The sequence below is a fragment of the Artemia sp. Qi Xiang Cuo genome, chromosome 7 (assembly GCF_049724085.1).
Source record: "Artemia sp. Qi Xiang Cuo chromosome 7, ASM4972408v1, whole genome shotgun sequence".
In the NCBI taxonomy this organism is placed as follows: domain Eukaryota; kingdom Metazoa; phylum Arthropoda; class Branchiopoda; order Anostraca; family Artemiidae; genus Artemia; species Artemia sp. Qi Xiang Cuo.
Genome location: NC_142800.1, coordinates 42,347,046 through 42,419,134, shown reverse-complemented (window position 1 = coordinate 42,419,134; position 72,089 = coordinate 42,347,046). Strand labels below are relative to the sequence as shown.

Genomic DNA, 72,089 nt, shown 5'->3' with positions numbered 1-72,089 from the left:
GGTAACAAATAACAAGCAAAGGGCGACCCGTGCCAAAAGTAACCGGAACTCTAAAACAACAGAAGTTTGGAATCATCATAGACATAAAAAGAAACTTCGCGTTGATTGGAGTATAAGAATTTACCCACTGGTCTCCTTTCAAACAGTTCGTGGTAACAAACTGTAAGTAAGGAGCCACTCGACCCAATAGTAACCCAAACTCTAAAAGACAAAATTTTGATAGCATTAGATACATCAAAATAATTGGCTTTTTATCCTGATTCCAAATATATGTTATAAATTAAGTTATACATATTAAGTCTGATTTTATACATTAAAGTTGCGATCCTGAGAAAATTTGCCTCATTTTCGGGAAAGCGTGGAAACATACCCAAAAAGTCAAGTGATCCTAATGAAAATCACACCATCAAGTTCAGCACATCAGAAGACCCTACTGTGGAGGCTTCAAGCTCCTATCTGCAAAAATGTGGAGTTCTGTAATTTTTCTTTTTTTTGCTAAAAGAAAGATCAAGGATGTATGTTTTTTTTTGTCCAGAGGTGATCATATCGAACCAATGGTCCTAGAAGATTAGGAAAGGGTTAATTCGAATGGAAATCAAACGTTCGAGTACCCATTTTAAGTAAACAAAAATGTTGGAGGGCAACTAGCCCCCCCCCCCCCTTCCACACCCCTTTCTCCCCCGAAGAGATCAGATCAAAATTTTCACATAGTCATTTTGTTGAACATAGTTAAAAGGTCCAAAAACTATGCCTCTGGGGATGACATGACGCCTCAGAGCCTCTGGGGAAATGGCTGAAAGGTATGAAATTTGCCTATTGTTTACACATAGTGTTTGTTAACGGAAAATATAAGGGCATTTTTCGGGGAAAAGAATTTTCTGAGTGGGAGGATTTTTCACAGGGAGAATTTTCCGTCGGGAGGAGAGTTTCCGGGGGAAATTTTCCAGGGCAAATTTTACTCGGGGAAGGAAAAGGGAATCTCCGATTGAAAAACGGTCAGAATTTAAATATAAAAAAATGGTTTTTCAACTAAAAGTAACGATCAACATTAAAACTTAAAACAAACAAATATTATTCCGTATCTTAGGGGGCCGTACCTTCCTTAACCATCCCTCTTTATGCTAAATTTTGACTTTTTGTCACAATTCTTTAAAAAAGACTGCTCAAAGACAAGAATCGTTGAATTTGAATGAAAAGCATTTTTTAAGAACTTTAAGACTTTAGCGTAAAGAGCGAGGGCTGAGGAAGGGGCAGCCTTCTCATATACGAAATAATTTTTGTCCGTTTTTATATTTTAATGTTGCTCCTTATTTTCAGTTGAAAAACTTGTTATTTTTAAATTTAATCCATTTAGAGATAGTTTGGACTATGTGTTTAAAACCTATCATGGGGTCGTGGTAGCACCTCTGTGAATTGGGATTTAGTCTGATAGAAAAATAAAATTTTAAATTTCCATAGTTACCTTGCAAGAGGTGAGAGAGACTTCCTAAAAACAGTTTTAAATAATTTGTACGACCAGATGGCAAAATGTAAGGCTAAATAAAGGCTAAGCATGAGTAGTAAGAGAGGTGCTGATTTCACACCTACGCCTGAGGCATGAATATACAGTGTACTCTAACCGGTACATTGGCTTGTCAGGGTCAAGCACCTATTACTACGAACGATACTTGTCCTACCAGACGGGTTTTCTAATGTGGCACTAATTTTTTTTAGGTCAGTCGGTTAGAGAGAGCGGCGGTCACACTAACTACTTGATGAGTAGTTGGATTCAGATATAGTGAGTAATTTTCATTGTAATTCATACTAGTAGGAGAATCGAATTCAGAGAGAGATTAGATCATTTGAGAGGATATTTGTGGAGAAAAATGAGTGAAGCATTTACACTATTGGATATTAATGATGGAACAGACAGCAGGAGCAGCAATGATAAATGTGCGACTAATGTAGCTGTGGAAATAACCGCTGGCTGTAGACTATGTCTTGAATGGGACATTATGTATGCGAGATAAGTGATATCATTAAGCAAGTTTAAGCAGGAGGAGCAACTATGTTTTGCTGGGAAAGTGAATATTCTCCATATAAATTTAACTTCGGTCAGCATTAGATGTCCTATCGAAATATATTGATGAGAACAAAATGCATCAGTGAATATTATTATTGTAATTATGTTCAATAAAATTGTTTCTAAATCAATGGTATTTTTTCTTTCTATAATAGACTAGTGTATATTTTCAAAAGTACAAAAAAAAATTCGGGTTAGTCTGAAGATAGTTTTGAGAGAGTTAGGACTTTAAAAAATGGGTAGATTCAAGAAAGAGCGAATCATGAGGACTCTAGTTCTTATGGAAAAACGTTTGATTCTAGATAACAATTTTCTAGAGTTGTATATTCAAAGGATGATATTTTCTCGGAGAATGCTTGTCGATGTAATGAAAACTGATTCTCCATCATTAGACTATTGTATGAAGCTTCTACATTGTGGCCCAAATGCATTTACACAATTTTTTGATATATTGGTCATGACACAGCAAAATGATATTGTGGATATGCTTTTAAACATTAGTTTTGAAATTTAGGACATGGGTTGGCAGACAGGTTTTCTATTATGACACCCATTTTTTGGAGGTCAAACTCATGGATACATGTTTATTTTTTTTTATTTTTTTTTTAAACTGGTATTTTTTAAATTAAGCCTATAGCAATTTGCAGAAGCCCGTGAATGTAGGACTGAAAGTCCATTCATAGTATATCTGAATCCAATTAATAATAAAGTTAGTGTGACCGCCATTTTTTGATCTGGTTAGGTGGGTATAATCTGGTTTGGTTCGTTATTGCGAGAAGGGCTACTCAATTTACATCTTAGTGTTAACTGGGCGATGACTTAGTCTAATTGCGTAGGTACTATAGGAACATTTGAAGGTGGAAAAAAAAAGGGGTAATTAGTGATTGGATAATTTTAACAAGAAATGACTGAAAAGTGTTTTGGAGGAGATGGGATGAATGTGTACTGTATAATACAAAAGTGATGTTTTGCACAGTGTTGTCAATTTTAAATAGTTTAGAAATAAAAAAAAATAAAAGGAAAAGGCTAAAAAGTGTTTTGAGGGAGTTGAATTGCACGAGGGTTGACTTGCACGAGGGTTCAGTTACATGCGGATTCAGTTACACGGGGATTAGTTAAATGGCTTTATTATATCTTTTCAGAACAAATTATTATTTTAGGGAATTATTTCGGTAAAACAGTTAGAGACATTTTAAAAGATGATTTTAGAAGAGGATTTGAGAGTGAAACTCTTTGGTCGTTATAATACACAAGTTCCATTTGAACAGTGTTGTGAGGTCCCTTACCACAACCCCAAAGGGCTCCGATCCCCCCACCCCAACCCCGAAGTAAGCCCCCGGTCCTCAAAGGTTCTCTGGGCTCCCAAAGGGCCCCCGGCGCCCCAATGGCTCCTGAGTCCCCCATTATAATACCTTTTAAGACTTTATTATCTTTTCAGAACAAATAATTATTTTAGGGAATTATTTCGGTGAAACAGTTAGAAACATTTTAAAAGATGATTTAAAAGATGATTTTAGAAGAGGACTTGAGGGTGAAACTCTGTGGTCGTTATAATACACAAGTTCCATTTGAACAGTGTTGTGAGGTCCCTTACCACAACCCCAAAGGGCTCCGATCCCCCCCCCCCCACCCTCAAGGAAGCCCCCGGTCCTCAAAGGTCCTCCAAGCTCCTAAATCAACTGAAAGTAAGGAGCAACATCAGAAATTAAATTATAAAAAAGTTTCTTCAACTGAAAGTAAGGAGCAACATTAAAACTTAAAAACGGACAGAAAATAGATTTTTACGTGAAAACAACTTCAACAGTGCCCAACCCCCATCGCGATCAGAAATTAAATTATAAAAAAAAGTTTCTTCAACTGAAAGTAAGGAGCAACATCAAAACTCTAACAAGTAAATCAGCTTTATTTAATTTATAATAGCGCACAAAAAAAAGACTATTATTTTTCCTCGTTCTTCCCTTCATGACCAGGTGCTAACGACTCTATCTCACTTTCACTTAGTTTTCTTCTTAGTATACGTTAGTAATTATGATCACCGCATCGCCATACTTCATAATAGTCATCATGCGATATGTAATGATCATCATCCAATCTAGGCTCCCGATCTAAAAAAAAATAGAACATTACCAATTCTACTTTAGGTACTTTTGGCTATCTTGGAAAGGGGTTAGGTTAGGAAAATGAAACTTTCCGGAATGGGTCTACAGGCTAAACAGCTCATGATAAAAATGACCTTCAGTTGTTTTGATTTTAAAAGTTCTGCTTTTGTTTCAACCAATTGTTTTTAACAAAAAAAAAACAAAGGAATCATTTAATTATCTTTAGTTATTGTGATTTTAAAAGTTTCGCTTTTATTTCAGCCAATTGTGTTTAAAATAAAAAAACAACGGAATTATTTACTGATCTTCAGTTGTTGTGATTTTAAAAGTTCTGCTTTTGTTTCAGCCACTCGTGTATCTCCCCAAAAAAAATACTTTTCAGACAATCAACTTCAGACTAACCAGAATTTTTTTTAACTGAATAGGAAAATTTTGATATTATTTTGGGAAAATAGAATTGATCAATAATTTATTTCATATTCATTAAGAAAATTCAGAATCGAAGTTGAACTTTTCTTCTTCAGGAAACATAGTTGGAACAGAACTTTAAATTTCTTCATCTCTTTGAGAAAAATCTGAATTGAAGTGAAAAATTTTATATTATTTTAGGAAAATAGAATTGATCAATAACTTATTTCATTTTCATTGAGAAAATTCAGAATCGAAGTTGAACTTTTTAGTCTTCTCGATTTTTGTATTAACCAGGAGTTTTGTAACAGCAAGCGAGCAAGCTATTAATTGGTTTATAAAGTTTCAGTTACTATTGAGCCGTGTCGATCTTTACTTAAAGTTCGTTACCACGAACACAATAAATTGTTTCAGCCAATCGTGTATCTCCCCCAAAAAAATACTTTTCAGACAATCAACTTCAGACTAACGATTTTTTTGTAACTGAAGTGGAAAATTTTGATATTATTTTGGGAAAATAGAATTGATCAATAACTTATTTCATTTTCATTAAGAAAATTCAGAATCGAAGTTGAACTTTTCTTCTTCCGGGGAAATATTTGGAAGATAACTTTAAATTTTTTCATCTCTTTGAGAAAAATCTGAATTGAAGTTGAAAATTTTATATTATTTTAGGAAAATAGAATTGATCAATAACTTATTTCATTTTCATTGAGAAAATTCAGAATCGAAGTTGAACTTTTTAGTCTTTGCGATTTTTGTATTAACCAGGAGTTTTCTAACAGCAAGCGAGCAAGCTATTAATTGGTTTTTAGAGTTTCGGTTACTATTGAGCCGTAATTTCTGCTTTTGCTTCAACCAATTGTGTTTAACAAAAAAAAACAAAGGAATCATTTACTGATCTTTAGTTGTTGTGATTTTAAAAGCTTCGCTGTTATTTCAGCCAATTTTGTTTAACAAAAAAAAAAAAAGGGAATTATTTACTGATCTTCAGTTGTTGTGATTTTAAAAGTTCTGCTTTTGTTTCAGCAAATCGTGTATCTCCCCCCAAAAAAATACTTTTCAGACAATCAACTTCGGACTATCTATAATTTTTTTTAAACTGAAGTGTAAAATTTTGATATTATTTTGGGAAAATAGAAGAGATCAATGAATTATTTTATATTTATTACGAAAATTAATAATCGAAGTTAAACTTTTCTTCTTCCGGGACAATAGTTGGAACAGAACTTTAAATTTTTTCATCTCTTAGAGAAAAATCTGAATTGAAGTGAAAAATTTTATATTATTTTAGGAAAATAGAATTGATCAATAACTTATTTCATTTTCATTGAGAAAATTCAGAATCAAAGTTGAACTTTTTAGTGTTCGCGATTTTTGTATTAACCAGGAGTTTTGTAACAGCGAGCGAGCAAGCTATTAATTGGTTTTTAGAGTTTCGGTTACTATTGAGCCGTGTCGATCCTTACTTACAGTTTGTTACCACGAACACAATAAATTGTTTCAGCCAATCGTGTATCTCCCCAAAAAATACTTTTCAGACAATCAACTTCAGACTAACCAGAATTTTTTTTAACTGAAGTGGAAAATTTTTATATTATTTTGGGAAAATAGAATTGATCAATAACTTATTTCATTTTCATTAAGAAAATTCAGAATCGAAGTTGAACTTTTCTTCTTTCGGGAAAATATTTGGAACAGAACTTTAAATTTTTTCATCTCTTTGAGAAAAAATCTGAATTGAAGTGGAAAATTTTATATTATTTTAGGAAAAGAGAATTGATCAATAACTTATTTCATTTTCATTGAGAAAATTCAGAATCGAAGTTGAACTTTTTAGTCTTCGCGATTTTTGTATTAACCAGGAGTTTTGTAACAGCAAGCGAGCAATCTATTAATTGGTTTTTAGAGTTTCGGTTACTATTGAGCCGTGTCGATCCTTACTTACAGTTCGTTACCACGAACACAATAAAAAAAAATAAACAGGCATTATACCCACCAGCGTATGCGAGTCAAATTTCATCTTACGTACCTGACAAAATAAAAATCAAAATTAAATTGCATTTACTACTTTTCGTTTAAACCAATGTGGTTTCTATAAAAAATTTGAAATTATCTCGTTTAAACTATTGAAGTTTCTATAAAGTTAAGTTACAAAGCTGCTCACCAAGTTTAGCGAAATAAAAGCGTCTATTTGCAGCATTCCCCTTCATGTTCCAAATTGTAAGAAGGAACTGAATGTATATCATCACATTCTTAAGGTATTTTATACCTTATATCTTGGAAATTAAGTCTCTCTCTTCTTATCAGATTCAAAAGCTTAATACCCACAAGCATATGCGAGTCAAATTTCATCTTAAAGTGCCAACGTATCTGATAGAATAATTTAAGTCTTATGATCAATTTCATAAAACCTATAATTTTCACCTTTTTATCCATTAAGTATCGATTACTTCAAGAAATTAATTCCACATTTTTGCAGATAGGAGCTTGAAACTTCCGAAGTAGGGTTATTGGTTTTTAGAGTTTCGGTTACTATTGAGTCGTGTCGCTCCTTACTTACAGTTCGTTAGCACAAACACAAAAATGTTATCACTCTTAACATTTAAATCTTGGCAAATCCAAAACACCAGTGTTTCATTTTTTTGTTAAGGCTAGTTTAGATGTAGGTTATGAATAGCAGCGCACATAACCTCTAACACCTTTCCAATGATAGCCAAAAGTCAGCTAAATTAACCTTAAAAAATGAAACTATCTTTTTTTATCATGAACTGTTTAGCTTGTAGACCCATTCCTGAAAGTTTCATTTTCCTAACCTAACCTCTTTCCAGGATAGCCAAAAGTACCTAAAGTAGAATTGGTAATGTTCTATGAGCTGTAAGCCACGCAAGATAGATGATAAAAGAAACTAGTCAAACAGGTCCTCTCAACGGAGGAATGGATTGCAAACAGTGGTTTCTAATTAACCGAGTCAGACTCAAAACGAGCAGAAATTAACATTAGTTGGGCGCGAATTTTTTTATCATGAACTGTTTAGCCTGTAGACCCGTTCCTGAAAGTTTCATTTTCCTAACCTAACCCCTTTCCAAGATAGCCAAAAGTAGCTAAACCTTAAAAAATGAAACTATCTTTTTTTATCATGAACTGTTTAGCCTGTAGACCCATTCCTGAAAGTTTCATTTTCCTAACCTAACCCCTTTCCAAGATAGCCAAAAGTACCTAAAGTAGAATTGGTAATGTTCCATCAGGTGTAAGCCACGCAAGATAGATGATAAAAGAAACTAGTCAAACAGGTCCTCTCAACGGAGAAATGGATTGCAAACAGTGGTTTCTAATTAACCGATTCAGACTCAAAACGAGCAGAAATAAGTTTCATTTTCCTAACCTAACCCCTTTCCAGGATAGCCAAAAGTACCTAAAGTAGAATTGGTAATGTTCTATCAGCTGTAAGCCACGCAAGATAGATGATAAAAGAAACTAGTCAAACAGGTCCTCTCAACGGAGGAATGGATTGCAAACAGTGGTTTCTAATTAACCGAGTCAGACTCAAAACGAACAGAAATTAACATTAGTTAGGCGCGAATTTTTTTTATCATGAACTGTTTAGCCTGTAGACTCGTTCCTGAAAGTTTCATTTTCCTAACCTAACCCCTTTCCAAGATAGCCAAAAGTAGCTAAACCTTAAAAAATGAAACTATCTTTTTTTATCATGAACTGTTTAGCCTGTAGACCCATTCCTGAAAGTTTCATTTTCCTAACCTAACCCCTTTCCAAGATAGCCAAAACTACCTAAAGTAGAATTGGTAATGTTCCATCAGGTGTAAGCAACGCAAGATAGATGATAAAAGAAACTAGTCAAACAGGTCCTCTCAACGGAGAAATGGATTGAAAACAGTGGTTTCTAATTAACCGAGTCAGACTCAATACGATCAGAATTAAGTTTCATTTTCCTAACCTAACCCCTTTCCAAGATAGCCAAAAGTACCTAAAGTAGAATTGGTAATGTTCTATCAGGTGTAAGCCACGCAAGATAGATGATAAAAGAAACTAGTCAAACAGGTCCTCTCAACGGAGAAATGGATTGCAAACAGTGGTTTCTAATTAACCGAGTCAGACTCAAAACGAGCAGAAATTAACATAAGTTGGACGCGAATTTTTTTATCACGAACTGTTTAGCCTGTGGACCCATTCCTGAAAGTTTCATTTTCCTAACCTAACCCATGTCCAAGATAGACAAAAGTATCTAAATTAACCTTAAAAATGAAACTATCTTTTATCTTGAACAGTTTAGCATGTAGACCCATTCCTGAAAGTTTAATTTTCCTAACCTAACCCCTTTCCAAGATAGCCACAACTAGCTAAAGTAAAATTGGTAATGTTCTATCAGCTGTAAGCTGCGCAAGATAGATGATAAAAGAAACTAGTCAAAATACTTAATGAAGAAAAAGGTGAAAATTAGAGGTTTTATTGACATTACGTGCCTATTAATTGGAATTAAACACCTAAACGCACTTGCAAAAATCACTGCACTGGTGTTTTGGATTTGCCAAGATTTAAATGTTAAGAGTGATAACATTTTTGTGTTTGTGCTAACGAACTGTAAGTAAGGAGCGACACGACTCAATAGTAACCGAAACTCTAAAAACCAATATCCCTACTTCGGAAGTTTCAAGCTCCTATCTGCAAAAATGTGGAATTAATTTCTTGAAGTAATTGATACTTAATGAAGAAAAAAGGTGAAAATTATAGGTTTTATGAAATTGATCATAAGACTTAAATTATTCTATCAGATACGTTGACACTTTAAGATGAAATTTGACCCGCATATGCTTGTGGGTATTAAGCGTTTGAATCTGATAAGAAGAGAGAGACTTAATTGCCAAGATATAACGTATAAAACACCTTAAGAATGGGATGATATACATTCAGTTCCTTCTTACAATTTGGAAGATGAAGGGGAATGCTGCAAATAGACGTTTTTATTTCGCTAAACTTGGTGAGCAGCTTTTTAACTTAACTTTATAGAAACTTCAATAGTTTAGACGAGATAATTTCAAATTTCTTATAGAAACCACATTAGTTTAAACGAAAAGTAGTAAATGCAATTTAATTTTTATTTTTATTTTATCAGATACGTAAGATGAAATTTGACTCGCATATGCTTGTGGGTATAATGCCTGTTTATTTTTTTTTTATTGTGTTCGTGGTAACGAACTGTAAGTAAGGATCGACACGGCTCAATAGTAACCGAAACTCTAAAAACAAATTAATAGCTTGCTCGCTTGCTGTTACAAAACTCCTGGTTAATACAAAAATCGCGAAGACTAAAAAGTTCAACTTCGATTCTGAATTTTCTCAATTAAAATGAAATAAGTTATTGATCAATTCTATTTTCCTAAAATAATATAAAATTTTCCACTTCAATCCAGATTTTTCTCAAAGAGATGAAAAAATTTAAAGTTCTGTTCCAAATATTTTCCCGGAAGAAGAAAAGTTCAACTTCGATTCTGAATTTTCTTAATGAAAATGAAATAAGTTATTGATCAATTCTATTTTCCCAAAATAATATCAAAATTTTCCACTTCAGTTAAAAAAAAATCTGGTTAGTCTGAAGTTGATTGTCTGAAAAGTATTTTTTGGGGGAGATATACGATTGGCTGAAACAATTTATTGTGTTCGTGGTAACGAACTGTAAGTAAGGATCGACACGGCTCAATAGTAACTGAAACTCTAAAAACCAATTAATAGCTTGCTTGCATGCTGTTACAAAACTCCTGGTTAATACAAAAATCGCGAAGACTAAAAAGTTCAACTTCGATTCTGAATTTTCTCAATGAAAATGAAATAAGTTATTGATCAATTCTATTTTCCTAAAATGATATAAAATTTTCCACTTCAATTCAGATTTTTCTCAAAGAGATGAAAAAATTTAAAGTTCTGTTCCAAATATTTTCCCGGAAGAAGAAAAGTTCAACTTCGATTCTGAATTTTCTTAATGAAAATGAAATAAGTTATTGTATTGATCAATTCTATTTTCCCAAAATAATATCAAAATTTTCCACTTCAGTTAAAAAAAAATTCTGGTTAGTCTGAAGTTGATTGTCTGAAAATTATTTTTTGGGGGAGATACACGATTGGCTGAAACAAAAGCAGAACTTTTAAAATCACAACAACTGAAGATCAGTAAATAATTCCATTGTTTTTTTTTTTTTGTTAAACACAATTGGCTGAAATAAAAGCAGAACTTTTAAAATCACAACAACTAAAGATCAGTAAATAATTCCATTGTTTTTTTTTTTTGTTAAACACAATTGGTTGAAGCAAAAGCAGAACTTACGGCTCAATAGTAACCGAAACTCTAAAAACCAATTAATAGCTTGCTCGCTTGCTGTTACAAAACTCCTGGTTAATACAAAAATCGCGAAGACTAAAAAGTTCAACTTCGACTCTGAATTTTCTCAATGAAAATGAAATAAGTTATTGATCAATTCTATTTTCCTAAAATAATATAAAATTGTCCACTTCAATTCAGATTTTTCTCAAAGAGATGAAAAAATTTAAAGTTCTATTCCAAATATTTTCCCGGAAGAAAAAAAGTTCAACTTCAATTCTGAATTTTCTTAATGAAAATGAAATAAGTTATTGATCAATTCTCTTTTCCCAAAATAATATCAAAATTTTCCACTTCAGTTAAAAACAAGTCTGGTTAGTCTGAAGTTGATTGTCTAAAAAGTATTTTTTGGGGGGAGATACACGATTGGCTGAAACAATTTATTGTGTTCGTGGTAATGAACTGTAAGTAAGGATCGACACGGCTCAATAGTAACCGAAACTCTAAAAACCAATTAATAGCTTGCTCGCTTGCTGTTACAAAACTCCTGGTTAATACAAAAATCATGAAGACTAAAAAGTTCAACTTAGATTCTGAATTCTCTCAATGAAAATGAAATAAGTTATTGATCAATTATATTTTACTAAAATAATATAAAATTTTCCACTTCAATTCAGATTTTACTCAAAGAGATGAAAAAATTTTAAGTTCCGTTCCAAATATTGTCCCGGAAGAAGAAAAGTTCAACTTCGATTCTGAATTTTCTTAATGAAAATGAAATAAGTTATTGATCAATTCTATTTTCCCAAATAATATCAAAATTTTCCATTTCAGTTAAAAAAAAATTCTGGTTAGTCTGAAGTTGATTGTCTGAAAAGTATTTTTTTTTGGGGGGAGATACACTATTGGCTGAAAATAAAGCAGAAATTTCAAAATCACAACAAGTGAATATCATTAAATAATTCCATTGTTTTTTTTTTGTTAAACACGATTGGCTGAAATAAAAGCGGAACTTTTAAAATCACAACAACTAAAGATCAGTAAATGATTCCTTTGTTTTTTGTTTTTTTTTGTTAAACACAATTGGTTGAAGCAAAAGCAGAACTTTTAAAATCAAAATAACTGAAGGTCATTTTTATCATGAACTGTTTAGCCTGTAGACCCATTCCTGAAAGTTTCATTTTCCTAACCTAACCCCTTTCCAAGATAGCCAAAAGTACCTAAAGTAGAATTGGTAATGTTCTATTTTTTTAGATCGGGAGCCTAGATTGGATGATGATCATTACATAACACATGATGGCTATTATGAAGTATGGCTATGGCGTAATCATAATTACTACCGTATACTAAGAAGGAAACTAAGTGAAAGCGAGATAGAGTCGTTAGCACCTGGTCATGGAGGGAAGAACGAGGAAAAATAATAGTCTTTTTTTTTGTGCACTATTATTCATTAAATCAAGCTGATTTACTTGTTTGAGTTTTGATGTTGCTCCTTACTTTCAGTTGAAGAAGCTTTTTTTTATAATTTAATTTCTGATCGCGATGGGGGTTGGGCACTGTTGAAGTTGTTTTCACGTAAAAATCTATTTTCTGTCCGTTTTTAAGTTTTAATGTTGCTCCTTACTTTCAGTTGAAGAAACTTTTTTATAATTTAATTTCTGATGTTGCTCCTTACTTTCAGTTGATTTGGGAGCTTGGAGGACCTTTGAGGACCGGTGACTTCCTTCGGGGTTGGGGTGGGGCGATCGGAGCCCTTTGTGGTTGTGGTAAGGGACCTCACGACACTGTTCAAGTGGAACTTGTGTATTATAACGACCACAGAGTTTCACCCTCAAGTCCTCTTCTAAAATAATCTTTTAAATCATCTTTTAGAATGTTTCTAACTGTTTCACCAAAATAATTCCCTAAAATAAGAATTTGTTCTGAAAAGATATAATAAAGCCTTAAAAAGTATTATATTGGAGGACTCCGGTGCCATGGTAATACCGGGGGCCCTTTGAGAGTCCACAGAACCATTGCAGACCGGGGGTTGCTTTTGGGAGTGGGGTGGGGGATCGCAGTTCTTTGGGACTGTTGCAGAAGACTTCGCAACATCGTTCAAATGGAAGTTGTGTATTATAACGACCAAAGAGTTTCACCCTCAAATCCTCTTCTAAAATCATCTTTTAAAATGTCTCTAACTGTTTCACCGAAATAATTCCCTAAAATAATAATTACTTCTGAAAAGATATAATAAAGCCATTTAACTAATCCCCGTGTAACTGAATCCGCATGTAACTGAACCCTCGTGCAAGTCAACCCTCGTGCAACTCAACTCCCTCAAAACACTTTTCAGCCATTTCCTGTTAATTTTTTTTATTTCTAAACTATTTAAAATTGACAACACTATGCAAAACATCACTTATGTATTATACAGTACACATTCATCCCATCTCCTCCAAAACACTTTTCAGTCATTTCTTGTTGAAATTATCCAATCACTAATTACCCTTTTTTTTCTCCACCTTCAAATGTTCCTTTACTACCAACGCAATTAGACTAAGTCATCGCCCAGTTAACACTAAGATGTAAATTGAGTAGCTCTTCTCGCAATAACGAAACAAACCAGATTATACCCACCTAACCAAATCAAAAAATGGCGGTCACACTAACTTGATTATTAATTGGATTCAGATATACTAAGAACGGACTTTCAGTCCTACATTCACGGGCTTCTGCAAAGTGCTATAGGCTTGATTGAAAAAATACCAGTTTAAAAAAAAAATAAATAAACATGTATCCATGAGTTTAATCTCCAAAAAATGGGTGTCATAATAGAAAACCTGTCTGCCAACCCATGTCCTAAATTTCAAAACTAATGTTTAAAAGCATATCCACAATATCATTTTGCCGTGTCGTGATCAATATATCAATAAATTGTGTAAATGCATTTGGACCAAGATGTAGAAGCTTCATACAATAGTCTAATGATGAAGAATCAGTTTTCAATATATCAACAAGCAGTCCCCGAGAAAATATCTTCCTTTTAATGGACAACTTTAGAAAATCATTATCTATAATAAAACAATGGTCCCTGAGTACTGGAGCCCTCATTCTATACACCGTCATGACCCTATTTATTTTTTAGAGTTCCAACTCTCACACAGCCATCTCTGTACTAACTCGTCTTTCTTTTTGTACTCTAGAAAATATACGCCATTATAAATTATAAAGAAAAAAAAATACCATTGACCTATAAAAAATTTTATTGAGAATAATTACAATAATAATATTCACTGATGCATTTTTTTCTCATCAATATATTTCGATAGGACATCTAATGCTGACCGAAGTTTATTTATATGGAAAATATTCACTTTCCCAGCAAAACATAGTTGCTCCTCCTGCTTAAACTTGCTTAATGATATCACTTATCTCGCATACATAATTTCCCATTCAAGACATAGTCTACAACCAGCGGTTATTTCCACAGCTACATTGGGTGCTCGTTTATCGTTGCTGCTGCTGCTGTCGGTTCCATCATTAATCTCCAATAGTGTAAATGCACCACTCATTTTTTCTCCACTAATATCCTCTCAAATAAACTATTCTCTCTCTGAATTCAATTCTCCTACTAATAAGAACTACAATGAAAATTACTCCTTATATCCGAATCCAACTACCAATCAAGTTAGTGTGACCGCCGCTCTCTCTAACCGACTGACCTCAAAAAAATTAGTGCCACATTAGAAAACCCGTCTGGTAGGACAAGTATCGTTCGTAGTAATAGGTGCTTGACCCGTGGCAAGCCAATGTACCGGTTAGACTACACTGTATATTCATGCCTCAGGCGTAGGTGTGAAATCAGCACCTCTCTTACTACTAGCATGGCAAAATGAAAAACAAATTAACGAATAACAACGGTAACAATTTTGGTTCGTTTAAAAAAAAGAATAGCATATAAATATTGTGGTCAAGACCTCCGCTTAGACTTGGACTGAGACCGTTGGAGCGGAGGTCACGACCAAAATATTTGCATACTATTCGTTCTTTCTTTTTTCACTAGCTGTAATTATCCTCATTTTTCTTCGTTATTTGTTTTTTCATTTCGAAGTACAGCTTCTGTCTAACCACGTCCCCCTTGAGAAGTTTCAAAATTATAACCTGAAAATTAATTTTAGGTGTTCCAGACTTGTTTCCTGCAGACACCCGAAGCTATCATTCAGATTTTGAATGACTGTTGATTTTTTTGTAGCAAATCTTGTTTTTAAATTTAGACTTAGATTGAAGAACACTTTTCGTGGATTGTCTCACAGTGTCTTAATTTTGTTTACTTTTAACATGATTTGAGTTTGAAAGCTAAATCGTTTCGGTGCATTTTGTTTCGTATGAGTTTGTTTTTATAGTTTGCACCTTTGGTTCTACATTTTTCTTTTGCTTTTAGTGCGCTTTCTTGTTACTTTCGCTTTAAATTTTCTATTTTTACCGCTGATATTGACTTTCGTTAAATTTGAACCAGATTCAAATTTGATAATTACATCTTTTCAATGTTTTCTGGAAGCAAATATATACTTTCTCCTGTTTTGTTCGTACCTTGTCTTCCAATTGTTTTAGCTACACACATTTTTGTTTTTGTTCCTTATTTTACTGATTATTCATCACCTAGATTACTTACAGAAATCCAGCAAGAATGTTCATGAGCGTACTTTTCCCTGCTCCAGAAGGGCCCATGATTGCAGAAAGTTCTCCAGAGCTAAATTTTCCACTGACATTTTTCAATATTGTCTTGAAGCCTGAAAAAATTATGTACGTTACTTGGTTTCATTGAGTTCAAAATTTGACATCATCAATGGCATTCTTTTTTAAACTTAGCTAGCAGTGGCGGTTATAATCCTGGATAGGGGGCATCTCCCCCCCCCTGTTTTTCTGACATTAAATTCCGTTTATTTTATATTTTTAAGCTCTTATGGTATACCTTGCTCCCCCTCCCCTCTGATTATGAGGACTAAAACCGCATCTGTTAGCTAGTATACGATCCAGAAAATCAAAGAATTCTAGTTTACGGGTTAAAGAATCATGCTGTTTATTTCAAGTGTTATGAAATACCTAAAATGCATGGGGTAGCACCGGTTAAAACGCTTTTATATAGGGAAAAAATTAAATTTAAAGTATTTTATACAGGGACGTTTTTTCCCCCTAAATCTCGTTTAGGGGTAGCTCTTTTTTTCACAGAGTCAGCATTTGGCTCGGTTTTGTACTGATCAGTCTGCTTCTTGAGCTTAATTCATGTTTTTACTGTGATTCAGAATCCTTGCCTCAGTCATGTCTTAAAAAGGTGCAACACCCTACCTTTCAGATAAGAAATGCAGTGGAGAAGGGGGGGGGCATACAGGGGTATGGGCCCGACTCGAACATCCATTAGTCCGTATGTTATTTTTTTTGCATGATTCCCAGTTTAACGGTATTCAGAATTACCATTTTTCCACTTAATATATCTGTGAAGAATGGGCCAACTGCACAATGCAGCCCCATTACTTTTGGGGCTACGTGGCTTAGGTCCCCTTGGAGGCAAACATTTTGAGTGAGATGAATATCTCAAATTTTCAAAATTTAGATCCAGTACCATTGGAGATATGACAGTATGTGGGAATAGAAAGGGTACAGGATGGGGCGCTGATTGCCCACCGATGACCTTTTGGCCATCATAAATGGTACGACAAAATTCTATATAGCCTATCTTCCATATTTCCAAGGAATACTGCTAAAAAGGTGAATCTAGAAATTCTAAATTCCGATATTTGCTTCACAAGGAAACCTCGATTCTGATCAATTTTCTAAAATTTCATATGCACGTAAGGCTCGGACTACGCGGTAGACTAAAACAGGTCTAGTTCGATCTGGCGCACAGGTCGAGGGGGGAGAGCGAGAGGGTTTTGTAGGAAATTGGCATATGCACATCTAACAGAAAGGTTTATCAGACTTCAACTAACTTGACAAGAAGCCTATCTTAGTTGTGTCTTTAGACTGCCTGGGCGTAATTTCCCTTGAGACTTGCGAAGCAGAGTCCGTGAAACCTTACTATAAGGATATCTACCACAAAGAACTCTGTAATTTTTACCAAACTTGATGGGAAGAAATATCAAATGTTTTAGTTCCGGCTTTTGGGAATAGGAACCAGTCCCAGCAACTGACAGGGGCAGAAAAAAAGAGGGGGGGGGGCAGTGAATTCTTGTCATCAGGTCTTCTAACAGATAAGGTTGTCCCATCAAAACTAAACTTGGTGGAAAGCAAGAGTGAATGTCCCGTTTACACTTTTGGAGATCCGTATCTCAATCTCTAAGGGGGAGGGTCCCTAAGTTCTCGTCACCAAAAGGGTTGTCAGATCGTGTTAAAATTATATAGGAAGCGAGAAAGGTATCACAGTTGTCATTTGAGAAAAAGTTGAACAAAACTTCATGAGAAGTAAGATTTATGTCCTCATTATGCTTTTGTGGATCAGGATTCAATAATAATTCTCGAAATTCAGGATTAAAGGAAAACTAGTGTGACAAATTTTGCGGCGCTACAGCATTTTATTATTTGTCTAATAGGGATAGAGGTGTGAGCAGCTTCAGGATTCTGCAAGGCGACGTAAATAATATTTATTTTGTTGCTGTTATCTTTTTTTCTGGAAATCAGCCTGAATTTCTGCTTTTATCAGTTTTCTTCTTATACTCTTTGTGTCGTAGAATAAAGCTAATTTTATACTAAAGGAGTTTTAAAAAGAATTTTTTTTTTATTGTCAAGCTATATAATTTTTTAGCCTTTCTTCTTAATTCAAAATTTTGAACAACTTTCAATGCAATTTCTTGCAGGAAAACTGCACTCTGTTGGGAGATCACTACAATTTCGAAGCATTTTAAACGCCCGTTCGCAATTTCAGTCATAAATATCTAGGAAGTGGTGGCCAGTAAAATCTCTCTATTGAAAAAAAATGATGGCCACAATTCCTCAATGGTGTCTACAAAATTTTAATTTTCCCTAATTGGTTTATTATGGTCATTTGAGGTTCCATTTGTACATTTTTTTATGAGGGAGCCAACACGTTTGGCTGTTGCTCCCCTAATCCCAGGATATTTCAAGGATTTCTTATATTTCGCATGGTGTTTTACTATTTTAATGACTTTACCCCTTTCCAAAAAAAATGTAAATGCACACCCATCCAAAAGCAGGGCATGAGGGCTGGGAGGGGCTGACTTGTGGATAGGTATGAATTCAGACATATACTTGAAGGAAAGGGCAAAGCAATCTAAACAGCAAAAAACAGGCACAAAATGAGAAATACCAGTGTAACTCAGGACATTTCCAGGATGGAGCAGGGCCAGGTGCGCCCATGTACACACCTATATAATCTTTGATTTATTAGTGCAGGAAACATAGTTTTGGACACGCAAGTCTAAATATTGAACTACCGAAGGTACACAGAACCCAAAAGCAGTAATTTTGGATGACAAATTGAACATTATGCCCTAGAGACTTCCAGCAATATTTAATGATCTTTTTTATCAGCCTCCGAAAAAGTATATGATCAGACCGTCATATGACCATTATACGTCAAGCAACATGAACTTCAAGGTTTACATTGGCCATTTTGAAAATGTGACCGTCATCTTGCTCGATGGAAATGTTTCAGCAGCCAATACTTCTTAGAGGTTTCTAGACGTTTTTTTCTTCTTTTACCAAGGTACCATACTATTTGGGAATTATAGGTATGGGGATTATCATTTACGTCACTGTATCTTAGAAATAACAAGTGCACTGTAAAACACTGATGCAAAATAATACGAATTTATTATTTAGACGTGCGAAAGAAGTTTCTACTTGTGATTTTCAAGGGTGGTGCTAGCTTGGTTTGCATTGCCACTCAGATTATTGCAATCTTATTACTCTACAACCACCAACTCTTCGAGATAATTAAAATCATATTTCTCCCATATACCCCTTCCCAATTGTAGAAGCTATGCGTCCGTACATTCCACCCCAACGACGATCCACCTTTCCTAATTCAAGGTGTTTTTCTTTCTAAATTATACGCAACACAAGAATCTATTTTTTGGCACCGTGTTGATCGAATTTTTACTTTTTTCTTTATCTTTTTCGCTATGGTAATAGCGGTTTTAACAGACAAGTGCAAGCTAATGTTTTGAATATTTTTCTTGTCACATGGTGGCTAAAAAGCAACAAAAATTGTAACCTTTCATATAATCATGCACATACGTCAACCGCAGTACCTTTTCGTGGGGGCTTATTTAAGGATATGGGTCCAACAGTCATGAAAATAGCAGAATTATTAAAGAACTTGTGAGATTATTGAAAGGTCACGTCAAAGGTCTTCTCTGAGTGCGTGACATTAACCCTTGATCCCTTGTTGAATACAGTCATTTGTTCAATCAAGAATGGTTATGAGTAACGCATTGTAAAAACAAGGAGCACAAAGAAACACTAAAAATAGCCGTAAGTCATTTCTGTTGCGCAATGAAATAAGTATGTCTACACAGATAATTTCGGAGACCACACTGCCTTTCCATGACGATAAATAAAAGTTCAAATAGGGATAAAATCCTTTTAATAGACAGTGTTTTTTATAACAGTGATAGAAATTCACAAAAATACCAGATATTTCGGTCACATATACAGTGACCGTCATCAGTGGTAAAACTAAAATAAAACAATTTAAAACAAAAGTTTATATACTAAATCAAATAACACTACATATTGTTTGAATCTCTAATTCTTTTCAAAGCAAAGGCGGAAGCTAATTTCTTTGACCTTCTTGGATTCGGTTCATTAGCGTTCAATGATATAACATTTGGACAAAGGTCAACTACATTGGGTGAATTGAACTTTACTCTGTCAGATTTTAATAAATTATCATAGATAGAGTCCTGGACTCTATCTGGACTCATAGATATGGGCTGGACTCTATCTATGATAATTTATTAAAATCTGACAGAGTAAAGTTCAATTCACCCAATGTAGTTGACCTTTGTCCAAATGTTATATCATTGAACGCTAATGAACCAAATCCAAGAAGGTCAAAGAGAATAGCTTCCGCCTTTGCTTTGAAAAGAATTAGAGATTCAAACAATATGTAGTGTTATTTGATTTAGTATATAAACTTTTGGTTTAAATTGTTTTATTTTAGTTTTACCACTGATGACGGTCACTGTATATGTGACCGAAATATCTGGTATTTTAGGGAATTTCTATCACTGTTATAAAAAACACTGTCTATTAAAAGGATTTTATCCCTATTTGAACTTTTATTTATCGTATGTCTACACAATTTGTAGTATTGTATATTTACCTTTTCGCAGGCCTTCTGACACAGAATAAGAAACATCCGAAAAAGCAATGTCCACCGCAGATCGTTTTGGCAATGTGTTCAGCAGTACCGTTCTTTGTAGGTTTAATGCCGTGTTGTTCACCTTTTTCAGTCCATTACTAAAAACAAAACTAATTAATTAATTACGCCAGAATGACTCAAGACATCGCCGCGCATTCTGTGATCAAAAAGAAAAACAAAATTGGAGCACTGCAGTCAAACCGTTAATGGTAGTAATGTCCATAAAATAAACAAATCTTAATTCGATTATATTCTCAACAGCTGATTTGAAGTCAAAAGTTTTGAATATCTAACTAGAAAAATTACAATTAGAAATGGCTTCATAATGTATTCTAAGAAGTTTCAGCACAGTACAATGCTATTATGACTTTACGCGAGATCCTTCGTATTTACGCAGGGCCCTGGCCAGGATTTTTTTTTCTGGGGGTTTTACACAAGGATTTTTTTTTCGGGGGTATTTTACAACAAAAAAAAATTTCAAAAAACGAATAATTTTTTTATATTCATTTTTGTTACATTTTTACGAGTCGGACAAACATTTCGGGGTGGGGGGTTCAAACCCCTTAACCCCCCTCCCCCTAGATACGGTTTTTATTTATGGTAATTTCTGTTCATTTTAAGTTTTAACGCCACTCCTAACGTTTGTAGGCCTATTAAAAAAAGTTTCTTTTAAATTTTATCAAATAGACATAGTGTCCAACTGTGAATATAATATCTGGAGCACCCTAGGAAAAGATATAAGAATGCAGGAAATGTTTGTAAAACTCTTGATATTCGAGGGGTGGGGAGGTTCTACTCCACCACCTCATGATATTCCGGAGGGAAGTTAGACATGTACCAAATAGATAGAAAACAGGTTTGTCCGCTGTTTACTTTTTTCTTTTTTCCAGTGAAATTGCCTACAAATTGATTTGGGTACCCGACTGACTGACCGTAGCCTATTTCGAAAAGTAAGTCGTACGAAAACTATGGTTCAATCCAGCTTTCTAGGGCTATAATGAGAGAAATGTTGAGGTGGCTAGGGCAAGTTCTGCCGATGAAGATTGCCAAAGATTGTCCTTTTCGATCAACCTTCGAGGGCTGAACGAAAAGCAGGTCGTCCTCAGTTGGGGTTCGAGGGTGTGGTTAGCAAAGATTAAAGAAAAATGGGGGCTTCTTAATAGAGTATAAGGAGGGAAGTTTTTAATAGGTTGTGCTGGAGGAGGAGCCTGCGTAGCTATGTTGGCATCAGACGGTTTGGTGTTGTGGTGAGTTGTTAGCAGTAGTAATAATAGTATTGATTTAAATTAGGACCCTGACACAGCCGAATTTTTATCCGAAGGGAAATCTGATATAGAAAACCCGAAATTTTATAATATAAAGAAGGTCACGTTTCCGATCAGGACTGAAAGTCCCATTAGATGGAATTGGTGGGTGGATAAAAGGATTTGGGGAATTTACTTAGGAAGGTTTGCTTGTTCAATTGCATGACATCAATTGTTGAAGTGTATTAGTATTTCAGCGGAACCAAAACTTGTCTCTGCCTATCCGTATGTCTAGTGGTTGTGTATTTCCATGGAATAATTTTGGTAAGTACTTTTTTCTAGAAGCAAATCACTTGAAGAGGATTTTTTTTTTACCTAGAAAAATTAAGCTGCAAATAAATAATTGAAACGTTGGGTTATATTAAAATGGTTTCTTTACTTTCACATACAAGTACAATCTTACAGGCTCAAAGGATGGTATTTATGTTTTATAATGGGCAATTAATCAGCTTTTTACTTACCATGCAGCTTTGCAATTTCTACAGCTTGTAATTTCTACTGCTACTACAACTAACAACTCACTGCAATACCAAGCTACCTGAGGCCAACACAGCTACGCACGCTCCTCCTCCACCCAAATTTATCCAAAGCCTACCTCTTTACACCCTCCAAAGAAGCTCCCATTTCCCTTAAATCTTTCCCTGTGACAGCCTCCCAGTCCATTCGAGGACGACCTGCTTTCCGTTTGGCCCTACACCAAATTAATTACAATAATGACTCAAAACAACGCTTTTTGCATTAGAGACTTTCAGAGTTCAAAGTTTGACTGTCCTTATCCAGTAAAATTACCATACATGATCGTATTGAGAAAAAAGGCTCAAAGTTTTAAACTATTGCACAAGTCAAAACAGCTGGTATACTACTAATGCTGAAACTACAGTGGCACCAAGCGGCCTGAGGCCAATACCACTGCGGACGCTCCTCCTCCACACCAGTCTATTCAAAGCTTCATTCTTTAACCCCTCCTTTGTAGCTCCTCATTCGTTTAAATCATTGCTTACAGCCCTTCCCATCACATTCGGGGACGACCTGCTTTTTATTGGGCCCTAATGGATGGCCAGCAAGCACAACTATTGGTAATTTTTCATCTTCCATTCGTTAAACGTGGCCCTAGCCATCTTAACCTTTTTTTTTCATTATAGACCTAGAAATTTGGATCGAACCATTTTTTTGCATAGCTTGCTGTTTAAAATACAGTCAATCAAAGGAATATCTATACCTATTCTTAGACAAATTGACATTTGCTGGGGAACTCACTCACTGTTGCCTTTTCTTTAGATTAATTTTTAAAAAACGAAGTCTTTCTGAGCGAAGTAAAGAGCGAATTTGAAACTTAAAACGAACAAAAATTACTTCACAGCCTATCTAACAGATATCGATAAAGCTAGTGCAAATAAATCAACTGGTAATATTCCCTATGTTTGTAGGATTATAGAATATTAACACTTTACTGAAAAGACAAAAAAGTATAGAAGTATTTGTACAATAAAAGTAATCATTTAAGGACACTTTTAACAGTATAAAAATAAAGCATTTTGGGATTATCACTTTATTTTTTAGTTTTTTCGTTTAATTTGGCATTACTTCTGCGTAATGAGCTCAGTCTAATGTTTGACTGTCCTTTTGATCGGAAAAGGACATTTAATGATTATTTTGCAGACAAGTTAGAAGTGAATGAATCTTGATAGTATTAGAACCACAGACTCGCTTTAGAATGTGTATAATAGCTTAAAATTCACCATTGTATAGAGAGAAATAACCAGATTTCCAGAGTTCATATTATGTTTTATTTGTTCTTCATTTCGAGTGCTTCTGCAACCATGATAAGATAGTTACGATAATAAGATCAATATGAATAGTGGTACTAATATTTATGTCAAAATTATTGACAACAAACAATTAAAATAACAGTCTTTCCTATTCACAGTAACTTGAAGCCTAAAAGTAGCAGTTTTACCTTGAATCAACTGGAGCATTGGTGAGACAATTTTCATTGCGGCTAGCCAAATAGTTACAATGCACAAGGTTAGGGTTAGATGAAGCAACAACTTTGTTCAAGCTCTGTGAGTTATTTTGCAAACAAGATAAGCTATTTGCTCGGATCTCCATTTTCATGGGTGAGTTTTTTGAAAATTTTGCGACCGTTGAAGAATCTTTCAGTTGTTCAAAAGAAATTCCGCTGTCGTTGCATAAGTTAACTTCTAGTAATCCAGCCATTCTGCACACTTTATTAAACCTGAAAGAAATACAAAAGTCCAACTATTACTTCAAAAATTAAAAAAATAATTCTGCCCCCCTCCCAAAAGAGTCCAAAAAAGAGCCAAAAACTTTATTTCCCAAAGGGTTTGAAACTTACACCGAACCAAGAGCACCCCAATTCACATTAAAAATTAAGAAAGAAGAAAAAAGTTAGGACGCGGGAACTCCAGAAATAGCGCAACCAACGTAGTTTTGTTCTATCGTTTTGAAACTTACACCTGCAAGCCCTTGGAGTAGAGATGCCTCAGGAGGTCGTGACGGGGCACCAAATATGGGCATATTTGCCAAAAACAAAAGGAACTCGCTGAAATTACGTTTAGGGATTGTTTGGGCGAAACCGTTTTAGACATTTTAGGGAATTATTTCGGCGAAACAGTTAGAGACATTTTAAAAGATGATTTTAGAAGAGGTTTTAGAAAAAGATTTGAGGGTGAAACTCTGTGGTCGTTATAATACACAAGTTGTATTTTAACAGTGTCGTGAGGTCCTCTACCCCAGCCCCCAAGGGCTCTAATCCCCCTACCCCAACCCCAAAGGGTTCCGATCCCCATACCCAACCCCCAAAGGAAACCCCCGGTCCTCAAAGGTCCCCCCGGGCTCCCGAAGGACCCCCCCGTGTCCCAAAGGCCCCTGATCCCCCAAGTTTCACTAATTTTTTAAGGCGTTATTTTATATTTTAAGAACAAATTATTTTCTTTAAGTCCCTCCTAAACCCCTTTTATAAGTTGAAGTACCCATCCTTTCACTCACAGCTTTACTATAGTGCTTTTTGAATACTCCAACACCAAGCAATACTTTTGAAAGGCAATTCAGAACCAGTTGTTTTCTTAAAGTCCCTCCTAAACCCATTTTAAAAGTTGAAGTACCCATTCTATACACCCACAACTTTTCTCTACAGCTTTTTGAATGCTCCAACACCAAGCAGTACTTTTCAAAGGACATTTCAGAACAAGTTCTTTTCATAATGTCCATCCTAAACCCATTTTACAAGTTAAAGTTCCCATCCTTTTCACCCACAACTTTACTTTACAGCTTTTTGAATGCCCAACACCAAGCAATACTTTTCAAAAGCCATTTCAGAACAAGTTCTTTTCTTAGTGACCGTCCTAAACCCATTTTACAAATAGAAGTACCCATCCTTTTCACCCACAACTTAGTTATAGATAAGAGTTTGAAATTTTACCTTAGAGACTTAGCTTAGAGTTTTAGTATAGTTTTGTTTTAGTTAAGAGTTTAGAAGTTTTTTTTTGATTAGAGTCTTAGCTTAGAGTTTTTTTTATAGTTCTAGTTTAGTTTAGTTTAAGTTAAGAGTTTAGAGTTTTTAGCTTAGAGTAGTAGCTTAGAGTTTTATTAAGAGCTCTAGTTTAGTTTAGTTACAGTTCAGAATTTAGAGTTTTAGCTTAGAGTCATAGCTTATAATTTTACTTAAAGTTGTAGTTTGGTTAAGTTTTAGTTAAGAGCTTCGAGTTTTAGCTTAGAATCTTAGCTTAGAGTTTTTGTTAGAGTTCTAGTTTAGTTTAGTTTTAGTTAAGAGTTTAGAGTTTTACCTTAGAATCTTAGCTTAGAGTTTTAGTTAGAGTTGAAGTTTAGTTTAGTTACAGTTAAGAACATAGTTTTATCTTAGAGTCACAGCCTAGAGTTTTACTTAAAGTTTTAGTTTGGCTAAGTTTTAGTTAAGAGTTTCGAGTTTTAGCTTAGAGTCTTAGCTTAGAGTTTTTTTTTATAGAGTTCTAGTTTAGTTTAATTTTAGTTAAGAGTTTGATGTTTTACCTTTGAGTTTCAGTTAGAGTTATAGTTTAGTTTAGTTTTAGTTATGAGTTTTGTGTTTAACCTTAGAGTCTTAGCTTAGAGTTCTAGTTTAGTTTAGTTTTACTTAAGAGTTTAGATTTTTATCTTAGATTCTCAGCTTAGAGTTTTTGTTAGAGTTCTAGTTTATTTTAGTTTTAATTAAGAGTTTAGTGTTTTTAGTTTAGAGTCTTAGCATAGAGTTTATGTTGAAGTTCTAGTATACTTTAGTTTTAGTTTAGATTTTTAGCGTAGCTTAGAGTTTTTGTTAGAGTTGAAGTTTAGTTTAGTTTTAGTTAAGAGTTTAGAGTTTTTTTTTGTTAGAGTTCTAGTTTAGTTTAATTTTAGTTAATAGTTTGATTTTTTAACATTGATTTTAAGTTAGAGTTCTAGTTTATTTTATTTTTAGTTAATATTTTATAGTTTACCATAGAGTCTTAGCTTAGAGTTTTAGTTAGAGCTCTAGTTTAGTTTGGTTTTAGTTAAGAGTTTAGAGTTTTAGCTTAGAGTCATAGTTTAGAGTTTTACTTAAAGTTATAGTTTGGCTAAGTTTTAGTTAAGAGTTTCGAGTTTTAGCTTAGAGTCTTAGATTAGAGTTTTTTGTTAGAGTTCTAGTTTAGTTTAATTTTATTTAAGAGTTTGATGTTTTACCTTTGAGTTTCAGATAGAGTTGTAGTTTAGTTTAGTTTTATTTAAGAGTTTTGTGTTTTAACTTAGAGTCATAGCTTAGAGTTTTAGTTTAGTTTATTTTTACTTAAGAGTTTAGAGTTTTAGCTTAGAGTCTCAGCTTAGAGTTTTTGTTGGAGTTCTAGTTTATTTTAGTTTTAGTTAAGAGTTTAGTGTTTTTAGCTTAGAGTCTTAGCTTAGAGTTTATGTTGAAGTTCTAGTATAGTTTAGTTTAGTTTAGAGTTTTAGCTTAGCTTAGAGTTTTTGTTAGAGTTGAAGTTTAGTTTAGTTTTAGTTAAGAGTTTAGAGTTTTTTTGTTAGAGTTCTAGTTTAGTTTAATTTTAGTTAAGAGTTTGATTTTTCAACTTTGAGTTTTAGTTAAAGTCCTAGTTTATTTTAGTTTTATTTAAGAGTTTAGAGTTTACCATAGATTCTTAGCTTAGAGTTTTAGTTAGAGTTCTAGTTTAGTTTAGTTTTAGTTAAGAGTTTAGTTTTTCAGCTTAGAGTCATAGCTTAGAGTTTTACTTAAAGTTATAGTTTGGTTAAGTTTTAGTTAAGAGTTTAGAGTTTTTAGCTTAGAGATTTTGTTGAAGTTCTAGTTTAGTTTAGTTTTAGTTAATAGTTTAGAGTTTTAGCTTAGAGTCTTAGCTTAGAGTTTTTGTTAAAGTTGAAGTTTAGTTTAATTTTAGTTAAGAATTTGATGTTTTACCTTTGAGTTTCAGTTAGAGTTCTAGTTTAGTTTACTTTTAGTTTAGAGTTTAGAGTTTTTTAGCTTAGAGTCTTAGCTTAGAGTTTTAGTTAGAGTTCTAGTTTAGTTTAGTTTTAGTTAAGAGTTTAGAATTTTAGCTTAGAGTCTTAGCTTAGAGTTTTTGTTAGAGTTCTAGTTTATTTTAATTTTGAGTTCTAGTTTAGTTTACATATAGATAAGAGTTGGGAGTTTTACCTTAGGGACTTAGCTTAGAGTTTTAGTTTAGTTTATTTTTAGTTAAGAGTTTAGAGTTTTTAGCTCAGAGTCGCAGCTTAGAGTTTTTTTTGTTAGAGGTCTAGTTTAGTTTTTGTTAGGTGTTTAGTGTTTTACCTTAGAGTCTTATCTTATAGTTCTAGTTTAGTTTAGTTTTAGTTATGAGTCTAGAGTTTTAGCTTAGAGTCTTAGCTTAGAGTTTTTATTAGAGTTCTAGTTTATTTTAGTTTAAGTTAAGAGTTTAGAGTTTTTAACTTAGAGTCTTAGCTTATAGTTTTTGTTGAAGTTTTATTTTAGTTTATTTTTTGTTAATAGTTTAGAGTTTTAGGTTAGAGTCTCAGCTTAGAGTTTTTGTTAGTGTTGAAGTTTAGTTTAGTAATAGTTAATAGTTTAGAGTTTTAGCATAGAGTCTTAGCTTAAAGTTTTTGTTAGAGTTATAGTTTAGTTTAGATATAGTTAAGAGTTTAGAGTTTTACCTTAGAGTCTTAGCTTAGAGTTTTTGTTAGAGTTGAAGTTTAGTTTAGTTTTAGTTAATAGTTTAGAGTTTTAGCTTAGAGTCTTAGCTTAGAGTTTTTGTTAGAGTTCTAGTTTATTTTTGTTTTAGTTAATATTTTATATTTTTTATATTATAGTCTGATCATATTTTTTTTATTATTTATATTTTATTTTATTAATATTTAATAATTTATTTTTTTAGATTAGAGTCTTATATTAGAGTTTTTGATAAGGTTGAAGTTTAGTTTAGTAATAGTTAATAGTTTAGAGTTTTAGCTTAGAGTCTTAGCTTAGAGTTCTTGTTTAGGTTCAAGTTTAGTTTAGTAATAGTTAATAGTTTAGGGTTTTATCTTAGAGTCTTAGCTTAGAGTTTTTGTTAAGGTTGAATTTTAGTTTAGTTTTAATTAAGAGTTTAGAGTTTTTTAGCATGGAGTCTTAGCTTAGAGTATTTGTTAGAGTTCTAGTTTAGTTTAGTTTTAGTTAAGAGTTTAGAGTTTTTAGCTTAGATTCTTAGCTTAGAATTTTAGTTAGAGTTGAAGTTTAGTCTAGTTATATTTAAGAATTTAGAGTTTTAGCTTAGAGTCATAGATTAGAGTTTTAGTTAAAGTTGTAGTTTAGTTAAGTTTTAGTTAAGAGTTTAGAGTTTTAACTTAGAGTCTTACCTTAGAGTTTTAGTTAGAGTTCTAGTTTAGTTTTGTTTTAGGTAAGAGTTTAGAGTTTTATATTAGAGTCTTAGCATAGAGTTTTAGTTAGAGTTCTAGTTTAGTTTAGTTATAGTTAATAATTTATAGTTTTACCTTAGAGTCATATCTTAGAGTTTTAGTTAAAGTTATAGTTTTGTAAAGTTATAGTTAAGAGTTTAGAGTTTTACCTTAGAGTCATAGCTTAGAGTTTCAGTTAGAGTTCTAGTTCAGTTTAGTTTTAGTTAAGAGTATAGAGTTTTAGCTTAGAGTCTTAGCTTAGAGTTTTAGTTTAGTTTAGTTTTAGTTAAGAGTTTAGAGTTTTTTAGCATAGAGTCTTAGCTTAGAGTTTTTGTTAGAGTTCTAGTTTAGTTTAGTTTTAGTTAATAGTTTAGAGTTTTTATATTAGAGTCTTATCTTAGAGTTTTAGTTAGAGTTGAAGTTTAGTTTAGTTACAGTTAAGAATTTTTAGTTTTAGCTTAGAGTCATAGCTTAAAGTTTTACTTAAAGTTGTAGTTTAGTTAAGTTTTAGTTAAGAGTTTCGAGTTTTAGCTTAGAGTCTTACCTTAGAGTTTTTGTTAGAGTTCTAGTTTAGTTTAGTTTTAGTTAAGAGTTTTGAGTTTTACCTTAGAGTCTTAGCTTAGAGTTTTAGTTAGAGTTCTAGTTTAGTTTAGTTATAGTTAAGAATTTAGAGTTTTAGCTTAGAGTTATAGCTTAGAGTTTTAGTTAAAGTTATAGTTTTGTAAAGTTATAGTTAAGAGTTTAGAGTTTTACCTTAGAGTCATAGCTTAGAGTTTTAGTTAGAGTTCTAGTTCAGTTTAGTTTTAGTTAAGAGTATAGAGTTTTAGCTTAGATTCTTAGCTTATAGTTTATGTTAGAGTTCTAGTTTATTTTAGTTATAGTTAAGAGTCTCGAGTTTTTAGCTTAGAGTCTTAGCTTAGAGTTTCTGTTAGAGTTCTAGTTTAGTTTTCTTCTAGTTAAGAGTTTAGAGTCTTAGCTTTGAGTCTTAGCTTATAGTTTGTGTTAGAGTTATAGTTTAGTTTAGTAATAGTTAAGAGTTAAGAGTTTTAACTTAGAGTTTTATCTTAGAGTTTTTGTTAGAGTTCTTGTTTAGTTTCGTTATAGTTAAGAGTTTAGTTTTTTACATTAGATACTTAGCCTAGAGTTTTAGTCTAGTCTTAGTTAAAAGTTTAGAGTTTTAGCTTAGAGTCTTATCTTAGAGTTTTATTAGAGTTCTAGTTTAGTTTAGTTTTAGTTAATAGTTTTGAGTTTTTAGCTTAGAGTCTTAGTTTAGAGTTTTTTGTAGAAGTTCTAGTTTAGTTTAGTTTAGAGACTTGGAGTTTTAATTAGAGTTCTAGTTTAGTTTAGTTTTAGTTAAGAGTTTACAGTTTTAGCTTAGAGTCTTAGCTTAGAGTTTTTGTTAGAGTCCTAGTTTAGTTTAGTTATAGTTAAGAGTTTGGAGCTTTATCTTAGAGACTTAGCTTAGAGTTTTAGTTTAGTTTAGTTTTACTTAAGAGTATAGAGTTTTAGCTTAGAGTCTCAGCTTAGAGTTTTTGTTAGAATTATAGTTTAGTTTAGTTTTAGTTAAGAGTTTAGTGTTTTTAGCTTAGAGTCTTAGTTTAGAGTTTTTGTTTAAGTTTTATTTTAGTTTAGTTTTAGTTTAGAGTTTTAGCTTAGACTTAGATTTTAATTTGGAGTTCTAGTTTAGTTTAGTTTTAGTTAAGAGTTTAGAGTTTTAAGCTTCGATTTTGATTTTAATTTTATTTATCTATAGTGTAGTTTAGTTTTGGTTAATAGTTTAGAGTTTTTACTAAGAGTTTTATCTTAGAGTTTTACTTAGAGTTAAAGTTTAGTTACAGTTAAGAATTTGGATTTTTAGCTTAGATTCTTAGCTTAGAGTTTTACTTAAAGTTATAGTTTTGTTACGATTTAGCTAAGAGTTTCGAGTTTTAGCTGAGACTTAGCTTAGAGTTTTTGTTAGTGTTCTAGTTTAGTTTAGTTTTAGTTAAGAGTATAGAGTTTTACCTTAGAGTCTTAGCTTAGAGTTTTAGTTAGAGTTCTAGTTTAGTTTAGTTTTAGATAAGAGTATACAGTTTTACCTTAGATTCTTAGCTTAGATTTTTAGTTAGACTTCTAGTTTAGTTTAGTTTTAGCTAAGAGTTTAGAGTTTTACCTTAGAGTCTTAGCTTAGAGTTTTAGTTTAGTTTAGTTTTACTTAAGAGCATAGAGTTTTAGTTTAGAGTCTCAGCTTAGAGTTTTTGTTAGAGTTCTAGTTTATTTTAGTTTTAGTTAAGAGTTTAGTGTTTAGAGTTTTAGCTTAGAGTCTTAGCTTAGAGTTTTTGTTGAAGTTCTAGTTTAGTTTAGTTTTAGTTTAGAGTTTTAGCTTAGAATTAGAGTCTTACTTAGAGTTCTTGTTTAGTTTAGTTTTAGTTAATAGTATTGAGTTTTAGCTTAGAGTTTTAGCTTAGTTTTATTTATAGTTTTAGTTTAATTTAGTTTTAGTTAAGAGTTTAGAGTTTTACCATAGTCTTAGCTTAGAGTTTTAGTTAGAGTTAAAGTTTAGTTACAGTTAAGAATTTAGATTTTTAGCTTAGAGTCATAGCTTAGAGTTTTACTTAAAGTTATAGTTTTGTTACGATTTAGCTAAGAGTTTCGAGTTTTAGCTGAGACTTAACTTAGAGTTTTTGTTAGTGTTCTAGTTTAGTTTTGCTTTAGTTAAGAGTATAGAGTTTTACCTTAGAGTCTTAGCTTAAAGTTTTTGTTAGAGTTCTAGTTTAGTTTAGTTTTAGTTAAGAGTTTGATGTTTTACCATTAAGTTTCAGTTAGAGTTCTAGTTTAGTTTAGTTTTAGTTAAGAGTTTGAAGTTTTAGCTTAGAGTCTTAGCTTAGAGTTTTAGTTAGAGTTCTAGTTTAGTTTAGTTTAGTTTTAGTTAAGAGTTTAGAGTTTTAGCCTAGAATCTTAGATTAGAGTTTTTGTTAAGAGTTCTAGTTTAGTTTAGTTTAGTTTTAGTTAAGAGTTTAGAGTTTTTAGCTTATAGTCTATGCTTAGAGTTTTTGTTGAAGTTCTAGTTTAGTTTAGTTTCAGTTAATAGTTTAGAGTTTTAGCTTAGAGTTTTAGCTTAGAGTTATAGTTAGAGTTGAAGTTTAGTTTAGTTATAGTTAAGAGTTTAGAGTTTTAGCTTAGAGTCGTAGTTTGGAGTTTTTGTTAGAGTTCTAGTTTAGTTTAGATATAGTTAAGAGTTTGGAGTTTTACCTTCGAGACTTAGATTAGGGTTTTAGTTTAGTTTTAGTTAAGAGTTTGGAGTTTTTAGCTTAGAGTTTTTGTTAGAGTTCTAGTTTAATTTAGATATAGTTAAAAGTTTGGACTTTTAACTTTGAGATTTAGATTATACTTTTAGTTGAAGTTCTAGTTTAGTTTAGTTTTATTTAAGAGTTTAGAGTTTTAGCTTAGAGTCTTACCTTAGAGTTTTTGTTAGAGTTCTAGTTTAGTTTATTTTTAGTTAAGAGTTTAGAGTTTTTAGATTAGAGTCTTAGATTAGAGTTTTTGTTGAAGATCTAGTTTAGTTTAGTTTTAGTTAAGAGTTTATAGTTTTAGCTTAGAGTCGTAGCTTAGAATTTTTGTTAGGGGTATATTTTAGTTTAGTTTTAGCTAAGATTTTAGAGTTTTACTTTAGAGTCTTATCTTAAAGTTATAGTTATAGTTGAAGTTTAGTTTAGTTATAGTTAAGAATTTAGAGTTTTTAGCTTAGAGTCGTAGTTTAGAATTTTTGTTAGAGTTCTAGTTTAGTTTACTTAAGAGTTTAGAGTTTTAGCTTAGAGTCTTAGATTAGAGTTTTTGTTAGAGTTCTAGTTTAGTTTAGTTTTAGTTAAGAGTTTAGTGTTTTACCTTAGAGTCTTAGCTTAGAGTTTTAGTTAGAGTTATTGTTTAGTTTAGTTTAGTTTTAGTTAAGAGTTTAGAGTTTTAGCTTAGAGTCTTAGATTAGAGTTTTTGTTAGAGTTCTAGTTTAGTTTAGTTTTAGTTAAGAGTTTAGAGTTTTTAGCTTAGAGTCTATGCTTAGAGTTTTTGTTGAAGTTCTAGTTTAGTTTAGTTTTAGTTAATAGTTTAGAGCTTTAGCTTAGAGTCTTAGCTTAGAGTTTTTGTTAGAGTTGAAGTTTAGTTTAGCAATAGTTAAGAGTTTGGAGTTTTAGCTTAGAGTCTTTGCTTAGAATTTTTGCTATAGTTCTAGTTTAGTTTAGATATAGTTAATAGTTTGGATTTTTACATTCGAGACTTAGCGTAGGGTTTTAGTTTAGTTTTAGTTAAGAGTTTAGAGTTTTTTAGCTTAGAGTTTTTGTTAGAGTTCTAGTTTAGTTTAGTTTTAGTTAAAAGTTTGGTGTTTTACCTTAGAGTTATATCTTAGAGTTTTAGTTAGAATTATAGTTTAGTTTAGTTTTTGTTAAGAGTTTAGAATTTTAGCTTAGAGTCTTACCTTAGAGTTTTTGTTAGTGTTATAGTTTAGTTTAGTTTTAGTTAAGAGTTTAGAGTTTTTAGCTTAGAGTTTTAGGTTATAGTTTTTGTTGAAGTTCTAGTTTAGTTTAGTTTTAGTTAAGATTTTATTGTTTTTAGCTTAGAGTCGTAGCTTAGAGTTTTTGTTAGAGTTTTAGTTTAGTTTAGTTTTATTTAAGAGTTTAGAGTTTTGGCTTAGAGTCTTAGCTTAGAGTTATAGTTAGAGTTGAATTTTAGTTTAGTTTTAGTTAGGAATTGATAGTTTTTAGCTTATATTAGTAGTTTAGAATTTTTGTTATAGTTATAGATTAGTTTACTTAAGAGTATAGAGTTTTATCTTAGAGTCTTAGCTTAGAGTTTTTGTTAGAGTTTTAGTTTAGTTTAGTTTTAGTTAAGAGTTTTGAGTTTTAACTTAAAGTCTTAGATCAGAGTTTTAGTACAGGTTGAAGTTTCGTTTAGTTTAGTTATAGTTAAGAGTTTATAGTTTTAGCTTAGAGTCTTAGCTTAGAGTTTTAGTTAGAGTTATTGTTTATTTTTGTTTTTTTAAAAGTTATAGCTTAGAGGTTTAGCATAGAATCTTAGCATAGAGATTTAGTTAGAGTTGAAGTTTAGTCTAAATTAGCATAACCACAAAATTACACGATATTGCATAGAAATACCAAAACCATAGGTTAGATTAGGTTAGGTTAGAGGTTAGGTTTCTCCATGTTTAAGTTAGGTTAGATTAGGTTAGCTTATCCTGTGCGCTCATGTTAAGCGAACCGAATCTTACCTAACTTTAACGTGGAGAAACTTAACCTCTACCCTTACCGAATCTAACCTATGGTTTGGGTATTTATATGCAATATTGTGTAATTTTGTGGTTATGCTAGTTTGGACTAAACTTCAACTCTAACTAAATCTCTAAGCTAAGATTCTAGGCTAAACCTCTAAGCTATAACTCTTAACTAAAACTAAAATAAACAATAACTCTAACTAAAACTCTAAGCTAAAACTATAAACCCTTAACTATAACTAAACTAAACGAAACTTCAACCTTAACTAAAACTCTAATCTAAGACTTTAAGGTAAAACTCAAAATTCTTAACTAAAACTAAACTAAACTAAAACTCTAACAAAAACTCTAAGCTAAGACTCTAAGCTAAAACACTAAACTCTTAAGTAAACTAAACTAGAACTCTAACAAAAATTCTAAACTACGACTCTAAGCTAAAAACTCTAAATTCTTAACTATAACTAAACTAAACTACAACTCTAAATATAACTTTAAGCTAAGACTCTAAGATAAAACTCTAAACTCTTAACTAAAACTAAACTAAACTAAAACTCTAACAAAAACTCTAAGCTAAGACACTAAGCTAAAACTATAAACTCTTAACTAAAACTAAACTAAACTAGAGCTTCAACAAAAACTCTAAGCTAGACTCTAAGCTAAAAACTCTAAACTCTTAACTAAAACTAAACTAAACTAGAACTCTAACAAAAACTCTAAGCTATGACTCTAAGCTAAAATGTGGTAAAGCTTTCTAATTTAGTTAATTATTAAATTAGTAAAAATATATATGACGCAAATATAAAGTTTTCAAAATACCACTTTTTAAGATAAGGATACAAATCGTGGAATGTGTGGGCTTGGAGGTAACTTGCTCAATAACCAATTTCCTGGCTGTATGCGTCAATTTACCGGAAGAACGTGGTTAGGTTTTTCATATATATACCCCGATTTTTGGGACTGAAGGCAAACTTTTTGACTTGCCGGGTGAACCTCTGCCCGTTTGTTTCTCATTAGAAATACCTTGGACTTTGTCTTATAATCGTAAGTGTCTAAGTATCTTATTTATATTTTATTGTTGTTTTATTGAGACTTGTGGGCTACTTGGGACAGCCAGTCCCAGTAGCCAGAATATATCCGATTTTATTATAGGGTAAATGAATAAAAGTATTGTATTTTAGACGAACTCTCTACGATCTATTTTTAGCCTCTCGAACATACTCAGTCGGTACGCCTCATTAGTTCGGTCATAGCCTAAGGCACGCTACCAAAGTTCAATTACCTAAGGGCCAGAGTTTATCTCCCCTATAAAGGGAGAATAAAGGCATTACAACCCCCAAATACATCAAATAAAGCTTCATAACAAAAATTATAAACTCTTAACTAAAACTAAAATAAAATATAACTACAGAAAAAACACCTGGCTATGCCAAAAATGTATAACCCAGACCTATTATATAAAACTAAACTAAACTAGAACTCCAGCTCTAACTTGATGCTAAAACAACAAGCTAAAAAACTATAAACTCCTAAATAAAACTAAACTAAAAAGTGACCCTCATCTAGGACTCTGGGGTACAACTTCAAAAGCTAAACTATATCTAAACTAAACTAGAACTCTAACTAAAACTCTATGCAACGACTCTCAGCTAAAACTCTAAACTCTTAAATATTGCTAAACTAAACTTCAACTCTAACTAGAACTTTAAGCTAGGACTATAAGGTAAAAATCTAAACTTTTAACTAAAACTAAACTAAAATAGAACTTAAAAAAAAACTCTAATCATAGACTCTAATCTAAAAAGTCTAAAATATAAAATAAAAAAAAAATAAAATATAACTATAAAATAAACTCTAAGCAAAGACTATAAGCTAAAATTCTAAACTCTTAACTAAAACTAACCTAAACTAGATCTCTAACTAAAACTCTAAGCTAAGACTCTAAGGTAAAACACTAAACTCTTAACTAAAACTAAACTAAACTAGAACTCTAGCTGAAACTCAAAGCAAAAACAACAAACTCTTAACTAAAACTAAACTAAACTAGAACTCTAACAAAAAATCTAAACTAAGACTCTAAGGTAAAACTCTAAACTCTTCACTAAAACTAAACTAAACTAGAACTCTAACAAAAACTCTAAGCTAAGACTCAGCTAAAACTCGAAACTATTAACTAAAACTTAACAAAACTATAACTTTAAGTAAAACTCTAAGATATGACTCTAATCTAAAAATCTAAATTCTTAACTGTAACTAAACTAATCTTTAACTCTAAATAAAACTCTAATATAATACTATATTTTAAAACTATAAAATATAAACTAAAAATAAAATAGAATATAGATATAAATAAAATTTAGATAATAATATAAGCAAAAATATATTAACTCTTAACTAAAAATGAACCAAACCAGAACTATAATTAAAAATCGAAGTCTAAGCCAAAACTCCAAACTAAAACTAAACTAAACTAGAACTACAAGAAAACACTAAACTAAGACTCTAAGCTAAAAACACTAAACTCTTAACTAAAACTAAACTAAACTAGAACTCTAACAAAAACTCTAAGCTGAGAATCTAAGCTAAAACTGTATACTCTTAAGTAAAACTAAAATAAAGTAAAACTATAAGCTAAGTCTCTAAGGTAAAACTCCAAACTCTTAACTAATACTAAAATAAACTAGGACTATAACTTAAACTATAAGATAAGACTCTAAGGTAAAATTCTAAACTATTAACTAAAACTAAACTGAACTAGAACTCTAACAAAACTCTAAGCTAAGACTCTATGGTAAAAACTCTAAACTCTTAACTAAAACTAAACTAAACTAGAACTATAATTAAAACTCCAATTATAAGATAAAACTCTAAACTAAACTAGAACTTCAACAAAAAACTCTAAACTAAGACTCTAAGGTAAAATCTCTAAACTATTAACTAAAACTAAACTAAAATATAACTATAATAAAACTCTAAGATAGGACTCTAAAATAAAACTCTAAACTCTTAACCAAAACTAAACTAAAACTCTAGTCTAAGTCTCTAAGGTAAAACACCAAACTCTTAACTATAATTAAACTAAACTAGAACTCTAATAAAAACTCTAAGCTAAGACTCTAAGCTAAAACTCTAAACTCTTAACTATTACTAAACTAAATTAGAACTCTAACACAAACTATAAGCTAAGACTCTAAGCTAAAACTCTAAACTCTTAACTAGAAGAAAACTAAACTAGAACTCTAACGGAAACTCTAAGCTAAGACTCTAAGCTAAAACTCTAAACTCTTAACTATTACTAAACTAAACTAGAACTCTAACACAAACTATAAGCTAAGACTCTAAGCTAAAACTCTAAACTCTTAACTAGAAGAAAACTAAACTAGAACTCTAACAGAAACTCTAAGCTAAGACTCTAAGCTAAAAACTCGAGACTCTTAACTATAACTAAAATAAACTAGAACTCTAACATAAACTATAAGCTAAGAATCTAAGCTAAAACTCTATACTCTTAACTAAAACTAAACTGAACTAGAACTCTAACTAAAACTCTAAGCTATGACTCTAAGGTAAAACTCTAAACTCTTAACTATAACTTTACAAAACTTAACTTTAACTAAAACTCAAAGCTTTAACTCTAAGCTAAAACTCTAAATTCTTAACTATAACTAAACTAAACTAGAACTCTAACAAAATCTCTAAGCTAAGACTCTAAGGTAAAACTATAAACTCTTAACTAAAACTGAACTAAACTAGAACTCTAACAAAAACTCTAAGGTAAGACTCTAAGCTAAAACTATAAACTCTTAACTAAAACTTAACCAAACTACAACTTTAAGTGAAACTCTAATCTTTGACTCTAAGCTTAAACTCAAAATTCTTAACTGCAACTCAACTAAACTTCAACTCTAACTAGGACTCTAAGCTGAGAATATAAGCTAAAAACTCTAAACTCTTAACTAAAACTAAACTAAACTATAACTCTAACTAAAACTATAATATAAGAATCTAAGCTAAAAACTATAAACTCTTAACTAAAACTAAACTAAACTAGAACTCTAACAAAAACTCTAAGCTAAGACTCTAAGCTAAAAAACTCTAAACTCTTAACTAAAACTAAACTAAAACTCTAAGCTAAGACTCTAATCTAAAACTCCAAACTCTTAACTATAGCTAAACTAAACTTGAACTCTCATAAAAACTCTAAGCTAAAACTCTAAGCTAAGACTCTAAACTCTTAACTATAACTAAACTAAATTAGAACTCTAACACAAACTATAGGCTAAGACTCTAAGCTAAAACTCTAAACTCTTAACTAGTAGTAAACTAAAGTAGAGCCCTAACAAAAATTCTAAGCTAAGACTCTAAGCTAAAACTCTAAACTCTTAACTATTACTAAAATAAATTAGAACTCTAACACAAACTATAAGCTAAGACTCTAAGCTAAGACTCTAAACTCTAAACTAGAAGAAAACTAAACTAGAACTCTAACAGAAACTCTAAGCTAAGACTCTAAGCTAAAAAATCGAGACTCTTAACTATAACTAAAATAAACTAGAACTCTAACATAAACTATAAGCTAAGACTCTAAGCTAAAACTCTATACTCTTAACTAAAACTAAACTGAACTAGAACTCTAACTGAAACTCTAAGTTATGACTCTAAGATAAAACTCTAAACTCTTAACTATAACTTTACGAAACTATAACTTTAACTAAAACTCAAAGCTTTAACTCTAAGCTAAAACTATAAATTCTTAACTATAACTAAACTAAACTATAACTCTAAAAAAAACTCTAAGCTAACACTCTAATGTAAAGCTCTAAACTCTTAACTAAAACTAAACTAAACTAGAACTCTAACAAAAACTCTAAGCTAAGACTCTAAGCTAAAACTCTAAACTCTTAACTAAAACTTAACTAAACTACAACTTTAAGTAAAACTCTAAGCTATGACTCTAAGCTAAAACTCTAAATTCTTAACTGTAACTAAACTAAACTTCAACTCTAACTAGGACTCTAAGCTAAGACTCTATGGTAAAACTCTAAACTCTTAACTAAAAATAAACTAAACTAGAACTCTAACTAAAACTCTAAGCTAAGAATCTAAGCTAAAAACTCTAAACTCTTAACTAAAACTAAACTAAACTAGAACTCTAACAAAAACTCTAAGATAAGACTCTAAGATAAAAAACTATAAAATCTTAACTAAAACTAAATTAAACTAAAACTCTGAGCTAAGACTCTAAGCTAAAACTCTTAACTATTACTAAACTAAAATACAACTTTAACAAAAACTCTAAGCTAAGACTATAAGCTAAAACTATAAACTCTTAACTAGTACTAAACTAAACTAGAACTTCGACAAAAACTATGGTAAGACTCTAAGCTAGAAACTCTAAACTCTTAACTAAAACTAAACTAAACTAGAACTCTAACAAAAACTCTAAGCTAAGACTCTAAGCTAAAATTCTAAAATCTTAACTAAAACTAAACTAAACTAGAACTCTAACTAAAAGTCTAAGCTATGACTCTAAGTTAAAACACCAAACTCTTAACTAAAACTCAACTAAACTAGAACTCTAACAAAAACTCTAATCTAAGACTCTAAGCTAATAAAACTCCAAACTATAAACTAAAACTAATATGAAATATAAATATAATATATTAATAGAGTTTATTAAACCAATCGTTTAAATATAACTAAACTAAAATAGAAATATAAAGATCACTCTGATCTAGTTCTCTATGGTAAGACTAAAAACTACCACCTATAACTAAAATAAACTTCAAATATAAAAAAAAATATAAGCTAAGACTATAAGCTAAAACTCTAAACTATTAACTATAAATAAACTAAACTAGAACTTCAACAAAAACTCTAAGCTAACACTCTAAGCTAAAAACTCTAAACTCTTAACTAAAACTAAAATAAACTAGAACTCTAACAAAAACCCTAAGCTAAGACTCTAAGCTAAAAAAAACTCTAAACTCTCAAGTAAAACTAAACTAAACTAAAACTCTAAGCTAAGACTCTAAGGTAAAACACCAAACTCTTAACTAAAACTAAACTAAACTAGAACTCTAACAAAAACTCTAAGCTAAGACTCTAAGCTAAAAAACTCTAAACTCTTAACTAAAACTAAACTAAACTAAAACTCTAAGCTAAGTCTCTAAGGTAAAACTCCAAATTCTTAACTATATGTAAACTAAACTATAACTAAAAATTAAAATAAACTATAATTATAACAAAAACTCTAAGCTAAGACTCAAAGCTAAACTTCTAAACTCTTAACTAAAACTAAACTAAACTAGACCTCTAACTAAAACTCTAAGCTAAGACTCTAAGCTAAAAAACTGTAGACTCTAAACTAAAAGTAAACTAAACTAGAACTCTAACTGAAACTCAAAGGTAAAACATCAAATTCTTAACTAAAATTAAACTAAACTTCAACTCTAACAGAAACTCTAAGCTAAGACTCTAAGCTAAAACTCTAAACTATTAACTAAAAACTAAACTAAACTAGAACTTCAACAAAAATTCTAAGCTAAAAACTCTAAACTCTTATCTAATACTTAACCAAAATATAACTTTAAGTAAAACTCTAAGCTATGACTCTAAGCTGAAAATCTAAACTATAAACTAAAACTAAACTAAACTAGGACTGTAACTAAAACTCTAAGCCAAGAATCTATGGTAAACTCTAAAATCTTAAATAAAACAAAACTAAACTAGGACTCTAACTGAAACTCAAAGGTGAAAAATCAAGCTCTTAACTAAAATTAAACTATTCTAGAACTCTAACAAAAAAACTCTAAACTCTTAACTAAAACTAAACTAAACTTCAACTCTAACAAAAACTCTAAGCTAAGCTAAAACTCTAAACTCAAACTAAACTATACTAGAACTTCAACATAAACTCTAAGCTAAGACTCTAAGCTAAAAACACTAAACTCTTAACTAAAACTAAAATAAACTAGAACTCTAACAAAAACTCTGAGCTGAGACTCTAAGCTAAAACTCTAAACTCTTAAGTAAAACTAAACTAAACTAGAACTCTAAGCTATGACTCTAAGGTAAAACACCAAACTCTTAGATAATTTTGGAGACCACACTGCCTTTCCATGACGATAAATAAAAGTTCAAATAGGGATAAAATCCTTTTAATAGACAGTGTTTTTTATAACAGTGATAGAAATTCACAAAAATACCAGATATTTCGGTCACATATACAGTGACCGTCATCAGTAGTAAAACTAAAATAAAACAATTTAAAAAAAAATTTTATATACTAAATCAAATAACACTACATATTGTTTGAATCTCTAATTCTTTTCAAAGCAAAGGCGGAAGCTAGCCTCTGACCTTCTTGGATTCAGTTCATTAGCGTTCAATGATATAACATTTGGACAAAGGTCAACTACATTGGGTAAATTGAACTTTATTCTGTCAGATTTTAATAAATTATCATAGATAGAGTCCAGCCGATATTCACCTGTATCCCGATTCAAAGCAATATTCTTGAATAAGATTTTCTTTATTTCAAGAACTTCACGAAAATTTTGCTTTAAACCCCGATCCCTAGAAATCAAAGAGACATTCTCGAACAAAATAAAATGGTCTGGAAAATTAAAAATATGTTCCGAAAGGGCTGAAGTGAAATCTTCAGACTTAGAATCTTGCTTTAAAGCTAAAGTAATAGAATCTTTGTGTTGTAATAATCTCATTTCCAAACTCTGGTTAGTACGTCCCACATATGAGCTTCCACAAGTACATGGGATCTGATCAACCCCACTTTGTTTCCCCAATGAAGTTTGCTCCTTCCCAGAATTTAGAAAACTACCCAAAGTATTATTACTCTTTAAAGCTACCCTTAAACCATTGCTTTTTAAAATTCTTTTAAGTTTTTCACTTAGCCCGGGTATATATGGTGAGGAACAAAAAACATCCTTCTCCCGAGTTGTCTCCAAGACTTCCTTAGAAATCTCTAGAAACCTTTGCCTTCTTTTTGAAAAAGTCTGGTTAATTAACCACTCTGGATACATGTTGCTTATTAGTATTTTCCTTAGAAAAGAAAACTCCTCCTCAAAAAATTTTTGATAGCAAATACTAAAGATCCGATCAGTTAAAGAAATGATCAAACCAATTTTTACTTGGCGAGCGTGATCGGAACTATAAGACAAAAATCTATTGTTATTTGTCGGTTTTCTGTAAATTTTAAAATCCAGACTATTTTGATTTTTCAAAAGAAGAACACCAAGGAAAGGAAGTTTCCCATTCTCTTCCAATTCAACGGTAAACCTTAAATCCCCTCCCAAACAATTAAGATGTTCCAAAAATCCCTTTAATTCCTCCTCCCCCTAATCCCATACTGAAATAATGTCATCCATATACCGGCCCCAGAAAATATGTTTTAAAAAATATGAATCTAACGCAATTGTTTCAATATTCTCCACAAAAATATTAGCTAATAAAGAGGATAAAGGGGCCCCCATAAGTAAACCATTTATTTGTTCGATATACTCCCCTCTAAATTGAAAAAAGCAAGAGAACTCATTGCACAACCTTACTAAATGCATAATTACACAAACTTCCAAATCTGTTTTGCCACTAATCAAATCCAAGTTTCTTAACAGCTTTCCTTCTAGAAGAGTTTCGGCTGTTTCTACATCAATATTTGTGTACATTGATATAATTTCGAAGCTTGAAAGCAAAGAACTCGAAAAAATTTCTACTTTTTTCAGTTTTTCAACCAAATTCGAAGAATTCTTAATGTACGAAATTTGTGTAGACCAAAGTGGCTTACAGAATGCCACTAACCACTTGCTTAAAACACTTGTTGGTGACCTTGTACTTGACACAATTGGTCGTAATGGTAGGTTAGGCTTATGAATTTTGGGAAATCCATATAATTTAGGGCACAAGGAACTGCGTGGCAGGCATTTGTAATAGAGTTGAGGTGTAATTTTTCCTTCATCCTTTAAGCACTTCAATTCTTTCTTAAACTTATTTGTAAAAGAGTCTGTTGGATTATACGATAGCTTCTTGTATGTTTTTTCATCATTTAGTAAACTTCTTAATTTTGATTCGTAGTCCTCAGTATTGATCACAACTAAAGTGTTACTCTTATCTGCTTTTGTAATGGTAATTGAATCATCCTTTTTCAAGTTTTTAAGAATTCTTATGTCTTTGATGGTCGTACTAGGAAATGTCGGTTTCAATACAAAATTATAAAGGGTTTTTACGGTAGAAACTCTTACTAAGCAAAAATCTTTTATTAGGTCTGCGTTTTTATACAAAGATGTTTCTATTCAAGAGATAATATCTTCCAAAGGGACTTTATCTGGTTTAAAACAAAATTTTGGAACCTTTTCAAGCACTGATTGTTCTTGTATCGTTAATGTTCTTGATGAAAAATTAACCACATCTGGTGCAAGAATTGACGAAGGTATTACCGCATTATTTGTGTATAATTTCGAAAACTTTTTTTGCAATCTTTCTCTGGAAAGGCGAAAGTCATGATTGAAGTGATTTTTTCCTGTTTGTTGAATAAAACAAAAGTCACTTACACTAACCTTTTTTGATATAAGATTTTTCAGGGATAGTTTATCTCTCACTATTAAAGCTCTTTTTCGACTTTTATCCTTAATAATGTGATTTAAAGCCTTGACATGTAAGCTTCGTTCAAACTTTTTTTCCTTGAAAGTGCCCAAATGTAAATTGAATTTTAGTGAAGGTGGTACAATTCTCATCTTCTTACATTATAGAAGAAAATTCTGTTGGTTGATAACATTTGCACGTTTTTTCTGAGTGTTTATATATTTATCCAAATATTTTGTAAAAATATCCCCATAAATATAACGGAGATAATTTTGGAGGCCGCACTGCATTTCCATTGCGGTAAAATAAATATTCAAATGAGGATAAAATCCTTTTAATAGACATTGTTTTTTATAACAGTGATAGAAATTCACAAAAATACCAGATATTTCGGTCACATATACAGTGACCGTCATCAGTGGTAAAACTAAAATAAAACAATTTAAACCAAAAGTTTATATACTAAATCAAATAACACCACATATTGTTTAAATCTCTAATTCTTTTCAAAGCAAAGGCGGAAGCTAATCTCTTTGACCTTCTTGGATTTGGTTCATTAGCGTTCAATGATATAACATTTGGACAAAGGTCAACTACATTGGATGAATTGAACTTTACTCTGTCAGATTTTAATAAATTATCATCGAACTCTAACAAAAAACTCTAAGCTAAGACTCTAAGGTAAAACTCAAAACTCTTAACTAAAACTTAGCCAAACTATAACTTTAAGCAAAACTCTAATGTACGACTCTAAGCCAAAACTATAAGCTATCAACTGTAAATAAAATTTCATCCAACTCTAACCAAAATTCCAAGATAGGAATACGGAGTGAATCACAAAAATCTAAAAGACGGCTAAACTATGTTGTAACTGAAACACACAGTTTATGCTATGGATCCAAGCTAAAAAACAAAACTATTAACAAAAACTTAACCAAACTAAAACTTTAAGTAAAATTATAAGCTATGACTCTAAGATAAAACTCCAAATTATGAACTATAACTAAACTAAACTAAAATGGAACTCTGAATAAAACTCTAACATAAGACTCTAAGATACAAACTCAAAACTCTTAAGAAAAACTAAACTAGAACTCTAATAAAAACTCTAAGCTAAGACTCTAAGCTAAAAAAAAACTCTAAACTATCAACTAAAACTAAACCAAACTAAGACTCTAAACTAAGTCTCTAAGGTAAAACTTCAAACTCTTATCTATAACTAAGTTGTGGGTGAAAAGGATGGGTACTTCAATTTGTAAAATGGGTTTAGGACGGTCACTAAGAAAAGAACTTGTTCTGAAATGCCTTTTGAAAAGTATGGCTTGGTGTTGGGCATTCAAAAAGCTCTAAAGTAAAGTTGTGGGTGAAAAGAATGGGAACTTCAACTTGTAAAATGGGTTTAGGATGGACATTATGAAAAGAACTTGTTCTGAAATGCCCTTTGAAAAGTATTGCTTGGTGTTGGACCATTCAAAAAGCTGTAAAGTAAAGTTGTGGGTGTAAAGGATGGGTACCTCAATTTGTAAAATGGGTTTAGGAGGGACATTAAGAAAATAAAACTTGTTCTGAAATGCCTTTGAAAAGTATTGCTTGGTGTTGGAGCATTCAAAAATCAGTATAGTAAAGTTGTGGGTGAAAAGGATGGGTACTTCAACATGTAAAATGGGTTTAGGATGGACATTAAGAAAATAACTTGTTCTGAAAAGATATAATAAAGCCTTAAAAAAGTATTAAAAAATGGGGGCTCTGGGGCCTTTGGGAGCCGGGGGGACCTTGGGGGCCGGGGGGCTTCGTTGGGGGTGGGGGTAGGGGGAGCTGAACCGTTGAGGGTGGGGGTAGGGGTATCAATACCCTTTGTGGCTGGGGTAGAGGACCTCACAACACTGTTCAAATACAACTTGTATATTATAACGACCACATAGTTTCACCCTCCAATCTTTTTCTAAAACCTCTTCTAAAATCATCTTTTAAAATGTCTCTAACTGTTTCGTCGAAATAATTCCCTAAAATGTCTAAAACGGTTTCGCCCAAACAATTCCTAAACGTAATTTCAGCGAGTTCCTTTTGTTTTTTGGCATCCCTGTGCTTTCACATTTAAAATTACTAAGAAACCCTTTCGCGCGCTAATCACTTCATCGCTAAGATCAAAACATTCACCCGGAAACAATTCTCTTGGTGGAACTCCAAAGACATTAATAGACATTCGCTCGGAAACAATTCTCTTTAGAAACAACAAATTAATTCCCCTTTCGTGAATCAATAATTCCCCTTAGAAACAACAAATTAATTCCCCTTTCATGTCAAATCAATCAATCATGACATCATCTGTCATGTGTGATCTAAACTTTGCCTCGGAAACAATTCTGGTCGAACTCCAAAGACATTAATTAACTTGACGTCATCTGTCAGACATTATTAAACTTTGCCCGGAAACAATTTGATTAATGACTGACAGCACAGGTGTCCCACTTTGATTAACCACGTGTTCTCCCTAATGACTCTATGCCCATATTTGGTGCCCCGTCACGACCTCCTGAGGCATCACTACTCCTTGGGTCAAGAAACCCCAACGCAATACCAAGAATTGACGAAAAAAATTCATTCGCATGAAAATAGAGCCCCAAGAAGGCCGAAAGTTTTTTTCTAACGGCTTGAAACTTACTATTGTAAGTTCCTAAGCCAAGGGAATCCTTAATATTTAGAAACAATTTAGGCTACGGACACGCCCCCCCCCCAGAGGGGCAAAAAGAAAGAATTCCGCGATTTTAGAGCAATATTTGATTTTTCGATGGTATAATGACAAAAGAAAAACTATGTAAAACCTATTGTGTTTTTAGAGGGAGCGATAGCCCTGCCGTTATTTGTGGTAATCTCTGTTCGTTTCAGGTTTGGCTTGATAACATATTTCAATTAATGGCCGTTCTAGGTCTGCCTTTATTTATACATAGTAATTTTTATTCGTTTTAATGTGAATTTTTATAACTTTATTTTTGCTTTGTTATGTTCCAATATTGCCCTTTACTTACCTTTGAAGGTCCAATTTTTAATATAAAGACGAATCCGAATTTTTGGAGCCTATTTCTTTAGCCTCAAAAACCCTGAGAGAACAATTCGTTCCGCTCGAGATGTTGGCTGTATATACCCGCCGGTAATTCGACAATTCGTGGCCAATTAATATTTTTAAACTAAAGAAAAGATAAGACAAAGAAAGCTATGACACAGTGACTCTACCTTAAGCCTCAGGACCTGAGCTTGATTCTAAGCCAGACTTTTTTTTAACAGTTAGAACAGGTGATTAAGATATAGGCAAGGGCTACCTCTTTTTACAGAGTCAGGTCTTGCAAGAACAGCAGGATTCAGAAAGGGGTGGGGGTAAACGAAGTTTATCCCCCAGGAAAATACCCCCCCCCCCCGTGGAAAATTTTCCCCCAGAAAACAAACCCCACCGCTGGTTGGTCTCCAATCACTTTTGACTTATAAAAAAGTTCTGGAACTCTCAATTTCTGATCAAATGAACACTCTCCAAAGTTTCTGCGACCATGAGATAGAGGCGCGGATGAGGAAGGGGCAGTCCCCTTCCTATACGGAATAAATTTTTCTCATTTTGGGGTTTAAAATTACTCTTTACTTTCATAATAACAGCGTAGGCCTAGACCAGAAATATTCCCAGAAATCAAGAGGGATTAAATATCAGTTTCACTTTTTGATGCATTTCTTAAATTCTTTTGTACTCCCTCCCCCTCCGAAAAAATGATCCCCTCAAAAGAAAATCCTGGATACAACCCAGGGGATTATATACCAATTTCCACCTCCACCCTTCCCTTGTCTCTCGAACTGATTCGGTATTTATCGGAAGGCTCAATGAGAGTTGCGATGTTTTGGTATCAAAATGCATCTTTTGAGGCATTTCTCTCCCTCCCTAACTACAAAACAATCAGATAATCTCATTGAAAGAGACAAGGGTTATGTTTGGGGTTCTTTTATTCGGGGGGGGGACTTTATTAAACGCATCAAAAATGTGATATTGATATTTAATCCCGCTTGCTTTCTGGGAATAATTCTAGTCTACGCTGTTATAATGAAAGTAAAGAGTAAAGTTAAACCCCAAAACGAGCAGAATTTATTCCGTATAGGAGGGGGAATTTTTTTCCGCGGGGGAAGTTTTTCATGAGGGATATTTTCAGCGGGAGGATATTTTTCGGGAAATATTTTCTGTGGGGGTATTTTCCAGGGGGCATTTTTCAGTTTTAAAGACCCGCTTAAAACATACCCAGTGCCAGTAGCATAGCCAAGAGGACAGGATGGGTGTTTATCAACCCCCAGCCCCCCTTTCGCAAATGGGTTTCAAATGGTTTCTGAGAATTGATTTATTTGACAAGATGTTTTTGTCCGAAATTTAAAGCCTAATATGAGTCTATTTATTGCGAAAATCAGTAAAAACTTTTAAGACTATTCGTAATATTTGTTAGTATTTCAAGATATTTTGCCATTTATTCTCAACAGACCATTGATATTGTGCATTAAGTAAGGACCCAGTTTGAATTGAAATCGTTCTTTTATGGCGGTTTTTCCTTTATATTTTCCAGCCATGAGTTTACATCATAAAGATAAAGAATTTGCTCATAATTAACTTAATTAGACAATTTTCTGTTTGTTTTACAAAAAATTACTCAACTTTTTTATGAAACAAAAACAAATATATTCCATGATAAAAGCAAGGTCGTATCCAGGTTCTATTCCGGAGGGGTGCTTTTTAGGCAAGGGGTATACAAAAAAAAACTACAAAACGCCTGAAAATTTTGTTTAAATTCATGTTATTACTTTTTTACGAATCGGAAAATATTTGGGGGGATACCGTGTTTGACCCTGCCCCCCCCCCCAAAAAAAATTGTTTCCTGGAATATGGCCTTAGATAAGAGGAACCTGATGATGAGCAACATCTTATTATACCAGATACTGTCGAAGGTTAAAAGTAAACCAGAGAGGGAACTGAGGAGTAATACCCGGAGGCCTAGAGCAAAGATTAGAGGAACATCCAAATTCCCTTGGGTGTTACTAGTTTGAATTCTAGAAGGATTCTTGCACGTAGATATTACAAAATTGTGCTTAGGACTTTTAATGGTTCTCGTGGACTTTGACCGCCATCGAGGCTACCTTTAGAAACTAATGAAAACACAGCTGAAACAGATATAATAGCATCAGCTTGAACTTATGATTTTTTGGGGATCCTTTCTTGAAAATACTTATTACTGAATCAAGTTTTTGCAGAAAAAAGTTCAATAATCTTCTATAGTTCATTTAAAAACAAACGAATAAGCAAAATATTGCGCAAGGTCAGATTTACTGAACATATCTATTTCGTTGATATTCTGACTTTTATCTTAACAATTATTTCCAATTTTTTATAGACTTTTAAAAATAAGTATCTAATTATTACTTTCTTGAACTAATTGCACACCCTCTTTGTCATTACTGTCCATTCTACAAAATCCATCAAGAATCTATTATGTCCTTGGTCCTGTGTGTTCACTGAATTTCTCAGTTACATCTTTTGCATGGGTCCAATATACAGGTGAGAAAGTTTACCTTTCCGTTTACTCCAGCCGAGAGCGTGGAAGACAGGCATCTGGGCTTTTGTTCCCCAATACTCAGGATTTTTGCGATTCTTTGGTAATTGCCAACACTTGTCATGTAGTTCACCAGTGTTTTTATAGACGCAATATGAATTCCTGTGCATGCGCCTGACTACGACGCATGACAAATGGAGGATATTGAACAGACTGGCATTCTTCATTTATATTGCAATCTAAATTACTGAAGGTTTCAAAGATTTCTTCACTAATTTTATTGTAGCCTAGACCATTATCATAACTTGGAGTGCGTTTAGAAGCATCTGTCAAGCCTATGCACGCGTTCTTCTATCTCTCGACCGTACTTTTACTCTTATCAACGCTGTTTCCATTCATTTACTGGTGGATTTTTGACTTGAGGAAATGCCGATTTTCACTATTTCCTGTTTCATATAGAAAAAAATTCATTGAAAACCATAACCAAAGCACATATCCTTTTATGAGGTCACAAAATTATTACATCATACCGAGTTTGGTACAAGCATTCTTTACTTTTAAAACGATTTTTGTCTTACTTTTTTTTTACTTTTAAAGTTTGTTTATTTTGTTTGAAATAAAAATTTTGAATCTTGATGGAAGTTATCCGATTTTTGCACTAAGATTTATCGTGAAGGAGTCGACAAAAACGATGGCTATGATATAGAGCTGCGTCAAAGCTGACAAATATAGCTCCAAAAGCTTGCTCGACTCTTTCCTGGCAATTCGGGAGATCTGAAGAGGATTCAAACACGAAGTCCTCTTCCTTCGACATGATTGTGTACGTCGCCAGCATAGCTTCGAAACACAAAAATTTAAATGGCATTTTTGAAGTCCCATATGAATTGAAGAACGTTTTTCCAATGTCACGGAAAGCTTTCAAACAGTTCGTGGTAATGAACTGTAGTAAGGAGTGACATGGCTCAATAGTAACCGAAACTCTAAAAGCGGAATTTTCATATCAATAAATATATCAAAAGATAAAGACGTCGTATCGAATGGTTGAATACTAAACAGGATAGTTTATAATCTGACAATGTAGAAGATGAATGGAATAATTTTGGGAAGTAATTTGTGAAGTTGCTGATAGTGTGTTAGGGAAGAAAGTTAGGAACGCAGCAAGGAATACTAGAAAAATTCTTTATGTTTAATAGAGAAGAGAAGGAGCTTGTACAAGAATTATCTAAGTGATAAACCATATGAAAATAAGCGGAATGTAAAGAAAGCGGAGAAAACACTAAAATATGAACTAAGGAGGTATGAAGTTGATGCCATGGATAAAATTACCGGGGATCTGGAAGACGCAGCTAGACGGCATAATAGTAAAATATTGTACTGGCATGTTGATAAATTGAGAGGGAGTAGTCGATCTTGACTTGTCCGGGATAAAGATAAAAGCGGGGTTACAATTAGTGATAAGAAAAGAGTTAAAGAGAGATATGCATAGCATTTTGAGAAGGAACTAAATTGGGATAGAGTTACATATAAAGATATAGAAGAAAATGAAAAAGTCTGTGACACCTTTGATGTGAAGATTTATTTTGTGAGTGACAGTGCTAAAAGGATTAAAAATAATAAAGCCCAAGGTGCTGATACTCTGTTAAACGAGTTCTTAAATATGGTGGCCATGAGGTTAGAAATAAGTTACTGAAGATTACGGATATGATTTTTGAAAAAGGGGCAATACCTAGCGATTTTAGAAAAACCCTAATTCAACCCTTGTATAAGAAAGGTGATGAGAGTGAATGTGGTAATTATAGAGGTATTAGCCTGGTTTCTGCGGGTAGCAAAGATACTTTTTAAACTTAGAGATGCCGTAGACAACATTTTAAGAGAAGAACAGTGGGGTTTTAGGAATGGTAAAGGATGTTTCGATCAAATTTCGATCAAAAAGAACAGTGCGGTTTTAGAAAAGGTAGAGGATATGTAGACCAAATTTTCACTTTTAGGTTAATAATTGAGAAGTGCTTGAGTCATCAAACACCTTTAGTCCTCAGGTTTACAGATTTTGAGCAAGCGTTTGACTCAGTTGATAGATGGGTTTTAGCGAATATCTTATCCATGTATGGTATACCAGCCAAATACATTAAAATGATCAGTACTATGTTTTAGAATAACACTGCTGCGGTTAAGGTAGGAAATGAGGTTAGTGGCTGATTTCGTATTAAATCAGGATTTAAGCGATATTACGTTCTATCCCAATTTATACGGATCCTTTTGGTGGACTTTATCTTAAGGAGCACAGGAAAAGCAATAGGAGAAGATGGAATCAAACGGGGAAGTAAAACTTTCCTGGACTAAGATTTTGCTGACGATTTAAGCATGCTAGATAAAAGTCTCAGCAAAATGAACCGACTTTTAGCGGTTTTGCAAGTTCAGGGAGCTAGAATAGGTATGAAAATAAATCTTAAAATGTTTAAGTCGTTAAGGCAAAGAATAAGTAAAGATGAAAAAGTGACGTTGGATAACAAAAAGATCAATCAAGTGGACAGCTTCACTTACCTTGGTAGTATTAAGTAAAGTAAGTGTATTTAGTAAACGTAGTGTATTTAGTGTATGTAGTAACTAGTATTTAGTAAAGACGTTGGGTGCAGTAAAGATTTTAAAAGTAGAATAGTGAAGGACCAAAGTGTTGTTTTTTTTCACAGTTGAAAATAGATTGGAAGAATAGGACGATAAGTCTGCGAACTAAGATTAGAATATTGGAAGCTACAGTGATGACAGTAGTCAAATATGGTTCTGAAGCATGGGTGCTCCGAAAAACTGAGGAAAATTGGCTGGATATTTTCCAGTGGAATTGCCTACGGATTGTTTTTGGTACCCGACTGACTGACCGTAGCCTACATAAACTATGGTTCAATCCAGCTTTCTAGGGCTATAATGAGAGAAATGTTGAGGTGGCTAGGGCAAGTTCTGCCGATGAAGATTGCCAAAGATTGTCCTTTTCGATCAACCGTCTAGGGCTAAACGGAAAGCAGGTCGTCCTCGGTTGGGGTGGGATGATTTCGTGAGGAAAGATTAAAGGAGAATGGGAACCTCCTGGGAGGGAGTAAAGAGGGAAGCTTTCAATAGATTGTGATGGAGGTGGAGCGTGCGTAGCTATGTTGGCATCAGACGGTTTGGTGTTGTGGTGAGTTGTTAGCAGTAGTAATAATAGTATTGATTTAAATTAGGACCCTGACACAACCAAATTTTCATCCCAAGGGAATCTGAAATAAAAAGCCCGAAACTTTATAATATAAAAAAGGTCACGCTTCCAACCGGGATTGAAGCTTCCATAAGATGGAATTGTTGGGTTGATAAAATGATTTGGGGAATTTACTTAGGAAAGTTTCCTTTCAATTGCATAATATCCACTGCTGAAGTGTATTAGTATTTTAGCGAAACCGGAATTTGTCTCTACCTATCTTTTGATACTAACGAAATTTTCAGGTCAATAAATATATCAAAAGAATTGGTTTATCAAGTTGATTCCAAATATATAAAAATCATTAAGCTTAGTGTTACCCATAAAAGGCTACAAGTCAGAGAAAATTTGCCTGATTTTCGAAAAAGAGGAAAAACACCCCTAAAAGTCTGGGAATCTTAATGAAAATCACACCATCAGATTCAGCGTATCAGCGTATGCAGAGATTTCAAGCTTCTATCTTTAAAAGTGTAGAATTTTGTATTTTTTGTCAGAAGAAAGATTACGCATGCGTGTTTATTTTTATTTTTCTTCTTTTTCATTTCCCCAGGGGTAATCGTGTCGAACCAATTGTCCTAGAACATCGGGAGAGGGCACATTTGGACGGAAATTAAAAGTTCTAGTGCCCTTTTAAAGTGTCCAAAAGCATTGGAGGGCAACTCGTCCCTCTGCCATGTCCCTTTTTTCCCCAAAGTCGTTCGACCAAAACTTTTAGATAGCCATTTTGTTTAGAATAGTTGAAAAGCCCGAAAAACAATACCTTTGGAGATACAATGACCCACCCCCCTCCCCAACCCCTGGGGATAGGTCTTTAAGTTATAAGATTTGCCCACTGTTTACGTATAGTAATTGTTATTAGGAAGTATGCAGACATTTTTCGGCAGGATGGGGGATTTTGTGCTTTGGATTGGTTTCCATGGGGATTATTTTCCGTGTGGAGGGAAATTTCCAAGGGTGAACTTTCTGAGGGAAATTTTACACTGGGTAAATTTGACAGACTTCCTGTACAAAATTCTTTTAATTTGTCTTACTTTGTCTTTGCCTAATCACTTTCGCATGTGGAGATGTTCCGGTGGAACTTTCTGCGTGTTTGGATTTCAAGGAAATAATTTCCACGGAACAGGGATTTCTGGAGTGATCGAAGAAACAATTAGAACTTTAAGTCTTATTCAGATGAAAGTATGCTAACGAGAATTTTTCAGGCTGAATCTTCTGCAAGAAATTTTACGGGGGGGGGGATTTTCAGCGAGGATGGAATTGTTTGGAAGAAATTTACGGGGGGATGTATTTTTACATGGGAGGGACTTTCTATGGTGGAGTTTCTCTTGAGGGGAGGGAATTTTCATTGAGGGTAAGCCAGATTTACCGGTATTATTTAAAAAACGATCAGGAATTAAATTTAAAAACGAATTCGTTCAACTGAAAGTAAGGAGCTCCATTAGAACAGAAATTATTCTGAATATGAATGGGTTGCCCATTCAAAAATACCTTGCTCTTTACGCTAAAGTTTGGCTGTTTGTCCTAATTTTTTTTTAAATGACTCCTGAAACACAAGAGCCGTTTAATTTGAATAGGAAGCTTTTTTTTAAGTACGAAAAAATTTGCGTGAAGAGCAAGATATTGAGGCTAATTGAGGCTTCGTATATGGCTTCCAAGTGGAAGCCATATACGGAATAATTTCTGTCCGTTTTGAGTTTTAATGTTGCTCCTTACTTTCAGTTGAAAAAAAACTTGTTTTTTAGTTTAATACAACTGAAGAGACCCTTTTAGATTGCTATATTTTATGCTCATTTTTATCGTTTTGTTCTTTTTTTTTACAATCCCCCCCCCCTAATAGTATAATATAGCCCCAGGCTGCGTAAAAAAAAATAATTGATGACAACCTGATGAACTGATGAATATAATAATAATTTATAATTGATAAAAATAAGTGAAAAAAATCAAGAAAATATTATTCATTGATACTTGCTACATATTATAAAGTAAGAATTCCATTATTCTTTGTTTAGTTTTATACATAGCCTATGGCAATATAAGACCTTTAGAAGGGGGCTAGGGATGAGTTGTCAAAAACACGAACAAAACCATACAAACAAACATAAAATTAGCAATACAAAAAAGTATCTCTTTTTGTTCTAGCATGTCTTCTTTTGGAGAGCCGCTATTCTAAACCTTTTACCAAAAATAGTATAAAATAAGGAATTTAATGGTACTACTTTTATTTATTTAGTATGATTCTCCAGAAGTGGCCTAAGACCATATAATTAGAAAAACCACAGAATAAAGAAAAAAAGTACAAACACAAGATAACATACAAACAGAAATTGAAAATGTGCCGTCATGATCGGTCATGATAGCCTAACAAGTGTTCGAAGTCCGAAGTGCCGTCGAAACAAGGCGAGGACCAAAGGAACGAGTTGCCGAGTGTAGCGATTAGTCTTCAATCATAAACGGGCATACAAAATCCAAAAAAACAAACTCTTCCTTCCCGAACCATATGCTTGGTAGAGAGCCCATTTGATGAATTGGCTCAACGAATACCAATTTTAATAGTAACATAATATAATTCTCCCTTTCAAAACAAACACAAGAAAAAATATTTTCCTCTTGTCTGCTTTTCATAAGGGACAAGGAAGGGCAACAATCATGGGCGCCCATATGGGGGGGCAGGGGGGCTCTTGTCCCCCCTGGCTGAATGATGCTGCCTTATTTTTATATTTTTGTTCTGAGATTTCTATTATATAGCATTAAAAGTAGCAATTAGACAAAGTTTGCCCCCCCCCTGGAATTCAGCTTATGGGCGCCCATGGCAACAATAGTCCTGCGAAAAGGGGGTAATGTTTATATTAACGGATTATTCAGATAGCGAAGAAACGAACTCTATAGTCAGAGTTGTATCCTGAATTTGTAGCCTATAGGCTATGTAGGGGTGGGGGTAAAGTTAATTTCGGGTAAATTTTTGTTATTCATATTATTGACTTACGAATAAAGTAAACACACCACTGGATGCCTTTTTCAATGCTCTTTCCAAATATAATAATCGTTTTTGTCGGAAATGAATTTTACCCCCACCCCTATATATACCAAATGAATAACGAAAAATTTACCTAATTTCCGATGTAAATGAATGTTAAATTTGGATACAATTCTGACCATAGAGGTAAGTTTGTTTCTTAGCTATCTGAATAGCCTAATAACTATCTGTTATTATGCTAACTAACTGTTAATATAAACATTACCCCGAAAAGGATTGTTGCTAGAAAAATAGCTAGTTATTTTGCTATATTAGCCTAGTAGCCTACAATATATTGTTAAATCACCTAGTAAACTAAATCTGACCTATGAATGTGTTGTTTTTCTTAAATTTTTACGTTTATTAATTATATGGTAATTAATTTATTATGTACCCCAGTGACAGAAGTATATTTTTTTTTACAACTATCTGGCTTGCGATTATATTCCAGAGTTGGACGGTTTTAGTACATAAGAATATAGTCCAGAAATCAAAACTCACGAATAAGTTCACACCTTACGCCCGAAATCTACAGCGCAAGAACAAAATAACAAAGGAAATACCTATACAATCATACAGCTAAATCAACAAAATCCTTCAAAATAATCACCCAGGCGATCAAACCGCATACTGACTCGGGAAAGTTCACCATTCTCAGTGCATCTGCACTAGATTTCGTTTGACGCAATCTCGTGACGAGTTCTTTGGTACTTGCCAAAAATCGATCCTACTTTTTCCTATAAAATAAACTGTTATTAAATTAGGCTGAAAATATGGTTAAGAAACACAAACTATGTTTGTTTCGCAAGTTATCTTGTTTCAGGCAGGTTATCTTGTTTTACTTTCTGTTTTATCTGAAACAAGTTATCTTGTTTCAGGCAGGTACTTTTAGATAAAGGTATATGTTTTGTTTTGAGCGGGAGGTTTTCAAGAGGTTTCTTACTCTCAGTGGCGGTTCTGACCCCTCTTGCATCCGGGGCAAAATATTTATAGCCCTTCCCCCCTGCCCCAAAATTTTCAGGTCAAGTTGTAACAACTTTCATTTATTAATAAATTCTCTATTAATTAATAAATTTAAATACAAAATATTACAGAAAACATTAAAATTAATTATATTCTGTCTACTTACTTTTATTTTCAAGAAACGGTGATGAACTCAAGGCTGTATCCAGGAGAGGGGTTACGGGTTTTGAACCCCAATGAAATGTTTGTCTGACTCGTAAAACGGGTACTTGTATGATATACACCCAACCTAATGTTCTTCTAATATGTTTCTCTGACGCTCAAACCTAATTAAATATACCAAAGTAAGGTAAATTATGATACTTTAGAAACAAATTTGAGCTATGTATTTGCACATTAGGGGTGGCGGTAAAGTATTGTGGGTCTGCATGCCTAATGTGTTAGGTACAGGTATTCTGAATATTACGTAGTAAGAATTGTTTTCTAATTTCACAGTGTCCAAATCCTTTCCCTCCCCCCCCCCCCAAATGTGCAAATATATAGCCCAAATTATACATTTTCGATATATTCTGTCACTTCTTTTTGTCTTGTCCCACGCTAAGCTGAAAGAAACTAATGAAAAAAGCGGTTCTGTAATGCGTCAATGAATGAACAACTTGAGCGGTAGGGTGTATATCATACACCCTAACGCTTACGGAAGTACCGTAAAACGTAACAAGATGAATATAGATAATTGTTTCATACGTTTTTTAATTTTTTTCGGAACCCCAACCCAAATCAAAATCCTTTGTAAAAACCTCCCCGAAAAAAAAAACTGGATATGACCCTGGATGAAGACATAGAAAAAATGTTAATTCCGAATTTTATTTGCTTATACTTGCTACCAACTGCGCCCTCTACTTAATTTTAATAAAAATAAAATTCGAAAATTACAACACAATTATAACTGTTAGATCATTTATTTGAAATTTTGGGCCCCTAAGATTTCTGCACCCAGGACAAGTGCCCCCTCAATCTCCCCTAAAACTGGCTACTCTTGCGTTACACTGTCTGGTGTGCATCTTGGAGCACCAAGTGAGCCACACAATTCCGCCACTCACAGCACAGTCTTCGCAATGCTTGAAACAGTTCTTCCATGCTTGGCACACTTTCGCCACGATTGGTACACGCCAGCCGTTGTAAGTCATTTCTGAAAATCAGTGGCAACTTAAAGGTTTCATTTAGCAATTAATGATAGATTTGGGTAAACTAGTTATCGTATTAGCAGATTTACGAAAAACTTCGGCTACTATCCATTTGTTATACTTTTTTGCAGCTAAAACTTCATTAGAATTTTTCTCCTTAGCAATGATCGATAATGTCGCCTATTATTGAGATTCTAAAGCCCTACAATACTTTCTTCAATTTCTATTCGTTTGTAGGTGTTCTTTTAAATAAAAATTTAAAAAACTTTTCCCACAAAATAAATTTTTCAAAGAAAAGTAAAGAACTCCATTAAAAAAAGAATGAACAAAAATAAAATCAAATAATCTACCAAGCGTGAAACTACCACAAATCAGCATCGATAAATAAATGAAACCAAAAACGACCAGAAATTAACATAAGCTGGGTGCAAACCCCTATGCCTTCCCAAGGCCAGAACAAAATTTGCACTTTACTGAAAAAATATAAATGTTTTTACTTTTATAACTTTGATAAATCAAATATTAACATTTTGATTACTAAATATCAGTATATGTATATTAAACTGACAATGCACATTCATTTGTATTTTTTCAGTAAAGTGCAAATTTTGTTCTGGCCTTGGGAAGGCACAGGGGTTAACGTCAGCTCTATCTATAAAAACCTTATATGCCCCAAGGACAGAACTTACAACCTTTGCCCTTGGGGCTCTGAGGGGTTTGTCATCCTTAAATACATAATTTCCAGAGCTTTCAACTATGTTGAACAAAATGGCTATCTCTAAACTTTGATTGAATGCTTTTGGGGAAATGGTGGGCGTGAGAAGGGGGTAAATCACTCTCCACTTACTTTTAAATATTACAAAGGGTAATTTTGATTTCTAATCAAATAAACCTTTTATGAAATCTCTACAACAACTTTCTATGTAAACCTAATATGCCCCCAGGACATAACTTGCAACCCTTGGCCTGAGAGCTCTGAGGGTGTTATAATCCTAGAAGACCTAATTTCAAGAACTTTCAACTACGTTTAACAAAATTGATATCTCAAAACTTTGCTTGGATGTGTTTGGGAAATTGGTGGGCGTGAAAGAGGCGTTAGTCACTCTCCAATCACTTTCAACTATTAAAAACGGCACTAGCCCTTTCAATTTCCAGTTGAATGAGCCCTTTTGAAGTTTCTACGCTTTCAATAAAAACCTTTAATAAAACCCCAGGGCATAACTTACAACCCTTGCCCTGAGGGATGTGGGGGGGGGGGGATGTCAACCTTAAAGACCTAATTTCCAAAACTTTTAACTATGTTGAATAAAATGACTATCTAAAATATTGATTGGATGTGTTTGGGGAAAAGGCGGGTGTGAGACGGGGGTTAGTTGCCCTCAAATCATTTGCGACTATTAAAAAGGGCACTATCCCTTTGAATTTCAAATCGAATGAAACCTTTTTCAAGTTTCTATGACAAACATTTTATTAAAAACTTTATATGCCCCCAGGGTATAATTTATAATCCTTGCCCTAAGGGTTGTGGGGGAGTGTCCTCCTCAAAAATATGTTTTCTATCTGGAAATCAACTACGCTGAACAAAATGGTTGTCTCAAAATTTTTAATGGATCTAGTTGCCCTCCAATCACTTTCGACTATTAAAAAGGGTACTAGCCCTTCGAATTTCCAATCGAATGAGCCTGTTTTCAAATATCTACTACAACAGTAGAGGGGGCCCTAAAGCCCCCACGACTCACCCCTGCTGCCACCTATAACTTTTTTTACATAATTCATGGATGGTTATGTGTGTCGGTCGATTTATTTGATGTTTTTTATGGATTTTGTCAGTGAGAATTTGAAAAACAGGAATTTTGTCACATTTTTGTATGTTTTTATGGACTTTGTCAGTGAGAATTTGAGAAAACTGGATGTTTTATTGTTTTGTCAGTGACAATTTGAAAAACAGGAACTTTCTCACTTGGAAAACCATAAACCACATGGTGCTGTCACGAGTCAGAACACCTGTGCTGTCGACCTCAATTCACCTATCGTGAATCAATAATTCCCCTTCGAAACAACAAATTAATTTCCCTTTCTTGACAGATCAATCAATCAATGACATCATCTGTCAGACTTTAAAAATTTCCGCCTAGAAACATTTCTCCAGGAATAGATCCAAGTCATTAATGTCTTTGCCTCGGGAACAGTTCTACTGGTCGAACTCCAAAGGATATTAATAACCAACGGCCATGGAAACAATTAGGCAAGAAACATCTTAGCGATGAATTGTTTTAGCGCGCGAAAAGGTTTCATATTAATTTGAAATGCGTTAGCGCAGAGATGCCAATAACAAAGGAACACGCTGAATTTACGTTTAGGGATAATTTGGGCGAAACCGTTTAGACCGGTTATGGAACTATTTCGGCGAAACAGATAGAGACATTTTAAAAGATGATTTTTGAAGAGATTTTAGAAGAGAATTTAATGGTGAAACTCTGTGGTCGTTATAATACACAAGTTTCATTTGAACAGTGTTGTGAGGTCCTCTAACCCAACCACAAAGGGTTCCAATCCTCCTACCCCAACCCCGAAGGATGCCCCCGGTCCTCAAAGCCCCCCAAACTCCCAAAGGCCCTCCACCGGTCCCCCAAAGGCCCACCCAGACCCCCAAAGGCCATCCCCAGGCCCCAAATGTCCCCCAGGCTCCCAACTGTCCCCCCGGACCCGCCATGGCCCCCCACGCGCCCCAGGGGCCTCCGGCGCCCCCCCGGCCCACCCCGCCCCCCCCCGGCCCTCCCCGGGCCCCCCCACGGCCCCGCGGGCGCCCAAAGGCCCAACCGGGTCCCCAAGGCCCACCACCGGGCCCCCAATGGCCCCCAGGCACCCAAAGGCCCGCCCGGTGCCCCAAAGGCCCACCCAGACCCCCAAAGGCCATCCCCAGGCCCCAAATGTCCCCCAGGCTCCCAAATGTCCCCCCGGACACTCAAAGGCCCCCCCAAGCTCCCAAAGGGCCACCGGCGCCTCAAAGGCCCACCCAGACCCCCAAATGCCATCCCCGGGCCCCCCAAAGGCACATCGAGCTCCCAAAGGACCAACGGGGTCCCAAAGGCCCTCCACCGGTCCCCAAATGTCCCCCAGGCACCCAAAGGCCCTCCCAGCGCCCCAAAGGCCCACCCAGACCCCCAAATGCCATCCCCGGACCCCCAAAGCCCATCCCCCGGTCCCCAAATGTCCCCCCAATCTCCCAAAGGACCACCGACCCTCAAGGGACCCACAGACCCTCAACGGCTCTCCCCGAGCACCCGTCTTTCGTTGATGTGTGTTGTCTGAAACCTATGATTTGGGATGTGTAGCTTGCTACTTCAGGCTTTTCTCAGCTAAGGTTTCCTAGTATTTCATAGGTGAATGTTGTCTGAAACCAATAGTTTGGGATGAGTAGTTTGCTATTTCAGGCTTTTATGAGCTAGGTTTCTTAGCCTTTCGTTGGTGTGTGTTGACTGAAACTTATGATTTGGGATATGTAGTTTGCTATTTTTGACTTTTCTGAATTGGATTTCTTAGTCTTTCATAGGTGTGTGGTGTCTGAAACCTATGATTTGGTATGTGTAGTTTGCTATTTTCGACTTTTCTGAGCTGGATTTCTTAGCCTTTCATAGGTATGCGTTGTCAGAAAATTATGATTTGGGATGTATAGTTTGCTATTTCAGGCTTTTCTGAGCTAAGGTTTTCTAGTATTTCGTAGGTGAATGTTGTCTGAAACCAATAGTTTGGGATGGGTGGTTTGATATTTTGGACTTTTCTGAGCTAGATTTCTTAGTCTTTTTTAGGTATTTGTTGTCTGAAACCTAAGGTTTGAGATATTTAGTTTGCTATTTTTGACTTTTCTGAGCTAGGTTTTTTAGTCTTTCGTAGGTGTGTGTTGTCTCAAACCTATAATTTGGGATGGGTGGATTGCTACTTTTGACTTTTCTGAGCTGGATTTCTTAGCCTTTCATAGGTGTTTGTTGTCTGAAACCTATAGTTTGGGATGACTAGTTTGCTATTTTTGACTTTTCTGAGCTAGGTTTCTTAGCCGTTCATAGGTGAGTGTTGTCTGAAACCTATGATTTGGGATATGTAATTTGCTATTTCCGACATTTCATAACCGGATTTCTTAGTCTATCGTAGGTGTGTGGTGTCTGAAACCTATGATTTGGGATGTGTGGGATGCTATTTTTTTTACTTTTCTGAGCTGGATTTCTTAGCCATTCGTAGGTGTGTGTTGACTGAAACCTATGATTTGGGATGGCTAATTTGCTATTTTTGACTTTTCTGAGTTGGATTTCTTAGTCTTTCATTGGTGTGTGGTGTCTGAAACCTATGATTTGGGATGTGTAGTTTGCTTTTTAGACATTTCTGAGCTTGATTTCTTAGCCTTTCATAGGTGTTTGTTGTCTGAAACATCTAGTTTGGGATGTATAGTTGGCTATTTCAGGCTTTTCTGAGCTAAGGTTTTATAGTATTTCTTAGGTGAATGATGTCTGAAACTTATGATTTGGGATATGTAAATTACTATTTCGGGCTTCTCTGAGCTAGGTTTCTTAGTCTTTCATAGGTGTGTAGTGTCTGAAACCTATGATTTGGGATGTGTAGTTTGCTATTTTCGACTTTTCTGAGCTAGGTTTCTTAGCCTTTCATAGGTGTTTGTTGTCTGAAATCTATAGTTTGGGATGATTAGTTTGCTGTTTTCAACTTTTCTGAGCTAGGTTTCTTAGCCGTTCATAGGTGAGTGTTGACTGAAACCTATGATTTGGGATATGTAGTTTGCTATTTCCGACTTTTCATAACCGGATTTCTTAGTATTTCATAGGTGTGTGGTGTCTGAAACCTATGATTTGGGATGTGTGGGTTGCTATTTTTTCTGAGCTGGATTTCTTAGCCATTCGTAGGTGTGTGTTGACTGAAACCTATGATTTGGGGTGGTTAATTTGCTATTTTTGACTTTTCTGAGCTAGATTTCTTAGCCTATCATATGTGTGTACTTTCAGAAAATTATTATTTGGGAGGTGTAGTTTGCTTTTTTGACTTTTCATAGATAGGATTCTTAGTCACTCATAGTTGTTTGTTGTCTGAAACTTAGATTTTGTGTTGAGTAGTTGGCTATATCAGACTTTTTTGAACTTAGGTTTCTTAGTATTTCGTAGGTGAATGCTGTCTGAAACTTATGATTTTGGGTATAGTATTTCGTAGGTGAATGATGTCTGAAGCTTATGATATGGGATATGTAAATTACTATTTCGGGCTTTTCTGAGTTGGATTTCTTAGTCTTTCATAGGTGTGTGATGTCTGAAACCTATGATTTGGGATGTGTAGTTTGCTATTTTCGACTTTTCTGAGCTAGGTTTCTTATCCTTTCATAGGTATGTGTTGTCAGAAAATTATGATTTGGGATGGGTGGATTGCTACTTTTGAATTTTCTGAGCTAAGGTTTTCTAGTATTTCGTAGGTGAATGTTGTCTGAAACCATTAGTTTGGGATGAGTAGTTTGCTATTTTGACTTTTCTGAGCTAGGTTTCTTAGTCTTTCGTTGGTGTGTGTTGACTGAAACCTATGATTTGGGATATGTAATTTGCTATTTCTGACTTTTCTGAGCTGGCTTTATTAGCCTTTCATAGGTGTGTGTTGACTGAAACATATGATTGGGATGAGTGGTTTGCTATTTTTGTCTTTTCTGAGCTAGATTTCATAGCCGTTCATAGGTGTGTGTTGTCTGAAACTAATGATTTGGGATGTGTAGTTTGCTATTTGAACTTTTCAGAGCTATGATTCTTAGCCTTTCATAGGTGTGTCCTTTCAGAAAATTATGATTTGGGAGGTATAGTTTGCTTTTTAGACTTTTCAGAGCTAGGATTCTTAGTCACTCATAGGTGTTTGCTGTCTGAAACTTCGAGTTTGGGATATGTAAATTACTATTTCGGGCTTTTCTGAGTGGGATTTCTTAGTCTTTCATAGGTGTGTGTTGTCTGAAACCTATGATTTCGGATGGGTGGATTGCTACTTTTGACTTTTCTGAGATGAATTTCTTAGCCTTTCATAGGTGTTTGTTGTCTGAAACCTATAGTTTGGGATGACTAGTTTGCTATTTTTGACTTTTCTGAGTTAGGTTTCTTAGCCGTTCATAGGTGAGTGTTGTCCGAAACCTATGATTTGGGATATGTAAATTACTAATTCGGGCTTTTCTAAGCTAGATTTCTTAGTCTTTCGTTGGTGTGTGTTGTCTGAAACCTATGATTTGTTATGGATGGATTGCTACTTTTGACTTGTCTGAGCTGTATTTATTAGCCTTTCATAGGTGTTTGTTGTCTGAAACCTATAGTTTGGGATGACTAGTTTGCTATTTTTGACTTTTCTGAGCTAGATTTCTTAGCCTTTCATAGGTGTGTCCTTTCAGAAAATTATGATTTGGGATATGTAAATTACTATTTCGGGCTTTTTTGAGTTGGATTTCTTAGTCTTTCATAGGTATGTGTTGTCTGAAACCTATGATTTGGGATGTGCGGGTTGCTATTTTTTTGAATTTTCCGAGCTGGATTTCTTAGCCGTTCATAGGTGAGTGCTGTCTGAAACTTATGATTTGGGATGGTTAATTTGCTATTTCCGGCTTTTATTAGCTAGGTTTCATAGCCTTTCATAGGTGTATGTTGTCAGAAAATTACGATTTGGGATGTGTAGTTTGCTATTTAAACTTTTCAGAGCTAGGATTCTTAGTCCATCATAGGCGTTTGTTGTCTGAAACCAATAGTTTGGGATGACTAGTTTGCTATTTCAGACTTTTCTGAGCTAGATTTCTTAGCCGCTCATAGGAGTGTGTTGTCTGAAACTTATGAATTGGGATATGTAAATTACGTTTTCGGGCTTTTCTGAGTTGGACACTTCTAAATTTTTCCACACACGAAAACTTACACACACACACGTCAAAACTTACATGCACACAAAAGCTTACACACACAAAAACTAACACACACACACACAAAAACACTAACACACACACGAAAAATCATACACACACACGCAAAATCTTTAATTCACACTAAACCTAACATTTACAAAAAATATAAAAAACACACTATAACTTAAAAAAACTCAAAAAAAATTAAACACACACACACAAACAAACTAACAAACACACATGAAAAATTACGCACACATACACAAAAACACACACATACATACAAAAAAATTCCAAATGCACACGAAAACTTACATGCACATAAAAACTTACATTCACACAAAAACTTACACACACTCACAAAATATTACACTCACACACAAAAACTTACACACACACAAGAAAACTTACACACACACACGAAAACTAACACACACACACACACACAAAAACTTACACACACACATGAAAACTTACACACACACAAACGAAAACTTACACACACACGCCAAAACTTACACACACAAAAACTACACACACAAACACACACACAAAAACTAACACATCCACACGAAAACTAACATGCACACAAAAACTAACATGCACACAAAAACTTACAAACACACACACACACACACACACACACACACACACACACACTCACACACACACACACTACACACACACACACACACACGAAAACTTACACACACACGCCAAAACTTACACACACACAAAACTTACACACACACACACTCACACACAAACTTACACATGCACACGAAAACTTACATTCACACAAAAACTTACATTCACAAAAAAAATCACACATACACACACACACAAACAAAAATCTCACACACACACACACACACGAAAAATAAAACACACATTAAAAAAATTACACACACAAAAACTAACACACACACAAACACACACACACACAAAAAAAACAACTTATAAATTACACAAACAAAAAACACACAAGTACACGCACACAAACAAAAAAACACACACACACACACACACACAAAACTCTAACACACACACACGACAAAACACACCCAAACGCCAAAAATAAAATACACAAAAAATAACACACACACACACACACACACACACACACAAACAAACACACACACAAACACACACACAAAAACTTACACACACACACACACAAACACACACAAACTTACAAACACACACACAAAAACTAACACACACACACAAAAGCTTAGACACACAAAAACTTACACACACACACACAAAAACATACACCCACCTGCAAAAACTTACATGAACACACAAACTAACATGCACACAAAAACTTACACACACACACAAAAACTTACACACACACACAAAAACTTACACACACAAAAACTTACACACACACACACACACACCCACACACACACACACAAACACACACACACACAAACACACACACACACACACACACACACACACACACACACACACACACACACACACACACACACAAACTTACACATGCACACGAAAACTAACATGCACACAAAAACTAACACACACACACACACACACACACACGAAAAATTACACACAAACGTAAAAACTTACACACACAAAATCTTAGACACACACAAACTTACACACACACACACACACACAAAAACTTACACCCACACTCAAAAACTTAGATTAACAAAAAAAATTACATGCACACAAAAACTAACACACACAAAAACTTTCACACACCCACAAAAACTTACACACACACACAAAAACTAACACACACACACACACGAAAACTTACGCACACACACGAAAACTTACACACACACACGCCAAAACTTACACACACACACAAAAACTTACACACACTTACCATATCACAGTTACATTGTCTTAATTTTTCAAATTTCATTTTGAATTTCTGTCGTGAAATGCAGGAGTTGGAATATTTCAGTAGTGACTTGTCGTGCTTTACCTTCTCACAGTTACATTCTCTTGATTTTTCGAAGTTCATTTTGAATTTCTGTCATGAAATGCAAGAGTTGGAAAATTGGGGTCTTAGTCCACCAGCCCGAATGGTGAAAATCCACTAGCTCAGTATTGGGGTCCCAGTCCACCAGCCTGAACGGTGGAAATTCACTAGCTCGGACTTGGGGTCTTAGTCCACCAGCCTGAACGGCGGAAATCCACTAGCTCAATAGTGGGGTCTCAACCTACCAGTCTGAATTATGAACCTTCACTGTTTAAGTTAGGTTAGGTTAGGTTAGGTTAGGTTAATGTCTTATCTTTAATGCAAGCGCATCTAAAGGTATGGTAGGTGCGGTTATGTTAGAGAAAGGAAAAAAGTTAGGTGTATGATTAGGTTAGGTTATGTTAGATTAAGTTAGGTTAGGTTAAGTTAGGTTAGGCTAGGTTAGCCTACGTACGCGCGCGTACGTAGGTTAACCTCAGACAACAAACATCTATGAGTGACTAAGAATCCTAGCTCTGAAAAGTCCAAAAAGCAAACTACACCTCCCAAAAACTACATATCCCAAATCATAGGTTTCAGTCAACACTCACCTATGAACGGCTAAGAAACCTAGCTCAGAAAAGTCAAAAATAGCAAACTAGTCATCCCAAACTATAGGTTTCAGACAACAAACACCTATGAAAGTCTAAGAAACCTAGCTAAGAAAAGTCGAAAATAGCAAACTACATATCCCAAATCATATGTTTCACACACTACACACCTATGAAAGACTAAGAAACCTAACTCAGAAAAGCCCGAAATAGTAATTTACATATCCCAAATCATAAGTTTCAGACAGCATTCACCTACGAAATACTAGAAAACCTTAGCTCAGAAAAGCCTGAAATAGCCAACTATACATCCCAAACTCGAAGTTTCAGACAACAAACACCTATGAAAGGCTAAGAAATCCAGCTCAGAAAAGTCGAAAATAGCAAACTACACATCCCAAATCATAGGTTTCAGACACCACACACCAATGAAAGACTAAGAAATCCAACTCAGAAAAGTCAAAAATGGCAAATTAGCCATCCCAAATCATAGGTTTCAGTCAACACACACCTACGAATGGCTAAGAAATCCAGCTCAGAAAAGTCAAAAAAATAGCAACCCACACATCCCAAATCATAGGTGTCAGACACCACACACCTACGAAAGACTAAGAAATCCTGTTATGAAAAGTCGGAAATAGCAAATTACATATCCCAAATCATAGGTTTCAGACAACACTCACCTATGAACGGCTAAGAAACCTAGCTCAGAAAAGTCAAAATAGCAAACTAGTCATCCCAAACTATAGGTTTCAGACAACAAACACCTATGAAAGGCTAAGAAATCCAGCTCAGAAAAGTCAAAAGTAGCAATCCACCCATCCCAAATCATTGGTTTCATACACCACACACCTATGAAAGACTAAGAAATCCAGCTCAGAAAAGTCAAAAATAGCAAACTACATATCCCAAATCATAAGTTTCAGTCAACACACACCAACGAAAGACTAAGAAACCTAGTTCAGAAAAGACAAAAATAGAAAACTATTCATCCCAAAATATTTGTTTCAGACAACATTCACCTACGAAATACTAGAAAACCTTAGCTCAGAAAAGCCTGAAATAGCAAACTATACATCCCAAATCATAATTTTCTGACAACGCATACCTATGAAAGGCTAAGAAATCCAGCTCAGAAAAGTCGAAAATAGCAAACTACACATCCCAAATCATAGGTTTCAGACACCACACACCTATGAAAGACTAAGAAATCCAACTCAGAAAAGTCAAAAATAGCAAACTACATATCCCAAATCATATGTTTCAGTAAACACACACCAACGAAAGACTAAGAAACCTAGCTCATAAAATACTGAAATAGAAAACTAATCATCCCAAAATATTTGTTTCAGACAACATTCACCTATGAAATACTATTAAAACTTAGCTCAGAAAAGCCTGAATTAGCAAACTACACATCCCAAATCATAGGTTTCAGACAACACACATCAACGAAAGACGGGTGCTCGGGGAGAGCCTTTGAGGGTCTGTGGGTCCCTTGAGGGTCGGTGGTCCTTTGGGAGATCGGGGGGGACCTTTGGGGACGGGGGGTTGGGCTTTTGGGGTCCGGGGATGGCATTTGGGGGTCTGGGTGGGCCTTTGGGGCGCCGGAAGGGCCTTTGGGTGCCTGGGGGACATTTGGGGACCGGTGGAGGGCCTTTGGGACCCCGTTGGTCCTTTGGGAGCTCGATGTGCCTTTGGGGGGCCCGGGGATGGCATTTGGGGGTCTGGGTGGGCCTTTGAGGCGCCGGTGGCCCTTTGGGAGCTTTGGGGGCCTTTGAGTGTCCGGGGGGACAGTTGGGAGCCTGGGGGACATTTGGGGCCTGGGGATGGCCTTTGGGGGTCTGGGTGGGCCTTGGGGGCGCCGGGCGGGCCTTTGGGGGCCAGGGGGACATTTGGCGACCGGTGGAGGGCCTGTGGGACCCCGTTGGTCCTTTGGGAGCTCGATGTGCCTTTGGGGGGCCCGGGGATGGCATTTGGGGGTCTGGGTGGGCCTTTGGGGCGCCGGTGGCCCTTTGGGAGCTTGGGGGGCCTTTGAGTGTCCGGGGGGACAGTTGGGAGCCTGGGGGACATTTGGGGCCGGGGGCGGGCCTGGGGGGCGGGGGGGGGCCGGGGGGGGGACCGGTGGCGGGCCTTGGGGAGTTTGGGGGGCTTTGAGGACCGGGGGCTTCCTTCGGGGTTGGGGTAGGAGGATTGGAACCCTTTGGGGTTGGGTTAGAGGACCTCACAAACACTGTTCAAATGAAACTTGTGTATTATAACGACACAGAGTTTCACCATTAAATTCTCTTCGAAAATCTCTTCAAAAATCTTCTTTTAAAATGTCTCTATCTGTTTCGCCGAAATAGTTCCATAACCGGTCTAAACAATTTTGCCCAAATTATCCCTAAACGTAAATTCAGCGTGTTTCTGTGTTATTGGCATCTCTGCGCTAACACATTTCAAATTAATATGAAACCTTTTCGCGCGCTAAAACAATTCATCGCTAAGATGTTTCTTGCCTAATTGTTTCCATGGCCTTTGGTTATTAATATCCTTTGGAGTTCGAACAGTAGAACTGTTCCCGAGGCAATGACATTAATGACTTGGATCTATTCCTGGAGAAATGCTTCTAGGCGAAAATTTTTAAAGTTTGACAGATGATGTCATTGATTGATTGATCTGTCAAGAAAGGGAAATTAATTTGTTGTTTCTAAGGGGAATTATTGATTCACGATAGGTGAATTGAGGTCGACAGCACAGGTGTTCTGACTCGTGACAGCACCACGTGGTTTATGGTTTTCCAAGTGAGAAAGTTCCTGTTTTTCAAATTCTCACTGACAAAAACCATAAAACATCAAGTTTTTTCAAATTCTCACTGACAAAGTCCATAAAAACATACAAAAATGTGAAAAAATTCATGTTTTTCAAATTCTCACTGACAAAATCCATAAAAAACATCAAATAACTCGACCGACATACATAATCATCCTTGAAATATGTAAAAAAAGTTATAGGTGGCAGCAGGGGTGAGTCGTGGGGGCTTTAGGGTCCCCTCTACTGACAACACCTTCTATAAAAAAAAACCTTATATGCCCCCAAGGCATAACTTAAAACCCTTGCCCTGGCGGTTGTGGGGGAGTGTCCTCCTCAAAAACATATTTTATATGAGGAAATCAACAACGCTGAACACACTTGCTATCTTACTGTATTGCTGGGAGCGGTGGGGTGGACGAAGGGGCGTGGGGGGGATAATGGCACTCCAATCACTTTCCACTAATAAAAAAGGGCACTAGAGCTCTCGATTTCCAATTGAATGAGCTTCTTTTGAAGTTTCTAGGTCGAACCCTTCTATATGAAGTGCCCTGCTCTAAAGGAAAAAATTAAAAATAGTACATTGTGCCAACATCGTTCTTATATGTCCTCAGGGCATAATTTAAAACCCTTGCCCCGAGGGTTTTCGGGGAGGGTCCACCTCAAAAATATATTTTGTATCTGGAAATCAACTACGCTGAACAAAATGGCCATCTCAAACTTTTGATTGGATGTGTTTGGGGGAATAATGGGGCGGGGGGGGGAGGCTAGGTGCCCTCCAATCACTTTCGACTATTAAAAAGGGTACTAGCTACTCTAAATTTACAATCGAATGAGCCCTTTTCGAAGTTTCTAGGACAACTCCTTCGATACGAAGCGTCCGGGTGGAGAAAAAAAACACATTGTGCCCACATCGTTGTTTACTTAGGCAGCGCTAGCGCGCTGCCTAGGATATGAAGAAAGCTACAATCCTTCACTCCTTAGGCTAGAATCCTTCCGTTACACAGCAGTGTCGCGAAATTAAGGGTTTGTTTATGTGTATTTTCTTTTGAACAGACATTTTTTTCCGAAATATCAGAGAGGTTGTCACCACTGCCAAAACCCTGCTCTAAACCCATGCCCAGCTTCTAATGGCAAGCTGTCAGCACTAAACTTCAAAAGAACTTGCAATCAACCCATCCCTCTACAGCACACTATGCATGGGTACTTAGACCGTTGCTAATGTGGTAACTAAGTCATGAATTGATGCCGAATGACTTCTCAAAGAAGTTTGGAAAATTGGGCTTCAAAGTGTATTTTTAACTTTTTTTTATAAATTTGGTACCCCGTCACTTTAGGCCTTCTAATCGTCACGTTGGGCCCCCAAATCACTTTTAACCTTGATCGCTCCAAGGTCCTGCGACCGTCCCTTCGATATGAAGGGACCGTTAAAAAAAATTTAGCACATGCATCACTCTTTGCTTAGACAAAGGTTGTCATCTAGTTTGAGCCAGAATTTAAAGTAGAAATTTAGGAAGGATAACTGCTTACTAGGTAATTTTGACTCTGATAAACTACAGGACGAGAAGTTGAGAAGGACATCCAAAGGGCAGTTGAATATGAAACTGAAGCTTGGAATTTGACAATGTAGAAAATGGATAGATAAATTTCAAGATCTTAGGTGAGTTGGTGAAACTGGGGAGTTTCGAACTGAGGATTCAGAAGATGGATGGAAAGATTTTAGGGAAAAGGTTTGCAGAGTGGCAAACGATGTCCTATAGAGGAAAGTGTCAAAGCTAGCTTGGAAACGTATCGAAAAAGCTTCAAGCTTGGTAGAAGACATAAAGTTTTTTTCAATGAGATATTCCTCAGTGGTAGATCTTACTGTTCCTCGGTGATAGATCTTAGAGAGTATAAGGAAGTAAAGAGAGAAGAGAAGGCGCTAAAAGCTAAATTATTATGAGCTATCTAATACAGAGAAACTAGAGATTAGATTTTGAAGTACCTAAAGTTTCTGCTCCAACTCCCACTTGACACCAGAAACACATACCTGGAGGATGAGCATAAGTTATGCAATATTTATTTCAGCTACCCGAGCTCGAAGATTATGCTCGCGTAAAAGCTCTTATTGGTCTTTCTGATTATATATATATACATACTTGATATCCATTGCAGTTCGCTGAATGTTCGATTTTTCCTGTTTTGTATAAAGTTGTCTTATTAGTTTATTTCTTTCTTTTTTCTTTGTTGTTACTCCCCCAACTTCTTTTGTCGTATGGGGAGCTTCTTTTGTTGTATGTTAATTAAAAATACAAATTGAATAAACAAAATGTAATACAATATGTCTAGTTCATTCTTCTAGGCTGATTGATGAGAGCATGTCTTAGAAAGAAAAGTCTGGGGTTACGAGGTCTTAAAAAAGAGAATAGTTGTGAAAAGACCGTTATCCCGCTATACATAGCGATAATTTCCTCCCTGTACCGCATATTATTCGTTCCTAGCCCCCCGCTACCTCTCAATGTAAAAAAAAACTTTCCTATGACCACTAAAAATAGCTACAAAAAGAGATTCTTAAATATTTTTAAGAACTTTTAAAACAGCTTCTTATTTTACTTACATGGCCCTTG

At 34.3% G+C, this 72,089-nt stretch overlaps 1 protein-coding gene across 1 annotated transcript; it reads right to left on the bottom strand.

The window, feature by feature from the left end:
- Nucleotides 1-14,038: 14,038 nt before the first annotated feature.
- Nucleotides 14,039-55,742, bottom strand: LOC148950289 (uncharacterized). The gene is made up of 5 exons (XM_089091826.1): nt 55,638-55,742; nt 23,526-23,804; nt 20,226-20,362; nt 15,555-15,672; nt 14,039-14,081 (listed from the first exon to the last, which is right to left on the bottom strand). The coding sequence occupies exons 2-5, from the start codon at nt 23,783-23,785 to the stop codon at nt 14,039-14,041; spliced, it is 558 nt and encodes a 185-aa protein (XP_088947952.1). The 5' UTR covers nt 23,786-23,804; nt 55,638-55,742.
- Between the last annotated feature and the right edge of the window lie 16,347 nt (nt 55,743-72,089).

Bases quoted from the DNA above. Each gene is read 5' to 3' on its own strand.
- LOC148950289 (XM_089091826.1), bottom strand. From the start codon at position 23,785: ATGGCTGGATTACTAGAAGTTAACTTATGCAACGACAGCGGAATTTCT. The intron at 20,363-23,525 runs GTAAAACTGCTA...TTTTGTTTTTAG, and splicing joins AATGCTCCAGTTGATTCAAG to TAATGGACTGAAAAAGGTGA. The intron at 14,082-15,554 runs GTAAGTAATCTA...TATATTTTCTAG, and splicing joins AACATTCTTGCTGGATTTCT to AGTACAAAAAGAAAGACGAG.